Raw genomic sequence first — 66636 nt, 5'->3', positions numbered from 1 at the left:
TAACAGTGGCTGACATCTACTGCAAGTTTTAGTCGATACTTTTGGCGCGTTTCAAGCAACCCATAACCCGTGTTTTTTAAACCTTCTAGCCGTGAAAATGAACTGGAACAGCAGTCAAAGCCGTGACTTCCCACCAGTGAACTCTTACTATATTGATGCACTCCCAGTTAAGTGTTCTGACGTCACATAGCCGGTAAAACAACAATGGCAGCCCCTATGGATGCATGAAAGTAAAAACCGAATAGTTTATTAAAATAATGTATTGCTCTAATGTTATTTATCAGCAGATGCTATGCATTATCAGCAGCTTTTCTAGCGTTAGCTAGTTTTCTGTCCATTGAGTGCAAGAATAAATTATACATTTATAAATATACAAATAACATGAAATTAAAGGTTTTGTATAAGGCTTTTGCCTTTTGCAGTTTTCCCCTCAAATAAACAAGGATTTAAGCACCTTTGGCAATAGAAATGATTGTGAATGAGCCTAAGTCCCGTAAGGTCCTGCATGCTTTGTTTACATCTAGCTACCACAATTCATTGCGCTCAGGTTTGGTGTGACTTTCCCTGGAAGGCTACAAAGTTGTGAGTCATGGTTTGAAGTTGTAACTTGCCTGGAATGCACCATATTCCAATAGTGACTAGTGTTTAATAATACTTTTACTACAATACTATAACTTTTTATACAAAGAATATCCTGAACCTTTAGGTATACTAATTTTGTATTTTACTTTGAAGTAGCTAAAAAGTCAACTATAAGTTGTTATTAGGTCTAAGAGTTCTACAGAAATGTGAATGTTTTTTACAAGTCGGAATCTTGTGAACACACCTTGAAAATTAATATGTTCTTTTATTTAAATGTTAAAACTGCTTGCCATTCTAGACAATTATGGCTTAAATAAACTGTTTGAGGTAACCATGAAAGTGAACCATAAAAGATCAATTATAAACATGACCATGATGAATTTTATAAACGTTTAATGGCTGACTTATTGTGCATTGGATAAGCACTACAATTACCAAGTATATTGACCAGGTAAACATGAATATTTAATAATGACTTAACTGAAGGTACTTTGACAGATACAGATAGTCATTTAGTGTTTAATGACCTTTACAAAACTTGTCTTTCAGAGGAAAAGCCTCATCATTTGCATAGGCCAATAGCACTTGTAGTTTATTCAGATATACTGAGCTGTAGGATGGTCCAAATGACTTGCTCCACCCACTAAAGCTAAGGCTGTCCATAAATTAAGACTCCAAAATTAATAAAGATCATCCAAGGAACTCATTTTTTGGATACTGCTCTAAGCATACACTGACACTGCAAAATCAAGAAGAAGTTATCATTGCATGTAAGTAACTATATATTTAGTTTTATTCATATTTTACTTTATCTTTAAAAAAGAAAGAAAAGCATACTGCATTTTTATGTTAATTGATCAGTACAATTTTACATTTGCCATATTTTAAGGTAGCAGTTTGGAGCTGTAGAAATATTTTATAATGTTTATGCAGTTTGGGTTGTTGAAAATTGAATATATAAAAACAGAGACCATTAGAACATCTGTAATGTTTGTTTGTTTATATATATATATATATATATATATATATATATATATATATATATATATATGTATATGTATATATATATATATATATATATATATATATATATATATATATATATATATATGTATATGTATATATATATATATATATATATATATATATATATATATATATATATATATATATATATATATGTATATGTATATGTATATATATATATATATATATATATATATATATATATATATATATATATATGTATATGTATATATATATATATATATATATATATATATATATATGTATATATATATATATATATATATATATATATATATATATATATATATATGTATATATATGTATATATATATATATATATATATGTATATATATGTATATATATATATATATATATATATATATATATATATATATATATAGTATTAATATTCTCCAAGAAGATTATAAATGTCTGTGCAATCTGTAAAATGTAAAGTAAGACTGTAAAATGACCTGAACATTTGTCATGCAAATCAGATACCTAAATACAAAACAGCTTTTATAAATTGACACCAGTATGTGCTGTATGTGAAAGCTTTTACTTGACACACTGCATATAAGGGATTCATGGTGCATTTATGGTATTCACCTATTAACCTTTATATCACCTTCAGGTTTATAGCTGTAGAGAACAAGTGGCCAGTGAGTGGCAAAGATATGACTGGTTTGCCAATAAAATTAGTCATCCATACATTCATGTCACATCCATCACAGTGTCAAAGGAGCTAATACAGCCAGGGGATAAAACACATTTCTGATTACTTTACAGAATAACTCACAGAAATACTTCAAGATGACCATGCAACCAGGCAACGACGACAGCAGCAAGTTCCTGTTCCTAGATAATGATTTTAAAAACAGTGGGGTGGCCCAGGCCGATTGGTCGACCAAAAAGATGGTGTGGATACCCTCAGAAAAGGAAGGGTTTCAGTCAGCTAGCATCAAAGAAGAGACAGGGAATGAGGTGGTGGTTGAGCTCGACAATGGACGGAAGGTAACCATCAGCAAAGATGACATCCAGAAAATGAACCCACCCAAGTTCAACAAGGCTGAAGACATGGCTGCACTGACCTGCTTGAATGAGGCCTCAGTGCTGCACAACCTCAGGGAGAGGTATTTCTCAGGTCTCATTTATGTAAGTGCATTCAAACATCAGACCTTATTCAGTAGGTAGAAATGCAAAAGTCTTTATTCTTGATCATATCTTGGTGATAAGGGTTTTCAAAATAGGATACAAGGACTCCTGAGGGGGTGTCTGCAGAAAACACTTGTGAAGAGCTTTAGTCAAATCTAATTAAATGTTACTCTCTATGTCAATACTTTTAAACGTATGATTAGTAAATATTTGTATACAACATTTCTAGAGCTGGTATATTTTAACAAATGGTTAACCATCTTCAGTGTCACATGATCCTTCTCAAATCATTCTAATAAGCAGATTTGGAATTCAGAAAAAAAAAAATCATATTTGTACCAATTTATATAAAATGTATAATAATATTGCAATATTTCTATTTCTAACTCATCAGACATACTCAGGCCTCTTCTGTGTGGTGGTGAACCCCTATAAGATGTTGCCCATCTACTCTGAGAAGATCATTGAGATGTACAAGGGGAAGAAGCGTCATGAGGTTCCTCCCCACATCTATTCCGTCACTGATAATGCCTATAGAAACATGCTGCAAGGTAACAATTTGTCTCTCTGAATGCACCATATAACAGTTAGTCAAATGAACAGGCTTAATATGGAAACTTCTTATCACCCAAGATACAAAAATCCAGTTTTTCTTGCCAAGCATAAAGAAAACTCTTTCCATGTTGTGTATCTGCACACGGCAAATATAGATTGTTAGAATGAAGATGATTCATGTTTTAGTCCGGTCCAGCTCAGCCAGCTGTGTATTGGAAAGCGTCTGTCAGGCTCTGCATCTCACAGGCTGTGGATTACAGCCGTCAAAAATTGCCATACATGGGGCCTTTCCCTTTCTCACTGAATTTTTAACTGCTATTTTAGGAAGGATGAGCTGTTAATCTCACCCTACTCAATTTAGAATATGTAAGATTTTGGAGCTGGGGAGTGGAGACCTTCAGTGAACAATAGTGTGTGTTTAGACAGCCTGGCCCCTTGTTAATCTCGTTCAGGTTCTTAACTGTGACAATTCATGCATTTCTTGCCCTGTCCTTGTAATGAGTTCAAATGTTTCTGGTTTTTTTTTCCTCCACAGAGCGTGAGGACCAGTCTATTCTCTGCACGTGAGTGCTAAATATCCAACATGTTGTTTGCTCCGAGAGCTAGACTTTTGATCAGTTATTTCTGTGATATTTACAAGCCTAATAAGAAGAGTTCTTCATTTTCACCGGCATCCCAGGGAAACAAGTGTCCCTTGTGTCTGTGAAGCACCATTCAGTAAAGATGTAATCAGCAGATAGATTTGCAGGAATTACCAGAGCTTGAGTTTGACTGCGCAAATATCAAATGGCCATAAAATAATACACATTTATATGCACAATATCATTATATTTGCAAATCAGCCTGATATGTAAATTATGCAAATGGTTATGTGAAGCGTGACAGCATTCTTTATGTATATTAAATAGTGGCGAGTCAGGTGCTGGCAAAACGGAAAATACTAAAAAAGTCATCCAGTACCTTGCTGTTATGGCTTCATCGCACAAAGGGAAGAGAGACACTGGCTCTGTGAGTTCCAACTTTCTCGCATTCAACCCATTAATATGCCATACAGCATCTGTTATGATAACTGGATTTTTGCTTGTATTCATTAGTTAAGATTTTGATAATGGTGAAGTGTTTGATTAGAATAATAGTCACATCTTTGTGATAGGATATAAACTATAAACAAGGTATGTTTAAATGTGTCATGGTGCAGTACATTAATTCTACTGTTTATAAGGATGGTGGTTTCATTTAGTGTTTTGTTCATATAGATGTGCTTCTGCGTGTGCTTTGTGATTTTGGGTGGCTGTGCATTCATCAAACAAAACTATTTTGCAATAATGTACATGATATTCAGATATGAAGTAAACAATCGCTGGACATCAAAGACGATAACTCATAGAAATGCTTTCAAGACAATTCCTACAATAATGCCTAATGAACTGAAGTTTTCCCTTTTAACGTGTGCATTATTTGCTTCCATTTAGCAACAAAAAGGACCCCAGTTAGCATATGTGAGTATCTGAGCTTCTTGTCATATACATTTTGGATGTCAGTGTCTTTGTTATTTTCCATGTCAAACAAAAAGCATTAAAGATGACCAATACCTAAAATGGACTTTTACTATACCACAGAAAATATACTAAATAATATGTAAAGTACATTAGAGGAGCTTTTTGGTATGTTATACTACTAGACTGCATTGAATGAGAATGAATGTCATTTTGTTTGTCTAGGGGGAGCTAGAGAAGCAGCTCCTGCAGGCCAATCCCATTCTGGAGGCATTTGGAAATGCAAAGACCATCAAAAATGATAATTCCTCAAGATTTGTGAGTTAATAATTCATTGTTTTGGTATTCAATGTTTGTTCATTATAATCAACCCTAGTATAAAAACGTTTGTTGTTTTTAACTTCTCAGGGTAAATTTATTAAAATCAACTTTGACAACACTGGCTACATCGTTGGAGCAAACATTGAAACCTGTATCCTAATAAGCCTTTAAACTGAATCTTTAAATTTATAAACAGTTTGATATCAAAATCAATTAGAACAAACATTTTTAAACCTTAAAGGGATAGTTCACCCAAAAATGAAAATGTGATGTTTATCCAGGGCTCCAGGGCTTCCAAGATGTAAGTGTGTTTGTTTCTTCATAGAACACAAATGGAGATTTTTAACTCCAACCGTTGCTCGTATAATGCATTTCAATGGAGTCTAATTATATTTACACCCCAATGACATGCAATATATGAGCAAGTTAAAAAAATTATCATTTGTGTTCTACTGAAGAAACAAACACACCTACATCTTGGATGCCCTGGGGGTAAGCAGATAAACATCACATTTTCATTTTTGGATGAACTATCCCTTTAAAGTTAAGCCCAATAATATTCACCTTAATGTCTTGATGAATCCAGACCTCCTGGAAAAGTCTCGGTGTATCCGACAGGCCAAAATCGAAAGATCCTTCCACATCTTCTACTTCATGGTGGCCGGAGCCAAGGAACAAATGCGAGGCGAGGACCAAGAAGTTCTACTAACTGTGCATTTCTAACAACTGTCTATTAAATCTTGTGTGATTACATTGACAAATACAGATTTAGCCCAAAAACATCAAATAACTTGTGACAGGGGGAGTTTTGTATGCATCATTTCAGACATACCGCTAGCGATCATTTTCTTCTACAGACGAGCTCTTGCTAGAAGACTTTGGTAACTACCGCTTCCTGGTGGCTGGGCATGTGCAGGTACAAAACCAGCAAGATGATGAGATGTTGGAGGAGACTCTGGAGGCCATGGAGGTCCTGGGCTTCAACGAGGAGGAAAGAATAGGTATTTAACAAAACAATGACAATTATAACTTTACATCCTATCCATTCATGCTGTTTTACATGAAGTGTTGCATTTCTTTTAGGCATGTTGAAAGTATGTTCTACTGTGCTGCAGCTAGGGAACATTGAGTTCAAAGCAGAGAAAAACCAGGAGCAAGCCAGTATGCCAGACAACACAGGTAAACATCACAGGAATGATCTGTAATGTTGCTCTTATCCTTAACCAGGCTAAAACAAACATGCTTATATGTTGTGTTGAATGTATCCACCAGCTGCACAGAAAGTGTGCCATCTGCAGGGGATTAATGTGACTGACTTCACCAAAGCCATTCTCACTCCTCGCATTAAAGTAGGCCGTGAGTTGGTTCAGAAGGCACAGACCAAAGAGCAGGTGCATTAACACACTGGCTACATCTACATTAACCCGGATACATTTGAACATTTTCTCTCTGTTTTAAAACACTCTCCATCCACACTAGCATTTTTCAAGATTATTGCACACACTACAATGTCATAAAAAGCTTGAATCGTTTTATTGTGCCATGATACAGAGAGACCAGACGTAATAAAGCTGTCATGCTATTCTTCTGGCAAGATTTTATTATTATTAAGTATCTCACCACTGACAGGTCACACTCAATCGGCATTCCACGTCTGGTCTACAATACAGTTGCACTCATGTTTTGTCAAAGGACAGCAATTGCGAGTAAATTTTCTCTCTGCAGGAATGTAATATTAAGATTGTACAAAGTAACATTTATCTTAAGCAACACTGCCAGTACAAGCCAGTATACTGTAATACATCACTGTTATAGGATGTGGTCTTGTTCTCTTTGGTGTAAACTGGTTTATCATTGTTTTTCAATTACTAGTAATCAAAAATACGGTATCACTTTAGTTTAGGGTCCAATTATCACTATTAACTAGTTATTGGCATGTATATTACTAGGATGTTGGCTGTTTATTAGTTTTTATAAAGCACATATTAATGCATTATTCAGCATAATTCTGACCATATTCTACATGCCCTAATCCTACCTAAACGTAACAACTACCTTACTAACTTTTAATAAGCAGTAATTAGGAGGCAGTATAGTTAATAGTGAGACATGGACCCTAATCTAAAGTGTGACCAAACATACAATTCGCTAATTAGGGCCCAAGCCCTGAAAGGGCACATTTTTCATATTTAGTTTTGACTATTCAGGCACTTTTGGGTTCCTTGCCATGCTCGAAAACTCTTGAAACATTGCACATGCGTCAGAATGCACGGCCATCAGGCCAGGCTGAAGCTGGTACCTGGGCGTGGCAGGGGGGCTCGTTATTTGTGAAATTGTAATACAAAAGGAAACATTTTTGTAATATACTGTATAATATATGTGAATTTATAGAATATAATAATATGTCCATTTATCAGGCTGACTTTGCAGTTGAAGCCTTGGCCAAGGCCATGTATGACCGTCTGTTTCGCTGGATCTTGGCACGTGTCAACAAGGCTCTGGATAAGACAAAGCGCCAGGGAGCCTCTTTTCTGGGAATCTTAGACATTGCTGGGTTTGAGATTTTTGAGGTGAGTCTGGCAGGTGAAAAGTCTTCATGGACAGATTCTAAAATCCAAACATAAAACTTTCCAAATGAACCAAACTTTAGAAATGTCAAAACTTGAGGCTTTCCCTCTTTTTTACCTTTCTCACAGGATAACTCATTTGAGCAGTTGTGCATCAACTACACCAATGAAAAGCTACAACAGCTCTTCAATCACACTATGTTCGTCCTGGAGCAGGAGGAGTACAAGAAGGAAGGCATTGAGTGGAATTTCATTGACTTTGGTCTGGACCTTCAGCCCTGCATTGAGCTCATTGAGAGACCAGTCAGTTTATGAACAACACGATTCATAGATATTAAGTGTAAGATAATAATTTTTGATCACCTGCCAAAGTTACTCAGTCATATAATTTGTAATCTCCCTTATAGAACAATCCTCCAGGTATCCTAGCTCTGCTAGACGAGGAGTGCTGGTTTCCGAAGGCAACTGATGTTTCTTTTGTTGAAAAACTCACAAACACCCATTCAAGCCACTGCAAATTCTCCAAACCCAAGAATCTAAAGGAGAAGACCTTCTTTACTGTGCAACACTACGCTGGCAAGGTATTTTTTTAAACTAAACAAATACTTTTATTCATCAGTTAAATAAATTGAAAGTAACACATCACAAATGTTTTCAACATTAATAATAAAAAGAAATGTTTCTTAAGCATCAAATATAAATGATTTCTGACGGATCATGAGACACTGAAGACTGGAGTAATGATGCTGAAAATTCAGCTTTGCCATCACAGGAATAAATAACATTTTAATATTAAAATAGAAAACACTTATCTTAAATGGCTATTTTTACTGTATTGTCTATCCATCCATCCATCCATGCAGGTTCTTAACATGAGGCAATCATGGGAAAGAATTATATAGTTGACTAATCTAATAGTAATGTTTTCATTTGATTTAGGTGGATTATAATGCCACATCTTGGTTGACTAAAAACATGGACCCACTCAATGACAATGTTACAGCCCTCCTGAGTAACTCTTCCAGTGCTTTTGTGCAGGACATCTGGAAGGATGGTGAGTCTTTGTTAGGAAAAAAATAATAACACTATTCAGTTCTGTTTGTCCAAGCAGAAAGAGAATAAAGGATCTATAATATTGTTTTAGACATAGTTGGTTTAAAATGCATTTTGAAAGAAATCATTTTGATCCCACAGTGGATCGTGTGGTGGGTTTGGAAACCATGGCTAAAATGGCTAAGTCTGATAGCGCAGCTCCTAGTGCTTCCAAGTCCAAGAAAGGCATGTTCCGCACCGTAGGACAGCTGTACAAAGAGTCTCTTGGCAAGCTCACGACGACTCTCCATAACACTCAACCAAACTTTGTACGCTGCATCATTCCCAACCACGAAAAGAGGGTATGCCACAGCAAATATCATAATATAGTGATTCTGATACAACTAAACAAGATGCCTTTTCTAAATGTAGACCATAGCGGGTTTCATGATTTGTGTGTAATATGGATTCTCATCTTTATGCAAAGATTATGCATTATATAAACCATGCATTATATAAACCAGTAATATATTTATATATGTATATTGATTAAATGTATTACTGGTTTATATAATGCATAATATACTTTATAAGTATAAAGTAATAGTAAAATAGAGTCTGTTTTTCACTGATCTTGTCTTAAAGGCTGGAAAGATAGATGCCCACCTGGTTCTAGAGCAGCTGCGCTGTAATGGAGTGCTGGAAGGGATCCGCATCTGTCGCCAGGGCTTCCCCAATCGTATCGTCTTTCACGAGTTCCGCCAGCGGTGAGTAATTTCTGAAACACATGCTTGATCATTTCAAATAAAGAGCCTGTAGATTTAGATATTTCTAATTAAGCAGAATAATATTTCTAATTCTTTATATTTTTCTAGCTATGAGCTCCTAGCTGCTGGCGCTATTCCTAAAGGATTCATGGATGGAAAACAAGCCAGTACCCTTATGGTGAGTTGAGCAAAATATATCTTATACGGTAATGACATTTTATTTGAACCTATCGCACCTAAATGACAACTTCTTCCTGAATCATCAGATCAATCATTTAGACCTGGACCCCAACCTGTACCGGATTGGTCTGAGCAAGATATTTTTCCGTACAGGAGTGTTAGCACAGCTGGAGGAAGAACGCGACCTTAAACTGACTGTTATCATAATTGCCTTCCAGGCACAGACCCGTGGCTTTCTTAGCAGAAAGTGAGAATTACTGCACACCCTCTACCTTTGACTTTTATTGCGCTGTATTTACTGCGATTATAGTTACATTGTGGCTAAAGATGTCAAGTTTGAAGTTTCCAAAATCTCCAAATTTACAGGGCATTCAGCAAGAAACAAAAGCAGCTGACAGCCATGAAAGTGATTCAGAGGAACTGTGCGGTTTATCTGACTCTCAAGAACTGGCAGTGGTGGCGACTTTTCACTAAAGTAAGTGCAAAACACCACAACACATCCATGTGAATTTAAATACCATTGTGTTAATTTTGTGGTCAATTTACATTTCCGTTTAGGTCAAACCCCTGCTTCAGGTGACTCGTCAAGAGGAGGAGATGAATCAAAAGGAGGAGGAGCTTCAGACAGCCAAAGAAATTGCCAAGAAGTCTGAAACTGAACTAAAGGAGATCACACAGAAACACAACCAGGTACAAGAATGGAATCATGTGTGATCCAGTGCAACATTCCTTCATACTGATTCACTACCAAAAGGCACAAATGACTGGAGTGTGTATGTGTTTTTCATCTTTAATAGATGGTGGAGGAGAGGAACCAGCTGCAGGCCAAGCTCCAAGAGGAGACCGAGCTATATGCAGAATCTGAAGAGATTAGGATACGACTGGAGGCCAAGAAGCAAGAGCTGGAGGACGTGCTGCATGAAATGGAGGCTCGACTTGAAGAGGAGGAGGAACGAAGCCAAGGCTTTCAGCAAGAGAAGGCGAATTTGCAACAACAACTCAAGGTTGAGCAGTGATCAATTATCACAGACTAATAAACAACAGTGGAATAAGAATAATGTACTGTAATTTGTCACAAACATAAGATTATTATAATCTTGTTGAAAGTAATGATAATTATATACATTTATTCTCTCATTTTTCTCCAAGGCATAATATTTGGGTAAAGAAAATAAGAAACCTGTACCCATCTATTGTTGTTTGTAGGATTTAGAGAACCACTTGGCAGAAGAAGAAGATGCCAGACAGAAGCTTCAGCTGGAAAGCGGCGCTGCGGATGGGAAGATTAAGAAACTTGAGGAAGATCTCCTCATTGTGGAGGATCAAAACAGCAAGTTACAGAAGGTTTGACCAGATGATAGGTTTATTTGGATCATTGTATTTCTTTTTTTGAGGAAAACAAATATCAGAACTGAGTAATATGGCTGCTGCTTCTGTGTATTTAGGAGAAGCAACAGTTGGAGGATCGGTTAGCTGACTTTTGCTCCAACCTTGCTGAGGAGGAAGAAAAATCCAAAAATTTGACTAAACTGAAGGCTAAACATGAATCTATGATTTCAGATCTTGAAGGTTTTTCATTGTCACTTTTGAATCTACAGTCAAATCAAATAATGTAGTAAACACTGAGAAGCATTATTCTGTGTGTCTGTGCAGTTCGAATGAAGAAGGAAGAGAAGAGTCGACAGGATGTAGAGAAAGCCAAGCGTAAACTGGAGACTGAATATAATGATGTACAGGAACAACTAAAGAACCTGCAGACCCAGATAGCAGAGCTCATGGCGCAACAAGCCAGAAGTGAAGGGGAAATTCAGGAACTTCAGGCATGGTATATTGTTTCTCACATCATAAATGAATGTTTGAAGACATTGCTTCACTGCTCATTGTAAATTGTAACATTGTAACCATATTACCTGGATATTGACCAGTGTGGAAGAAGAATCAGCTCAGAAGAGCAACGCTCTAAAAAAGATCCAGGAAATGGAAGGATTTGTCGCAGAGCTTCAAGATGAACTTGATGCTGAACAGGAGACTTGTAGGAAGTCAGAAAAGGCCAGAAAGGAGCTGGAAGAAGAGCTGTCGGCCTTGAGGACGGAACTGGAGGACACACTAGACACCACAGCGGCACAACAAGAGCTAAGGTGATTATATAAATATGTAACTTTCAAATAGTCATTGGGCTTTTTACCATTTACAAGTCAAGATATCTTAGACTAGATCTTAGTATCTTAGTCTCTTTCTTGGACAGGGCTAAAAGAGAGCAGGAGGTGGCCATGCTGAAAAAGTTGATAGAAGATGAAGGCCGAAGCCATGAGGCTCAAGTGCAAGAAATGAAACAAAAACATGCTCAGGCTGTTAATGAACTTAGTCAACAGCTAGAGCAATCAAAACGGGTAAGAATACTAACATATAACAAAAGAACATTTCAGTGCACATGCAATAACTGTTTGGGTTCATTTAACATTATTAGCTCATTTTAATATTATTTTCTATCTAATATTGGTTTCTTAATTTGTAAGTCCTTTGGGTGTAAGCATTTTCAAAAGGATACAAAAAGTAAATACATTTCTATTTCTAAAACTGAACCTGAAACACAGGCCAAGGCCAGTCTGGAGAAGGCAAAACAGGCCATAGAGAAGGAAGTTGTAGACCTGAATGGAGACCTTCGATCGCTGAGCAATGCAAAGCAGGATGTGGAACAGAAGAAGAAGAAGTTGGAGACCCAGCTTGCTGACCTTCAGACTCACTTCAATGACAGTGAGAGGAAGAGGGAAGAACTTGGAGATGCAGTTTCTAAACTGACTGTGCGTTTTACATTCAGACTTGTACATTCTCTGAATAAAAACTTTCAAAATGTTACTATAGAAACAATGCAAGGTTTCTGTACAGAAATGCCTGGTTGATGTATGTCTTTTGTAAAATTTCTCAGATGGAGTATAACAATGTCAATAGCATCCTCAATGAGTCAGAGAGCAAGAACATCAAGCTGAGTAAAGATGTTGCCAGCCTCAACTCACAGCTCCAAGATACACAGGTAGTATATACTCTAAAGCAGGGGTTTTCAAAATGGGGTAAACCAAGGGAGTGCATGGGGTGTGCTAGGGGGTCACTGGAAAATAAATGATGAGGATGAGGATGATGATGATGATGATGATGATAATTAAAATAATTGTCATAAAATAAAACAAGCACAAAGAATGTAATTATTTATTTATGATCAGAAAAGAGACAAAAAAGACATGTCAAATCAAATAAATCAATATAATATTTTACACATTTATAATAGTTGTATTTTTAATTTTGGGAAGGAGGACCATCATAATTAGGGTTTTAAAAAAGGCTCCCAATCTAAAGAACTGAGACAGCCATTAAGCTGTTATACCTATTTTGAGAAGCAATTGACACTTTAAGTTGTCTGCCTTTTTAGGAGTTACTTGGTGAGGAGACCCGTCAAAAACTAAATTTTTCCACTCGGCTACGTCAAATGGAGGATGAACGAAACAGTCTGCTGGAGCAAATGGAGGAAGAGGCAGAAGCCAGGAGGAATGTTGAGAGACAGGTCTCCGGCCTTAACACTCAGGTCGGTCTCTTACAATTGCAAGATAATTTCATTAAGCATCTCAGTGAATGACCGAATAAAAAGTAAATAAATAAAAATTTACAAATTAATGAGTTTAAATACGTTTGTTTCTACTATAGTTGTCAGATTCGAAAAAGAAGTTAGATGAGTACTCCAGCAATTTCCACATGCTTGAAGAAAGCAAGAGACGACTACAGAGAGATCTGGAGGCCACAAATGGAGAGCTCGAAGAGAAAACTGCAGCCTATGACAAGCTAGAGAAGACCAAGAATCATCTTCAGCAAGAGTTGGAGGATGTGCTGGTGGACCTGGACAAACAGAGACAGCTGGTTTCAAATCTAGAGAAGAAACAACGGAAATTTGACCAGGTACTTTGTTTCAACTAATTTGTCCTAATTTCCTCAGCAAAATTACTGCTACTCAGTTGTTGTTGTTTTCTCTCATTAAGATGCTTTCTGACGAGAAGACCATCTCAAACAAGTATGCTCAGGAGCGTGATTGTGCAGAGGCAGAGGCACGGGAGAAGGAGACCAAATGTTTGGCCCTGACTCGAGCACTGGAAGAATGCCAGGGTTCCTCAAGAGAATTAGAGAACCTTAATAAGGCACTTCGCACTGAGATGGAAGATCTGATCAGTTCAAAGGATGACGTGGGCAGAAATGTAAGTTGTGTTTTAAAGTTGCATGAAAGTTGGAAAGAAGTTCTTAGTCAACATATAAGATACTGTTGACTGAAATTAGATCACTAAATGTTGCATGTAAAAAAAAAAAAATGAAAGGTCCATGAGCTGGAGAAGGCCAAGCGTGGATTGGAGGCTCAAGTGGAAGAGATGGCAATTCAGATGGAGGAACTTGAGGATGAATTACAGACTGCAGAGGATGCTAAACTCCATCTGGAAGTCAATATGCAGGCCCTCAAAGTCCAATTTCAAAGAGATCTGCAGGGCAGAGAGGAGCAAAGCGAAGAGAAGAGGAAACAACTTCTTAAGCAGGTGAAGATTGTAAATATTCCTAAATTCAAACTGCATGGCACTTCTTGTAGACTCCTTACCATCTTCCAATCAGCAATAGCATTTATTCTTTTATATATTCCCACTTGGCACATACAGATACGTGAGCTTGAGACTGAGCTGGAAGATGAGCAGAAGATGAGAACTTCACTGGCAGCTGCCAAGAAGAAACTTGAGGGGGATTTGCAGGATCTTGAAGACCAAGTTGACACAATCAGCAGGGCAAAGGAAGAGGCCATTAAACAACTCCGCAAGACACAGGTCAGAGGGTCAAACCATGAAATTATTTTAGTCTCCTAAGCCTTTATCAACATTTATCCATGTTAATTTTCTTCCCCATGACAGACGCAGATGAAAGATTCCCAGAGGGAGCTGGAAGATGCGCGAGCGTCCCACAAGGAGGCTCTTTCTGATGCTAGAGAATCTGAGAGAAAAGTCAGAGCCATGGAGGCAGAAATCTTACACTTACATGAGGTATACATGATATCAAATGGTTGATGGAAATAAGTGAAATATCTTGCCATACAACTGTAATGTCAATGTCTTTGTAGGAACTGGCTACAGCAGAAAGAACTCGCAAACAAGCTGAACGAGAGAGAGATGAGATAGCAGGGGAGATAGCTAGCGGCTCGTTTGGAAAGTAAGTTGGGAATTAGTATTTGCAAAGTGGACATATTAAGCTTAAACTGGAACACCACCATATCCACTTATTGTCCTCTGATAGATCTGGCATGTCTGATGAGAGACGTCGTCTGGAAGCCAAGATCCAACAATTGGAAGAGGAGCTTGATGAGGAACAGGCAAATACAGAGACCCTCAGTGAGAGACTGCGGAGAAGTGTGCAGGAGGTAATTGGGGTATTGTGCCATTCATCCACCTGGATGCTGTAGTGAAATTGTTCTTTCAAGGTGATATCATACCACAGATCATTTTTATCTATAACTAGGTGGATCAACTGACAAATGAGCTGCAAATTGAACGCTCCAATGCTCAGAGGAACGAGAGTGGCTGGCAGCAGATGGAGAGGCAGAACAAAGAGCTGAGGGCCAAGCTGCTGGAGATGGAGGGTGAGGTCAAGTCCAAGCAACGGGCCTCTGTAGCCGTAATAGACAGCAAGTTACAACAAATGGAGGACCAACTGGACCATGAGACCAGGTGAGATTATCAGTGTTAATGTGAATTTTGCTGCAAAGACAGGTGGATTTTCAACTAGTTTCTTCCACCAGGGAGAGGCAAGCAATTGCCAAGGCCATGCGGCAGAAGGACAAGAAGCTAAAGGAACTGATTAATCAGATAGAGGATGAACGAAAACAGAATGAGCAGTATAAGGACCAGGTATGAAAGATTCATGTTAATCAATTGAGATCCTCATTTTCCTCATGACACCTACAACTTAACTATATTGTAGGTTGAGAAAGCCAATCTTCGATCGAGGCAGCTGAAGATGCAGGTTGAGGAGAGTGACGAGGAGTCTCAGCGTGCCACTGCTGCACGTCGTAAACTTCAGAAAGAGCTGAATGAGGCCATCGAGGCCAATAATGCCCTGAGCAGAGAAGTGTCTTCACTCAGGAGCAAACTCAGGTTGTTCAGCAGTGACCCCTTTCTGTAATGTATGTGAAGCCAGAATTCCATTTTTTGACATCCTCCGTCTTGTGTTCTGCAGTAATGCACATTCAGAGACGAAGGTTTGCACACTTGAAAAAGGTATGTTTGCACATGTGTGGTTTCTTATCTCCTCATATGTTCCTCAGGCGTGGCAGTGACTCATCTTTCAGCAGTCCATTAAGGCGTAGTGGAGGCGGAAGCTTCAGAAAAACACGCAGGAGCATGATGGAAACTTCTGAGGTCCCAGAAGATGGGGGTCCTTCTGCTACTCCTGTGGATCAACCTGAGGAACCTCAAATGGAACCAATCAATGGCTCCCAGGATGACAACTAAAGCAATAATTCTCAAAGTCTCTCACTATCTTTTTTTTTGTTGTTGTTGACATTTTTTTAAATGATAATTTATGCTAATCTTGACTATCTCTTAAAAAAAGATATTTGGTACTTCTGTACTTCACTAATTTAAAAACTGACTAATTCTAATGGGGTGTGTAGAACCAGCAACCAGATATCACTAAAAAATACCATACTACCATGTACAATAGCAATACGTTTCATTAACCCTTAAGTACCATAGTATAAACTTAGGACCAAAATACCACAAAGTGTTATCAAAAGGTGATACCACTCTGCACCATGGTTAAGTTCTAAGTTTTAGGCATTAAAGGGTTAATTCACAGCTGGCAACATGGGCTCTCTATGCAGTAAAACAGTTTTTTCAGAGTGTTGCTGCTGACAAATAAACAGGGATATCTTGGTGCAGGTAACAGAGACTAGACAGAGTACAAATTGTTAATTTAGATTTACTACAGACATTGTAACAGTGCAAATCTGGACAAAAATTTGCAAACTAGTACTTTTAAGTGATGCTTTGAAAACAAAATAAAAAAAGTCTTTATTTGATGTCTACAAGGCTCTTTTGTTTACCTAAATAGATTTTTATATATATACTGAATAACAGAATTAAATCTGCATCAAAGGGGGGAAAGACTAGAACCAAGAGCTCTATCCTAGCTTTGACAATAGCATTTCTGAAAAGAAAGAGTCAAATAGTAGTCCTGTTAACTAGACATTTATTTTGTAGGTTATGGATTAACCAACAATACAATGGTTTTACAGACAGGATAAACTAAGCATTGCCTTTGCTGAGGAATGCATGGATGTTGCAGATGTTTAGATTCATTAATAGCAAAGAAAACCCATGTTGACAAAAATATAAGTGGCAATTGTGCATTCCTTGTGCATATAGAGACGAATACAGAATTTGGACAGTAACGATATCTTTACTGAGGTTATTGCTTACACGAGGCCCTGAGATGGTGCAATAAAGTGTGCTAAATCTTCCAATGAACCATCATTTTCTAATTTTCTATAATTGTTCAGTTCATAAGTACCTCTAGACAAAGTGGATATGTATAATGTATCAGTTCTTCCTTACATTTCTATTTTTAACATAAAAATATCTGTACCCTTCACTGAAGTATTCATATTGCTTCAAAAACTACAACTCAAAAATGAGAGAAATGCAAAAACTAAGGGATTAAACTCCTCTCAGAATTCAATTTCTCTTCATCCCAGAATCCCTGAAATATCAGAGAATTAATACATTGGGAAGAATAGCAAGAGAAGCTTTTTCAGACTAACAAGTTCCCCAATACACAAGTTAACTTTGAGGCAAAGCTTATTATGGCCACAAAATTAAGGCACATTAAATTCAAGTTCAGTGCATGATATTATAGCAACTACTCTCCAGTACTGTAAAGAAAAAAGAATTCTTTGAATTCAAAGATGGCACTGACATTTCAAATGATGAGTTCAATAGCTATTACTAAAAACAAAAAGGTTTTCATTATGCATGAACACACAGCTACTGTAGGTTACTTACATCAGCAGCTTCAGCTCACATCTCACCAACCTTCTTGTAACATACTTTGCAATTCTAAGGACATGATATTCCATTAGTAACAAACTCATATTTCATCAAAATGCTAGTTTCTAAAAACAAAACGAAAATAATAGAACCTGGTATTTCTGCATTTAAAAAAACCTGCTGTCAACATTGCTCCAGTCCAGTGACCAAAAATAATGTTCAGTAGATGTTTCACTGGAAATTGATCAGTAGTTTAGTGCCAAATATAATGGGGTTGCAGATGTGACTCTAAGGACTCACTTTCAGTCACTTCCCAATTTATGGTCCCCATAAGAGCATATCAAGATTACAGTTCAGATTATACAATACAAAACTGCTATTATCATTAGATAGCTAAAAAAAAAAAAAACTGTAATTAAATGTTAGTACATCTGAAAAACACAATAGCAAAACAACAGGTAGCAGTTTCAGCCCACAGGCCACAGAGCTGGTGAACAGTTATTATAGACACAATAACAGGGTTGATATGAATGTAAAAGCAGAACCCTTCTCAGATAGAGGAAGACTTGAGGCATAAGGTATGCTTTAGCTCCTGAAAATAAAGCATTTTCATATTAATGTATTGGGAATATTGGTTTTCCTAATGATATGGGAACAAAAAACCGGTATGTGCACTTTATTTAGAGCATTATCTTGGATCCTGTTCCAAAATCCAACCGTTTCACCATCCTGCAAGACAACAGAGAAATAAGAAGTATTAAAACCAAGCCAGACATGGTACAATCTACACAAATTTGGTCGATTATGGAGATTAATAGTGAGACTATGAAACTTATCATACAGGCCATTTGTGTTGGATGGGATTTCTGAGGTTTCCCGTGAAATGCTTGGTGTGCTTTGGCCGATTACTGCACGGCTGGGTGTTTTCTCATGGATGTGTAACTCTCTGCATGATGCCAGCTTTGATTCGAGGTTCTGAAACAGGAACAAAGCAAATTTATCAAGACACCCCTCAGCTGAAAGAGTGTGTATTAATAGGTGATATAACACCCACAGTTACAGCTGGACTCACCCCGACTTTCCTCAACAACTCTCCAACAATGTTGAGGGCAGATATCCGTGCAGATGTGGTAAGGGGAGTTCCAGTCAGACCTTCAACTGGGCATGACAGGAACAATTTTAACTTTAACATCTTAACTTTTAAATGTTAGTTTATTAGTGTCAATGCTGTGTTTGAGCTCACTTCTGCTGTAGGAAGCTGAGGGGGTGTTGAATGCACTCCCTGAGCCTGGAGGTCTGGAGGGTGTGGTGAGGAGCGATGGAAGAGCGGAGTTAACAACAGAAGAGGATCTTGTGGGTGTGGCCTCTGGCTTCTCTGCATCTTTAGAGAGGCTTATCGATGGCTTGCGCTCCTGTTTCTGCTGAACAGCCAGCTCCTGTCTTAAGTCTGCCAGGGGAGAAAGGTAGCATACACAATCAGCTCACAAACACTGAATCTGTTAAAACACCTGAGACAGTTGATTACAAATCAGGTGTTTGTTTATACTACAGGCTATCAAATAGGTTTCTCAGTTGAAAGTGAATCATGGTGTATATACATTCAGGTTTCCATTGCATTTACCTCTGGCTTCGTCTTTTAATCTCTGTACTGATTCAAGAAGATTCTCTTTTTCATCAAGCTCACTCTCAAGGAAGGCGTTCCTCTCTATAACATGATTCATTCTCTGCTCAAAGTCCTCAAGTGACATTATAGTAGCCCTGTGGGAGCATGATTTTGGGAACAAATTGTTGAAAATCATGAATGTATAATGGATTATAAATCTTTTTTTACTTGCAAAAGCAATGAACACACCTCTTAGCTCTTTCCAGGTCATCATTAGCCTGCTCTAACTCACGGATATACTTGTGCAGTTGGTCCTTGATGGCTGTGGTCTCTGCCAGGTCCCCTTCTAGAGTCGAGATCTGTCTGACTGCCTCGGAATGTTGCGTTTCATACTTCTCCTGTTAGTAGATAGAAAAAAAGACCACACAAGAGGAGATAAAACAGATATTTGTTGAGATAACAAAAATTGCATTGTAGTTTTTATTATATAATCCAGTGATGTCAGAGCTGAATTTTTAGCATCATTACTCCAGTCTTCTGTCTCACATGATACTTCAGAAATCATTATAATATGTCTTTAAATGATCAATATTTGGGGGCTTTTCTCAGCAAATATTGATATAGACAATTGCTTCAGATTAATTAACAGGCATTTGATGTGATTTGACTGAAACCCAATCAACAATCAAAGCGATATGGTTTTACAGCCATGTTTCTGCAATAAGCAGAAAGTAAAATCATGAGTGAGCCTCTATGCCCTCCAGACACTGATGCAGAAATAAGCATCAGCTGCTTTCCTCATCCTGAATCAGACCTCTGTTGTTTGCCTGTGAATGTGCGATTGTTTATTCACTAAATACTTGGGGGAAAGACAGACATTCTGAATGTAAACACTCTGTCAAAGAAGATTTAATTGGCTTTTTTTAATCTGTGGTGGTATGCTTATAAAAGACATTTATCGATAATACAGTTTGTATTCAAATATCAGATACAACTCGATCAATGTGCTTAATGAGGCATCAGTGGCACAGCCCCTCCCAAAGGGACATAAGAAAGCAACTTGGTTTACAGCTTGTAATTGTCGTTCACATGTGGTTTGAGGTAATAAATAGATTAATTTGATGCATTACGAAAACAAGCAACACTAAGAAGAGCTCACTTTTACAACAATGACAGCTATTTCAAGCTTGCAAACTGTTATGGTGTGACAAATTTTCCATTTACCGTGGGACGATCTTTAAAAATATTGTTGTTATCGTTATCCCTATGTTATCGTTATCATTAAACTTCTAAAAGATCAATGTATTGACTAGGCAACGTGGGGGAGAGGACGCTAGCGTTGTCTGTTCACCGCTTCTCCACCCACAAAATCATGTTAACTGTACTATTATTTAGATTTTATTTTATTTTATTATGTTTGTGACTAGTCTAACAGTCAGAACTACAATTGGGACTGTTGCTGATTGCTACCAGCCCCTGAGAGGACGTTGTTCCCCTTTCGCCGTTCTTCACCGCTTCTCTGATGTTTATGTTTGAATTGCTGCGGTTGGTTTTGGTTTGAAGGACATTTGCTGTTGCTCGCTGCGGCTGCTCTCTCTTCTAGGTGTCGGTTGCTCACTGGTGGTCTCCCTCGGGCTTGAGCTGCATGGTGGCTGAAGTTTGCACCGGGCTAGCGTCATCAGTGTCCGATGTGATGTTGGGATGTTCGGCTTCTCGGCTGCTGAGTCTCGGCTGCGCCGCTGTTCCGTCTTGCGCACCGACCCTGGTGTGTCCACAGAGATGCCTGGAAAATTTTGTCTGCCTCCTGCATGGTGCGGCAGCGATCCCCATCATCTGAATCGTCATGAAGACCCATCATCAGCTGCCATGCCTCGACGACGTCATCAAGAAACTGCTGAATTGGGAATATGTGGCAATAGAGCCTCTAGCGCTGGGAGAAATGTAAATACATGGATTGGACCACAGTGTACTGGAGCTTACAGAGACTTCCACCATCAGCTCTGTTGTCTGTTCACCATCAGCTCTGTTGTCTGTTCACCATCAGCGTTCACCATCAGCTCTGTTGTCTGTTCACCATCAGCTCTGTTGTCTGTTCACCATCAGCTCTGTTGTCTGTTCACCATCAGCTTTGTTTCTGTTCAGTTGTCTGTGTTGGTTGATTGTTTGTATTATTCTATATTTTTACTTGTTATTAATTATTTTATTTTTTTTGTTCCCTTTGTTTCACTTTGAGATTCTTTGGAATGAGAAGTGCGTTATAAATAAAATCAATAGCCCCGTTTCCACCAAAATTACCCGGAAAAATTTGTACCAGGAACTTTTCTCCCCCCCCAGACCTGCAACTGTCTGCGTTTCCACTGCTAAATAAAGTTCCGTGAATATTAGGCAAATTAGTCCGGTGATGTAGGACTGCGCGCGACTGCTCCTCCAAGTCAGTGACGGACAGTAATCATTTTTGTGTGTACCGATTGAAAGATTTAGTGGACTGTTTACATAAGACGTTATCTAAACCGATCTGGTGTTTACATGTGATGACTTTCAATCGCAATAATTTTGTCACATGCAGTTTGTCTGCCGCATCTAAAACGTCAACGCTTTCTCCAGCAGCTGGAATGTGTTAACTGTAGCCATAGCAACTCTTAACGGCCACCAGGACTAATACAGTATTATATAAGCTATTTATTTGTTGTAAAATGTAATAATCATCTCCGGAAAAAAAATTCTTCTGTCAGGTGCAGTTAAAGTAAAAACTACCTGGGGCAATATATGTGTCATTACTCCAACATTATCTTCATAACTTACGAAATAAAAAGTTTACCCCTCAGAAAAATTAGCTTTCCTCTCTTGTCAACATGAGCGCGGCGCGCGCTGTCACGTCATGTAAGGACGCACACTTAAAAGTAATCGGTCAGGTCGTTTACATGGTGTAAAAAAATGTATAACGAGTATGGAAGAGATTCAAGCTGTGCTGCTTTTGCTGGTTATGTATAGGTTTACTAAGAGGTCATTAACAACGACAGAAAAGAGCACTGATATGCAGATTCAGCAGCATGCAGCATATTCAGAAAGTTTGTAAAGCTAGATTTAAAATGACAACGTATATTATTATCAGCTATTACGGACATTGCACGTGAGATAGCAGAGACGAACGCGCGCCATCAGACAGAGAGCAAGACTGATATTTACTGAACGTAGACCGAACCTCGCAAAAGACTTTTAAAAATGCCGGTTGAAATAAAATGCTGCGTGAGCTCAACCAATCAGCATGTTCTGCGCCCAAGTCCCGCCCTCGAAAGTTCCTGAACTTTGAAAAAGTACTACCTCGCGAGCAGGGCCGTTTGGAGGGGGAAATATTTACCTGGAACTTCATTTAGACCCTGGTTCCTGCGGTCTAAACACACCGAGTACCACCCAAAGTTCCAGTTTCCTGGGTAAAGTTCCTGTGGTGGAAACGGGGCTTATTATTATGTGTCCATGATGCTCCACAGTACCTTGTAGTTTTCTAATTCCATGCGGAGTCTGTTGTTGGCTGTAAGGAGTTCTCGGTTACGGGCATCACACTGTTTCAGCTCTGCCTCCAGCTCCACCTCATAGTCTCGACTCATCTGCTGAAACTCCTGCAGCTCCTCCTGCGCCTCCTCAGCCCTGAACACACAGCAATTCAATCAAATTAATGTGGTGAATAAAGCAAACTCTTATAGTTGGGTCTACCCTATGTGATTAGCAACAAACCTGTGCACTGCAAACTGCCTTACTTTCCTGAAGTTACTTTATGTCCATTGTAGAACAAATGTCAGTTTGAATAATAATACTTAAAACACACACACACACACACACACACACACACACACACTTAAGTACCTCTGCTGGTATTTGGCAGCCTGCTCCTTCCAGTAGTCCCTCTCTTGTTCAACAGATGCAAATGTTGCTGGCTCAGGCTCACTCATTGCTGTTCAGTCTGGACACTGGATTAGTGGCACAAAAAATAAGTATATATATTTATTTGGCTGACCACATGACTAGACAGATTGCTGACCATTTTAACTTGACATATTTGCAACTGTGTGTGTGTGTGTGTGTGTGTGTGTGTGTATATATATATATATATATATATATATATATATATATATATATATATATATACATACATACACACACACACACACACACAGTTACAAATGTGTCAAGTTAAAATGGTCAGAAATTTGTCTAGTCATGTGGTCAGCCAAAAGCATTTTTAAAAATCAAATATAATATAATGATATTAATACAAATAATAACAATACTATAAAGACGTGCGCACTATCTATGTACATATGCACACAGAGAAGATACTAAACAACTTTGTTTTGGCATTGAAAAGGTATCAGGTTGTACGAGTCACAGTTTATTGTAATAGAAATTTAAAAAAAAAAAAAAGAAGAGGAAGGGTGTGTCTTCTGGTGTTTATAAAAAACTAGAAATATTTTCCCCCAGGTGTATAAGTCACTGTCACTTTACCATCCATTTTTAACAGTAACAATATTCATGTATTCAAAGGCTGTGTGACAGAAGCTTATGTCTTATTTCGAAGAATGCTTCCTCCGGATGTCGCATTTGTCGGCCGCGTACGTCATAAAGAATGTCTTATTTCAAAACATTAACCATTATAAAATTGACCGTTATTTCCAGTGAATCATAAATTGTTGTAAATTCGTAATGACTTTGTTATGTGGTGGTCAGTTTACTGAAATTAAGCAGACGTATGCAGCCGACAAATGCGACTCCGCAGGACACAGCCTTCGAAATGAGACAGCTTTAGACTTACCTGAAGACTTAAAGCATTTACAAACTAAGCTAACGTTATGCTAACGACAAAAAACTACTGAAGACGGTGTAATAAAAAGTGTTATGCAATCATGTTTCCTTTACAGTGTGAAGCTAGAGTAAAAACTCTAGTAGATTTATATCAACATGTAAAGACTGCGGTCTTCTTTGCTAGCTTGCTAACAGCAAACCAGCCACTCAAAGTTTTGTTAACTATCGGCATATTCATGCGTAGAAGGTACTTCAACGGATGGAGATGTTGACATGTAATTTGAATAAAATTGTTGTATATTATAATTACAATCTATATGACGACCGTCTAAGGTAACTAAGTTAACATTAAAACATCTCATAACTTAGTCGAACTGATGAAACTATTACGTTACCATCATCATTAAGAGCCATTACGCTAGCTAGCAACTTACCTCTGGGTAATGCTCAAAGTTGTTTTCTTCAAAATATATATTTCCCGTGAGAAAAATATCGAGCTTAAATATATATATGGTTAAGATTCTTGAAAATAAAATAACTGTACAAATGGTTTTCTAGCACGTTATACTGGTGACAATAGGATTCTCCCTTCTGTTGTGTAAAAACTCTCGGCTCGTGGTTTGTTTCATGCCTGCTTCTGATTGGCCGGTTTGTAATGATGCATCATTTTGCAAGACATCGGTTGGTTGTTTGGTTACGTTTGTTTCAAGCGAAACCTCCCTTATCTTCATCGGACACTAGAAGGCGCTAAATACTGCACGAAACCTTTCTTTTACTGTCTATGCACGAAACCCATAAAATATTAATTATTGACGGTCACGATGAGAAGATTCATTGTATAAATTTGTTCAGACAATTCGCTTAGTGATTCCCTTTCTTTTACTGTCGATTCCTTTACACGCCATTGCGTAATTTACGTCACGTGATACCTTACGTTCAATCAAAGTAAACTCACATTGATATTAATTTTTTTTGTAATAATTGTAATTTTATGTGTGAGTTCAGTTAGCAGCAATGATTCAGCTCTTTTATAACTCTTTTTTATTTACCATGTTATGTATGAAGAAAAATGTTTGGATGTTGACAGAGCTGTCATACAATTATGTCCTGAAATTTGCAATGCGTTTTATTAATAAAAATGTCTGCTATTCAGAATAACCTTTTGCCCAATCAGTCAAATCCTCAGCTGCTCTTACAAATGGTTCTTGATTCAATGGCTCGGTGAACCGTTGACCGCTCAAACCGATTCAGTAGTATTCGTAAACGTATCATTTTGTCAATCAGTTAACGTTACTGGGATAAATTGAGAACTCCCTCCAAAACCGATTAGTTCATGAATCATACATAATTATTAGTACCATTTCCTCAAATTATTTGAAAAGTGACAGATACACAAATAACCACAAATGAACATGTCAACAAAGTTTGTGCTAAACATAGCCTAATATTCTAACAGTAATGTGTTCAGTAATAAAATGCATCAAATCACAATTAATCAGAAAAAATGACATAACAGTGTCTCATATCTTTAATCTAAAGGCCTTTCCTTGAGCTGACCTACATATTGGTGCATTTTCAGTATTCTATGTGCCCCTACTATTCAGTATGAGCTAAATTAATTCTGACCTCTGGTGACATGAGCGGTGAGCATTTGAAGCCATTTTAATCCAGTTGTAGGGATTTGCTAGGAACACAATAAAATAAATAAAAAAGCCCTTATAACAGAATACACATCTATAGACACACAAAATACATTTCTCATTTCATAGGATAAATATCGACAATATAAATGCCATCCCATAAATAAAAGTCAAAGTCTAAGTCTCTATGAAATGGTAACACATGACTGTGCATGAATTCCTTGCTCAGGTAGCAGAGGTCTGCCATGGCTTATTTGGGTCATGGCTGTATGGACCATCTTCTGTTTAATAACCGGCACCCAGACAAGTCCAGTGACCAAAAACATCAGTCCTACAGACAAGAAAATCGGTCCAACTAAATAGGGCACATTGCCCACCTGGATGAAGTACAACAAGGACAATACAGTGCCTGTGCCAAAGAGAAGACTCCCAATGAAGATGGCCAGGGCTGGCTTTTGAAAGTGACTCCATCCACATTTCACTCCTTTGTGGGAAATCTTTTTAGGGTATGAACCAGCTTCATCAGTCTCAGTCCGGACAGAAGATATGTTGGAGTGCATCTTCATCTACAGAAATGCAAAGCCATCAATGTGAAACTCAGACAAAACACACATACAAAATAAAATAAAAACTACAAATATTGATTTCATACTAAAATAATGCATTTAGGCAACTTATAACACTACACAACTAATACTTAAAACATAAAAAAAGGAAGTACACTTACTCAGGAAGCTCAAAGCCCAATGATTAAACAGAAGCTCTCGTTCCACTTCTGCCTGCCAGTTACTGTATTTATCCACAAAATACAGTGGAGGGAAAGCCACTCCCTGTGGGTGCGTCAGTATGAACATCTGGAGCAGGACTACACTGCCCTATTTGGGTCTCCAAACAGTTGTGCAAAAGACACATTGCGTCCACTTTAAGCAAAGGGCTAAACAGTTGATATGCCTGTTTTACAAGACATGGGAATTATACCATCAACAAACACTAAAAATGTCATTGTAGCTTGAACACAAAAGGTATTCAAGTGATATATGATTTAGTAATGCATATTGCTTAGGATCTCTGCTTTTGGTTAAATAAATGTTTTGAAGAAATAGATGGAATCCAAATAAAAAATAAATAAATATATAGCTGCAAGCAGCAATACCGGGGCAAGTGCAACAGAAGCAAACAATTAAGCTAGCAGCAGACCAACTGCAAAAATGTAGTAAAGACATTTGGAGAAAATGTTAAGCAAAAATGTTGAAACCTCACATTAATACAATGAGTTGTATAGAGCCAATTTCACGTTTTGTGGCCATTATAGCACCACCAAGAGGCATGGTCCTACCAATTTGTTTAATGTGTCCTCAGTGAGCCCATACATGTGTCAATTTTGGTAAAAATATCTCACTGATTGACACCTGACTTTGATTGAATTTAACTACCCCTTACTATCAATATTTTGACATTTGGGCATTAGCATTTAGCTATCGACCTGTTTTCGAACTTCTGACCATAGACTGTAAAAAAAATATGGAAGTAGTGTCCGTGACATCACCCATAGGATTCTGAAGTGCAGTTTAGGAGCGTAGAGACAAGCTAGCCGTTGCCATCTTGGAAACGCGTCATCGCATGTCACGCCCAGATAAAAGAAAATGGGCAAAGAGACGGGACCTGGGTGGAGCGAGCTGAGATGACTATGATGACTAATAGAGTGAATAAATGGCTAGTCACTTAAAGTGGCCACGCCCTTAATTACACAGAACTTTAAGGCTTTATATAATGTATAATGAGTTATATTTTAAAAAAATCACCCCTCTCACAGCTGTCATAAAGGCCAAAATTAGCCATATAGACCACAACCACAATTTGTATCAGGCTATGTTTTTTTTCTGCTGTAAAGTTGGCCATTTTAACATGGGGCTCAATGAGATTCGGCTCCCTTCTGTAGCCTGTCCCTAGTGGTCAGTCGAGGAATTGCAGTTTAAGTTACTTCCGTATTGGCTTCAAACAAGCCTGTAGCACTCCTCTCAGAAACAGAAGCCTACTCGCCTCGATCCCCCTTCCAAGTATAACTCAAACCCCACATCTCCATGTATTACAATGGACGCGAGACAAACTAAACAATTAAATTACACTTCAAATAACAGTGTCCTAGATAGTTTCTGTCATTTTGGGCAGTGATTATCATGATAATTTCATTTCATGTGTTTGTTTTTTTAATAAGTTTAGTTTTAATTAGTTATGTGATACTATAAAAACGGGATGTGGCGTCATGATTGACAGCTGAGACTGATAGCTTCTCTGAGTGAAGTTGTCACTGAGGCACTAACAGACTTTTGTCAGGATTTTTGGGAGGAGATTGGAGCTTTAGCTTTAATTTCTACATTTTCATAACGGTTTAATTCAAACCAACATAATGAATTGTTCTGCATCTGCAAGAGTGAGGGTGGGCTTTTGATAATCGCTCCTCTACTTCCTGCTCTATACTGAGCAACTGAGACTGCCACTTGCTTCTGATGCTGGTTTCGTCTCGATCGGAGAAGCAGTTTCAAAGATATCAGCTAATGTTTTTTAAGTGCTAAATTACCACATTGCACAAACCATAAGCAGAAACCTGGCAAGTGTGTTATCATTGAACTCGGCAAGGATTCAGGATACAAAAAAAGTTCGAAATGAAAATATTCCCATGAAAATAAGTCAACCACACCCAAAGTTATAAGCATTTGAAGAAGAAAAAAATAATCTCCCTAGGTGGCACTGTTTAAAAACTTCTCAGGCTACTTCAGGGCATCACGGTGATGACCCATACAAAGTTTCGTAACAATCCTTTCATAAAATACAGCATTTTACCACATAATTAAAAATGGCCAACATGGTAAAATTGGATATGTCGACTCGGAATGACGCCCCCAATCTACCAAGACCCCTTTTATGATTTTTGGAGAAACGCTTCATAAGATATAAGCAAAAACCAGTAGGGGGTGCTGTGCCAAAACACTGCATGTTATATCAATTCATGCTTGTGATGACATACCAAGTTTGGTTTGAATACGATAAAGCGATGCGGAGATACAGGCTTGCGCCTGGTTTCACAAGAACTATGTAAAATTTGTTTGCGTTTTTGAAAACATTTGAACTAATCAACTTGAATTCCATACATTTTTGTCAGCATGGTCTGAAGATGATCTGGTTCCATTTGCGTACAAATCGGAGCAACAGCCTAGAAGGAGTTTGAAAAAGTATGTCTTTCGAAAAATGCAAAATGGCAGGAAAATTTACATAACAGAAAATGACATATGTATATATATATATATATATATATATATATATATATATATATATATATATATATATTTTTTTTTTTTTTTTACAGAAGTTTACCAAAACATCCTTACCCTGAATTAACAAGGCAGATATCAATTTCCATCACACTTTCTTTTTTTAAAGAAATTTAAGTATATAGCACTAAACATCTTATGAAGAAAAAACAAATTCAATAAAAAAAATTCCCCAATTTTATATTTTATTGTCAGAAGATACTTTAATAACGTGAACACGCTCATGCACTTTGCAAGAACGTTGTGAACAGAAACCAAAATGGGAATAAGCAATGGGAGACATGTACAACCAAGATATTAACATTTTGGTTTCAATTGGTTAATCATTCAAACTTTACTGCTCATAAATCATTTTATGTTAACAAGCAAATCTTGGTCCACATACGTTTACTGTATATGCTGCCATTATATTTCTCTGATGGTAGCAAAAAGAAAAATTATATATATAAAAAAAAGTTTGGAAGAAAGCTAGATCTCTTGCCATTTAACATGTGCAGATCGATGAGGAACAGGTCATGGGGCAGAACCTAAAACAATGGCATCGCTGAGCTCTCAATATGAGAAAGCTGACACATGTGGACTTGATTTCATTTTCATTTGCTTAAAAACAGATTTCTTTAAGAGAAGTTTTTTAAGCTGGTCTTCAGGAGGCGGAGGGAAGAAAGAACAGGAGGGCTATGAAGTGTGCTGTGGCTGAAACAGCATCTACCTCGGCCTCGGTCAGTTGTTTCAGAACCACCAATCTTTCTTTTCAGTCCTTCTCAGCAACAAGTTTCAACACTTTTCCAATGGCAATGGTTTTCCCTGAAATACAAAAGTAAAGTAAATATTCACAGACATCAAATTTCACAGAACGGATAGAAAACTACACAATCAAAGACAAGTTAGTCACATCTGACAAAAATGTCCGCTCACCTTCATCTCGTAAGGTGAAGCGTCCCATCTGAGGGAAATCTTTGAAGGTCTCAAGGCAGATGGTCCCAGCTGTTCTCAGACGAGCAATGCATACCTGGTCCTGTTTGACAAAGCGAGGTCGTGTTTTGCTCTTGTCCCCCGTCTTTTTGTCTACCAGACAGATTAAGGCCTGTAAAGGGGCCAGATGCACATTTAAATCTTGTTGATAAAGAACTAGATGTAAATGAGATAAAACCTGAGCGAAAATCTCCAGGCTTACAAGCACAAATTTCAATTCAGTCAATTTTAGTCAGATTTCAAAGCCAATTTAAGAACTGGGGGAAAAAAGGGAGCAACATTGTAGCCATTACCGTAATTTGCACTTCTTCAATGCAGGTGTGGATATGAAGAACTGCATTGTAACCTGGGCAGATGATTGACTTGTGTTCAATGATGACTATCTGAAAAGGGCAGAGACAATTGTACAATTAATATGTGAAATTGCAAAGCAAAACACAGAAAATGGGGTAATCAGATATACTTTAACTAAAGTTGAATGGGTTTCCACTGACCTGGGCATCAAAGGTGCGCCCAGTGTGGCAAAGGTTCTCAGCATTGCAGAGGATGAAGCCTGGCAGGATCTCCTCCTCCTCAATGCCTTTGAGCCGCAACTTCAAGTTCTCTCCCGGTGCAGCATCATCAGTTTCGACATCATCAGAAAGCAGACTCAGCACCTCCACAGTGTGCTGCACACAGTAAGGGCAGGCACTGATACATTAATTCAGCCAATTCCTGCTATAAAACCTGCCATTTTAAAGTGTTTTGTTACCATAATCTTACCCTGTTGGGCATCATCACAAGTTGCTGAGTTTTACTGATTGATCCCGACTCCAATTTCCCCAACACCACAGTGCCCATGTCCTGCAAAAACACACCATAAGGATTTTTAAGAACTAAATGCGAAGTGCAAAGACATCCATGGAAGATATGGACTTTGTCAAAGCAATACAAAGAAATACCATGCAAAATAATTTATAAATGAAGAAAACAAAATTCATAAATTAAGGGGAAAAAATAATTCCCTCCCACAAATGTTTATATTTTGTTGTCAAAACATAATTTAGGACTAGACCTTATTGAAAAATAAAGTGTACCTACCTTATATTTGTCTACAATTGGTAACCTGACTGGTCCGTCACTTGATCTGTTGAAGTTTGGCAAACTATCCAGATGTGGAATGAATGGTAACCCTCTGTCAATAGTGTACACAAAAACTTTTCACAAATACAGCGACACAATATTTATGCACTTTTTTTTCTGCAGTGGTTTTTAAAAAGGGGGCCCAGGGCCAACTAGGTCTTAAACTTCCAGGGAGTCCCAAATAAGACTAAGTTAATCAAACTAATTGTAAATATTAGTATATAGCACAACATTAAATAAAGTGCATTACATTGACATATTTTTGAGTTTATTCATTTAGTTAATGAAGAATCAGGGATACTCAGAAGTAGCTTAGATAGGATGGATTTCAAATTAGTGTTGACACAATACCAAAATTATGACTTTGATACAATACCATGTCCGTGTGTGTGAATTGAATATGACAGAATTGACCATTTATTGTTTAATAAAATAAATAAATAAATAAAAATTACCAGTTTAACAATAGTATTCAAAATAAAATAAAAAGACTTACTCTTCACTCTATAAATTAACTATAGTGATTCCTAACAAATAAACGAGTTATTCAGTCAAGCATGGAGTGATTTGATATTAGGTGAGGCCCTATTTTGCATGGAACCAATTCATTGGAATACATTCAATTTCTTCCTCAACCCTGTATACGTTCACTAAATATATATTTGACAGTTTACCTGAATACTCACCAGGGTGTGTATTTTACATATTTTTGGCCTTTCAAATCCAATAATCCGCAAAAGAGAACCGATTCACAATCGCACGTTGTCTGAAAGGCCGTGTTTAATAGTCGCAATACTTTTCTAGTACCGGTATATCATGCAACACTACTTCAAATATTAAATAAAATTGGGACTTTGGAGATAAAAAGGTTGAGAAATTATTTATTTTTATATTATAATTCAAATAATTGTACATAATAGTCAAGACTTTCAAACTAAAAAATGAATAATAAGCAAGCTCAGCACACTTACGTATACCAAGGGCAGAATTCCGCTGGCTCCTTTAGGTTGGCCCCAGTAAGTCCCGAACATGGCATGAAATGAACATCTTTCCTGGGATTAAACCCAACTTTCTTCAAAAATGGAACAAGTTTCTCCTTACATTCTTCGTACCTATGTGGGGCCAAATAGTTAATAAAATGTACACACTCTATAGCATTTTGTTACAAAGGAATAAAACAAAAGTAATATACAATGACAATAGCCTCTGTATATAAATGCCAATTCACTCACCTCTCCAGGCTCCAGTTGACTGTCGGGTCATCCATTTTGTTTACAAGTACAATCAAATGTTTTACTCCAGCAGTTTTGGCCAACATGGCATGCTCTCGCGTCTGGCCTCCTTTCTCAAAGCCTGTTTCAAACTCTCCTTTCCTTGCAGAGATTACCTTCAGAGAGAAATAATGGCAATTAATACAGGGACTGAAGTAAAAAACAGCCGCTTCTGCAGTCAAAGCCTTTTGAGTCTTACATCTGTACTCCGACAGCACCCTCTACTGACCCTCTACTGTGTCATAACCACATCTGCCCTGCTCACAGAGCTTAGCAGTTTCTAAATTGTAGGTAACATGAATGGATATTTCTCATGGCAGTCCTTGAATGCCTATTCAACATTATGGCTCACCAGCACTGCCAAATCCGCCTGTGAAGCGCCTCCAATCATGTTGGGCACAAAGCTTTTGTGGCCTGGTGCATCCAGAATGGTAAAGTGCTTTTTCTCGGTCTCGAAGTACGCACGTCCAACTTCCACAGTCTTTCCTTTGTCTCTTTCCTCCTGGTTTGTGTCAAGAGCCCAAGAGAGGTACCTGAGAAAAACATTTACTATGAAAAAAAAAAATATCGCTCCACCTCTAGGCACAAAATGTACTGAAGTGTTACAGGTTTCAGCCAAGTTTGAAGGAAATCTGTTTGACTATCCAACCAGATGTTCTGGTAAATTAACTCAACTAAGCTAATTACCAAGTTTCCCTGTTCTTCTCCTTGGCTTCTTTTTCATATTTCTCCAGAGTTCGTTTGTCTACCATTCCTGTTAAATACCTGTGGAGAAGAGGCAGAAGGTAGGGCTATCAGAAACAGGGGATAGAAAACTCAACAATATCTGCTAATTAGCATCAAAATCAACAACTCACATGATTTGTCCTCCAATAGTTGACTTGCCAGCATCTGGAGGAATATGAGAAAAGAAAAAGAAAGGTTTAGGACAGGACGGATAAAGATGGCCAATTCACTGTTCTCCAAAGACATTTTAAAAATGTTGCCTTGATGGTAACAAATTAATAATGAAGTGGTTATACAACAAATCCAACCAATTTAGAGCCACATGCCAAAAATATTCAAGCAAACGTGACATATGAACCTGTAAAGTTACTGGAACTACTCACAGAAATTTAAATGGAAGCTAAAGATAAAAAGTTAATGCAGAAAAACTGTATAGAAATGGTACGAAATTACTACGCAATCCTGTTTTATAATTTAGCAACAATTTACAATCAACCACTGCTATATTTATGATGGGAAATAAGTGAATAATAATTAAAAACAACTATACAATAAACAACTGATAAAAGCAAGGTTTTTTTTTTAAATAAACATTGATGAAAATAAACTAAAACAAATTTGGTCTCACTTAACTAGAGGTCGAATCGGCACCGATAACAATCGGTTATCTGCAAAAATTAATACCAATAGCTTTTCCGGGTTTGCGTCTGTTGCGGAAACGGCTGAGAAGGGTGCACTGTCATTACACAGTAGAAGGGTCTGCAGGAATTATATAGCACAAGAGCAGCCTCTCGAGGCCAAATAAAAAATATTAAAAAATCACTGACGTTGTTTGCACGCTTCACAGAGCGCTGACACATCTGATGCACGTTTAAAACACAGAAAGGGAAACGGTATGAATACAGAACACTTCAGTACATGTTGCCAAATCATTATAATGCTTTAGCAGGGAAAGAACAGCAGTATGTATGTACTTTGTCGTCGAGGCTGACAGGATGCTAACATTAGCAGTAACGGTTACCTTAAGCAGTTAAAACATGTAACAACTAGTGATGTGAGAAACCAGACTGTATGCTCAAGCATCCGACAGAAATATAAACAAATCAGAAATGCATTCAATTTATTTTGAGACATATTTTGTTATTTTGATTAGAAAACCATCAAGGGTTTTAAAAAAGCAAACTGTTTGGATTTATATGAAATAACACTTAATACAATAATATTCAATTTTTAACATTAAGAAAGGTTAAGTGCTGTAGAAGTATTATTCATTGTTAGTTTTATATGTTAACCTTTTTATGCACCATGAACTAACATGAATGATTAAAGTACAATTGTATTGCTCAAATAATATATGCTGTAAAATGTATATTTCATAATGCATTTAGTTCATGTAAGCTAGCTAAATAAGCTAATACATCCTTGCAAACAAATGGGACTTACAGTCTGTTACTTATGACTTTCACATACATGTTTCTAGGTTATAGCTACGTTTTAGTTATTTTCTGTAGAATTTTTTCAGTTAGAACTTATTTTAATATATTCATATCTATATACGCAATATATCACATTTTCATGGTTCAGTACTTTTTTTAATTTCTTGTAATAAAGTTCAGGGCTTTCATTTATAAAACGTTGCATAGATTTCATCCTAAAAGTGTACGTAAGTACAAAAGCTAGATTTTGTGTACGCACAAAAGAATTCTGATTTATAAAACCATGCGTGCGCCAGAACCTGCGCAAAAATCCCTTTATAAATCACAGCCAGCAGCAGATTGTGCGTATGTGCTTCTACATCCTGTCTCCTCCCCGAAATCCCCATATATGGAGCTTACAACGCCTAGTTTTACTATGCATGACCTCATCTGCATATCATTTGCATGCATATTCCCATCCACGTGACACCATGTTTAACACTGTCAAAGGTAAAAGACATTGAAAAATATTAGAAATGGACTATAAATACCATTTGTGCCTTACACATTACATTGCTGAAAATCATTCAATATCCTTTTTATGTTGTAGAATAAATATATCAAAATATCAATAAAAACAAAATTGTATAAAATACTTCTCAGGTATTTTTATTTTATTTTAATAAAGTGTTATTTTATTTAAAAAATATTTTGTTAATTTTAAACATTTTAAATAAAATAAAATTCATGCAGTTTTGCTGATAATGTCCCTGAATGAAAACTCCTTCTTTCCTTATTCTGCTACTGGCGTAATCCTCCATGAAGCATTACATATCCAGGTTACCAGAGGATTTATATGTTTCTAACAAATAGACTGATCGTTAATACCTTGACTAAATCACAGAATTAATTTGTGGGCTAAAATTTAAGACAAAAATGTTATAGTGAACACATGCTTCTTCATGACGGTTTTGTCATGTAATAGTAGGCTAGGACCGATTATGAGTAGCGATTGTGCTTCATGAATGTATTTGCATGACTTTGAGATTTTATGATATATGTAGGCTATATTAAGGTAAATATATAGTTTTTACACTGCGTTCTGCAGTTCTCAAATAAAAGGGTATTTCATGCTATTCTGTATCACATCGTGCTATCTCCTCCTGCGCTCCCGTTGTTGACGATGTGACTAAACCAGCACTGATTATTATTATTTTTAATTTTTTAATACATTTTGAATTACGTTTGGATTTTACTAGACGCATATAACCAAAAACAATCAGCTCAAATAACACTGTTGGATTTAATCTTCATGATAATGTGGATATAACGCATGAGAGTGAAAATTAAATTTCATTAATTCTTACAATCGTTCCACTCACATTTATTTTCTACAATCTAACTTCAGTTCACAATCTAACTTCAGTTCACGACCTCACCATCTGTGTCACCAGAATGTGCGTATGCACAGCTCAAAGTTTGCTTAAATGTGAGCAGTCTCCTGTCAAGTTTGTTTTTTATAGATCACAACCTTTGCGAGGGAACTGGCATACGTACGTTTCCAGCTCTGTTTTGTGCGTACGCACGCTTTATAAATGAGACCCCAGCACTGTTTTACTTATGTTATGTTTTATCCAGTATGCATTTTAAAAACTATTAGTTGATTAATCCGTTATTGGCAAGTGTGGTCCAACCTAGTTATCAGTAAAATCAAGTATCGGTCGACCTCTAGTTAAAACCTTCCATCAAAACATGCTTCAGAGACGTTTAACACTGGCATCAGTCTATCATGAAAATGCCATATGCAAATACTAACCGACATGGCCAATAAACACCACATTAACATGTTCCTTCTTGGGGGCATTTGGCTGTGTGGGGGGTACTTTAGGTGTTGGCACTTCTTCTTCCTCCATTCCTTCCTCTTGTGGGGAGTCTTCTTCAGCATGACCCCCATCTCCCCCAGGCTCTGCCTCAGCCTCACTCGGCTCGCTCCCTTTCTCCTCCCAGGTGTCATCTGCTGCCATCTCCGAATCCCCATTCTCCATGGGCGGAGCTGATGTAAAAAAAAAAAAAACATCATCATCATTGTATACCGTTTACTGTTGGTTATACTGTCAACAACTTCAGTCATTTCCTTTACGACTAATAGGGCAGTGTTTGATGTCAACATTACTGTGCCTAAAATGTATTTTGAACAACAACAAAGATAACTGCCAAAATTACTTTCACACACAATTAGTCTGTTCAGACAAGAGCTTATAGGATTAAAAAAAAGCAAACTCACTAAGGGTGCTTCAATCAGGATTCTTGGGGCCAATCACCGAAAGAAGTATTAGCCAATACAGATCACCAATGTCAATAATACTTGCTTAAAATACTTAACACAATGCCACATGTGCTGTATAGTCCATTCCCTCTCTTAAGAGGAGATTAGGAACAGCCTAAAAGTTTGACAAATATAGCATTTTTTTGTGCTTGGTTTAACGGTTTTATCAGCAGAAAGTAATCAAAAGTAAACAGTACTGGATAGTTTTCAGTGTATAAATTATGTAGTAAAGAGTAATTTTCTCTGTCTTTTGTTGTTTGATTAACATTAATGAAAGACGGCAGCAGGTTATTTGGGCTGCTGCCACTTTAAATCCTAATGCACGGATAAATATATTAATACACGCAATTTATTTATTAAACTGCTTAAACTAAAGGCTGATTTATACTTCTGCGTCTGACCTGTGCAGTAGCCTCTACGCCGTAGGCTACGGGTCGATTTTCATTTATACTTCTGCATCCTTGTTAGGTTGACGTGCAGTTGCGCCGACTTCACACTGCACGCGTAAGCAGGGCGTAGGCAGCGCCGAAGCAGCGCGTGTGTAAAGCAGTAGCAGCGCACGCACTTTTTGCTTTCACACAGGCAGCGTTTGTCTTGCGCAGTTGTATACAGAGTACTCTATAATGGATAAGTTTGCATTTCTCTTTAATGTATTTGAAATGGAAATAAATCAAAGATTTATGAAGCTAAATTTATTTTAAAAAATAGTTTCACTTGTTTCTGATGTTTTTAATTTCGTTTAGTGTGAGTTTTTGATAGAAGAAAGGCCATCGCACTATGTCCATGAAAAGCACACTGCTAAAAAGAGAAACTTATGGAAATTGTCTTGAAATATTGGATCGTCATCAAATTTACATGCATTATCCATCATAAACCTCTTAAAGATAATTCATAAATGACTGTAATAACTAAGAGGAAACGTCTTAATGATATATTGTAGGCTCAATGAGCAAATTATCTAAAAAAGTTTTTTTTTAAATTACAAAATAACGCACATCATTCTATCTACATGTCTATACTGTATGTGTGCTATATTAATGTGTGTATATTCTATTTACCTATCCATATTTAGTTGTTCGTTCGTGAGACAACGAAAAACTGTCAAAAACACTTTAAAATGACTTACCATCAGCACCAAGAGCCGCTCATGCTCACCAACTTCCTCCCATGCTTTTTCCTTCACTTGCACTTCACAAGTCTTTATAAAGCAAATTGTATGGACCATAGAGAACTGTGAGCTTCTCAACTTCCACAAGGTGCACTCTGAAGAACACGCCCGGTGACACCACGTGCTTTTGTTTATCGTTTCTGTTTTTATGCCAGCATATAGTTATAATATATACATAATTTAATTCATATTTAATTTAAGATAAACTGGCATACATTATTTAAAATTAGTTTTGTAGTTTAGGCAAAGACTTTTTTTTGTCATTTTTCATGTTAACCAGGTTAATTTTGATTAGCAGCGCGTCAAAAATAGAGCCGGCGCCGAAACGATCGCGGCACTGACGCTTCTGCTCTGCTCCTGCTACGCGCCGCTGCGCTGCCTCTGCTGCCGGTGTGAATGCACTCATTGATTAACATGAGCGCCGAAAAAAATATGCGCTGCTTACGCCCTGCTTACGCGTGCAGTGTGAAGCCGGCGTTACACATGCAGAGGGAGCATGTGTACCCGAGGGAGGGGCTCTAGCAGACCAATCACAATGTTTGTGGTCCACGTATAATTAATGCGTTGTTACATTTTTGGAGGGGTGCACATTGTAGGCTATGCATGCAACACAGCCTACAATATAGGTACGGTGTACACTCAATGCAAAAGTATAAATTGGGCTTAATACTCATCAAGCTGCCATAGCACCGCTATGAAGGAAAGAAATGCTGTAAAATCGCACAGCCTTAGTTTCTTGCTGTCATTAATGTAGAGTTTGCTGTTGTTGTAATGCCTCGCTAATGAATTTCAAATGTATTGTCTTTTCAGATGCCTAGTAGAACTGCCAGAGAAAACAGGTGAATGTAATAAAGCAACTGTTGCACCACACTGAAAGATTGTCTCAAGTTTTGCATCACCTGAACTGGCCTTTACAGAGACCATCGCTCTATATCGATCGGCTGCTGATCAATTGGAGCAGTCTTAAAACTCACTCTTTAAACAGTATGTGGCACTGGAATAGAAAAGCAGAAATACTGTGATTCTCAAAGTGCTACATAGGGCTGAGTATTGTTAAAAATCTTTCAATCTGGTGCCAATTTCGATACCGGTTCCTAATGATACTTTTTTACGATACCATGCATGCAAACCGCGTTCGAGCCCAACCGAATATCACATATGTTGCACTTTGCTGACTCTGCATCCACTTTTATAAAGTGTAGCCACTCTTTAGACCTCTTTTGGCATTGTAAAATGATGCGGTAGAATCAATGAGAAAAAACACTACACTTGTGATGTGTGACTGCGAGTATCTTCAGAAATCCTCCCCATCACGTGGTGGTGGACAGCCAATCACCAATACTGTCCACCACCACGTGATGGGGAGGATTTACATGCAAGAATGCTTACATGTCCTTACATGCAAGAATGCTACAGGCTCACACAGACACAGCCGCTTGGCTTTTGGAACTGAAATTTAACAACGGAAGATAAATAATTTTTCGATATCATAGTATCAGAGTTTTTCGTTCGATACTATAAAAGTATCGCTGTTCGGTGCCCAGTCCTAGTGCTACACAACCATTTCTGATACCCATTGTCAGAGAAGAAAGGAACAATATTTATACTTTTTCCTCACAGCCATTCAAATTCTATAAATCACTATGGTGTCTATCAAAAAATACAAGACTACAGATTTACTATTCACTATCACTTAGCAATATACTGTTTGTGAGTGCTATCAAGTCATGGCTTAAGTGGCTCAGGGCATGTGACAAAAAGCATGATTCTTATTGGTTGACCAGTTTTCTTCACAGTGCGGTGAAAGACAGATTAGAATCTCTCTCAAATCTCTGTCGCATTGATGACATGTAAATGTTTGTTTTGGTCTTAGATGCATCAGCAGCCATTCATTCAAATTAGGTAGTGTATCGCCATATTCATCTTGGTGTAAAAGTGACTTGGACTTTTTGGAAACTGGAATATGAACAAACAACTTACTAGTTGCAGACTCATCTGTATGATTATCATCATCATGAGCATGTGTATAAAAATGTGGTGGTGTCTCAGCGTTCACTTACCCTCAGGCTCTGATAATTCCACATCAGCATCTGTATCAGGACCTGCAAGAATATAAAATGCTTATTTTTATAGCTGTAATTATACAGAACAGTCTAGTTGCTAAGAATAATTATCTTAAAGGGAAAATTGCATATCAACAAACACATTTGCAGACAACAAGCCGCACTATGTAATAATAGAATGTGAACAGCACATCTACCACTTATGGCGAGACAGAAAATAGTTATAGGATCGTAATCCTTAAACAAACTCTGAATGATTTTGTACAAATTTGCAAAAAGACCATAAATTGAAGTAAATCTGCCCCACTATAAAATTGAATGTTCTTAAATGTCTAAAAATGCTTTTTTTTATACTTCTACTTAAAATACTGAATTAAAAAATTATCTTCTGGGTTTATTGCAAATCAGCTTGGAAAAGTTAAATAAGCAGAACATATGCGTTTACCTCCATTAAACGCCACATTGAATTTCCAAGACCTCCAGTGTGTACCTTATAAACACTGCATTCAAATACAACAGATAACGCAAAGACTGCAGGTAAGAGTTTAGCATCATGGCTGTAGTGGCAACATTTAGCTGCTTTGACATCAGCCATCTTCTAGTAGGCAATGCTTCGTGGATCAGTATTTAATATTAAACTAAATGGTGAAACACTTATCGGGTCATGAGCTGAAGCGATTATGGCAACAATTGACTTTCACGGTTTCATCATAACAACACAACGCATAAGGGTACATCATGTTTTAAGTAAGACAGCATGGGGGGGCAGCAAACCCCACCCTTAAACAAACCCCAGCCAAAAGAGGCCCCTCAAACAATCAAGGAAGAAAAACTGGTTGATTATGAAGCACCAGACAGGCCTCTCTGATCATCAGCATTGATGATATTGCCATGCTAACCAACGGGAGCACATTTCGTGCATGTTCACGTGTATAAATAAAAAGGCACTTACATGACTAAAGCTTCAGCTAACTGTATAGGTAATCGAATAACTATTTGAACAAACGTTTCACTCTTTATTTGGAGCCAGCTATATATTGTTATAAGACTAAAATTGCCTCAAGCACCCACGTACAAATTCTCCACCCAAATGATTCACTTTCTAGCACGAACAGCTGTTACGGTGTTATCATCGTGATAACAAACAATTCTTATTGACGTCAAGCAAGTTTTTCCGATTGTTAACTTCCATATTACAAGTTGGCCACGTTTCCGCTTCGAGCCGTTGACGGCAACTCTAATGTAGCCACCATGCTAAGCTTATGCGAACAAGCGTGTGTGAGGCTAACAGCTAACGCGGCTAAGAGACGTTAAAAACCGGGAACTCACTCGCTGACTCCACAGTTTCCGTGGAGCCCTTCGGTCGGAAGGTCGGGATGAATTCTGCGGCGTGGACGTTGGGGACAAACGGCTTGGCGTCAACGTTTAGGGTGGTAGCAAGAGCATTGGAAAGTTGCACGTCGACCTGGGCCTCGCCATCGTCCTCTTGATCCCAGGAATCAGGGGCAGTGTCTATCGCTTCCATCGCCACACAGCTGTTCCACACACGCGCGCTTTAAAGCCACTGACTTGATCACTTTCGTGCCCGGCCTTAGCCGCTGTTCAGGTCACCCCGTGCGCGTTAAAACTTTCTTTTAGTGGTGTATGGCCTTCCCCCCGTTTGGTTGAAATCAAACAGCCGGTGTCTCTCAGCGAGGGGCGAGAGAAAGGGAGGTTTGACTAAGAACTCGGAATGAGTCCTCGTGTGCGCTGACGACTGCCCTGACCTCGCGAAGCAACATCGAGAGGAATCCTGGGAAATGTAGTAGTTTAGCTTCTGACAGAATACGAAAGGCGTCTTAACGGTGTCGCTGATACAACTACATTTCCGCATTATTGAACCCGATTGGCCTCTTTTAAAATGTAGCAAATTACACATTTCCCTCCACCGCACTTATGAAACTATATTAAAAATGTATTCAAATACAAGCTTTAAAGTCACATTTTTATAGGCTTTTAATAACGTAAACAAAACAAAAAAAATCAGCCGTTTTAGCCGATTACATTACGTAAAAATTCCCATTACAACTTAAGTGATGTTTTTGAAAGAAAAGAAAAAAACTAAGATTCGTCTTTTAGCATCATCTTTATTGTCATTTACATAATTGCTCATTGTCAAATAAAATTTCAATTATAAAAACCCTTATTCTTACTTTTGACACAATATTCAAGTCAACACTCATTTCCCCCAAAGAAAATCCCAATTATTTATTGCACCAGTTAAGACGTAATCATTTTGAAAAAGATGAGCAGGTCTACAATAACATTATTCAGTTTAGGAAGCACAGTTACAAAAAGAGCACTTTATGCCTCAAACAAGAAAGAAAAAAATGGATGGAAGTGATCTTACTGTAGTGAAATTCTTCTCATGTATAATTCACATAATATTCATACACTAAATGAAACTACATTATTTCCCCAGTATCAATGCTTTCTGTGTGCTAAAACCATTAACATTGGTGTAAACAACAAATACAGATCTTCATTTTAGTACATTATGTTCAGCCTTCATATACATCTAAAAGAATAATGTAACAATTACTCAAAGAGATATCTCATCATCTTCACAGTGACAACAGTCTAGTAATCATTTCACTATTGGTAAAGCCAAAAGTGCTGGATGGGTATCTGTTTGATTTGAACTTATTTAAGACATATCAAATGTTACTCTTGTCTCTAAATAGCATAATGTTCTCCAAGAGAATTATTTATAGAATAAATAAGTTGTCTGCTGTTCTGGTAAAGTGTGACATTCTGTACATAAAAGTGCAATAAGGCTATCATTTGATTAGAAAGAGCTGTATGTGTTTTCAAGCATCAACTTTCCTTCTTACACGTCTGCCTATGTAGAGTACATAAAGCAAGACCAGCATTTGGCAAACAAGACATTTTGAAATGAATAATTATGACGGTAAGGCCACAATAGCCCTTTCATTGTGTAAATAATGTGTGGAAACGGTCCGAAAAACCTGTCAGACAGGCCTGTAGATGACTAAGGTAAGCATTTAAAATCATGTACTGTCACCCATAATGGTAGGATATGCTGGCAGTGCACATAAAAGAATTGTGAAAAGACCCTATAATATATGAATAACCAAATTTTAAAATAAATGTGTAATTGATTATTTAATAACTAAGAATGTGATGAAAGCGATGTAAGACTTACACATATTCAGACATTATTTTCATGAAATTCCAGTGTTTTGTTATTTGCATTTAAAGCTGCTTCTTTTCTTAACTTCTAAAGTGGTTTGCTCAAAGACATCAAGGTCATGGACGCCTATTCCTCGGTTATAAAGAGCAAACCTCATGAGCAACCATTTAGGAGTGGTCTTATCTAAGGGTGTCTACACTCTCTGCCTCTTGTCCCTCTGGCACACGCTGGTCTGATGAAGCTGTATCCTCCGGTATGTGCGCAGGACGCTCCTGGGGGACCTCTGCCTCCTCCACATCCATGGCCTGCACATGTGGCGATTCCTCGAGATGGCTGACAGAGCTGGTATCACTGATAGAGTCTGAGCCTGCTCCATGCCGCCGGAAGAGTTTTTGGCCTGTGAATCACATGGTATGATTAACCTGAGAGTTCTGTGAACATCAATAAAAGATCAAATGTTATTTTGTAGACCTCAAGTAATTAGGGTCACACAGATCTTAGATCAAGATGTTACCTGGAAACCGTTTGGTGCTGAGCTTGGGGGAATCAGGGGAAGCATCTTTATTCATCTGGGCTTTTATGGAATAAACAGGCTCAGTGCTGTCTAGACAACCTATGGTAAAAAAAATAGATACTATACAAACCCGGAAAAAGTTCTCTTGACAGTTTCATCAGAATTTTTTTTACATTTATATACCTTCAGCTAGGTTAAATGTTCTTCCTTTTACAGAGGCCTGAACCGGGGAGAACCAGTTAAGCACAGAGCCCACTAGAGGAATTTGTCGAAGAACACCCTTAAAAAATAAATGGAGAAAAATCATCATCAACATAATCTCTTTTGGAATGATTTAATGTCTATTCAATCAGAAAAGGAATAAATGTGTTAGCATACAATAATTATTCACATTTTAGCCAACTTTCGGAGTTAGAAAGCACATTCAACCGGATTGCTTTCATAGTGTGTAGACACTCGTGTGGTCAAATGCATTTAAAACAGCCACAAATGACTGCCTACTCTCCGCCTCCTGACCTAATGCCTAAACATTATGGGAAGTCCACTAGGCAGCGGGATTTAAACCGAAGACCAAAGTTTGGTTTGAAGATGAAAAACGTACCGAGCACAATGTTCTCTTACCATTTCTACCACGCATTTGCGTGTGTGTTTTCCCACCATATCTTCATTTATGTACATTTAAACGCGCTTTACCCATTAGATCAAAAGATCTGAAAAAGCCCATACATTTACCTTCCCATAGACCCTAATCCTCAAAGAAACCAGGACAGAAGTGGTTGAAACTGAACAAAAGACATGGATTAACACCAGGTGAATATGGGAATGTGTCTGCCTCTTCTAATTGTGATCCAATCTACCAAACTGCATCTTAATACCCGTTGTAAACTGTAACAGGGCCATATTTACTTATGTGTTCTATAAATGCACAGCCTTGCCATAAAATTTATTAGGTTCAGAATCCTGAAATTAGTTTATTTTCAGGTTTAAAGGTTGTTTTTTTGGACTCCACTGTCCATTTACACATATACACTCACCTCCTCCATAAGTTTCTCTTCATTTGCTTTCTGAAGCTGCAGCTCAGCTTCCTGAATGCCTCTTCTCACGACCTCAGTCATGTTCTCAAACAACTAGGCACGAACAGATGCATTATTTTTAATTATTTATATTCTTTTCAGTGTCTAAGCAAATGATTAAACACCCATCCAAAAAATAATGCATACCTTTCCACTTTCCTCAATTTCTCTTCCGACAGATCCTATAGTTTCCACTAACTCTGCCACATCCAGGTCTTCTGTTGCCATTCCAATAAATATGCAATTCGTTTCTTCACCAAACTCAGGACCTGGACACAAGACAGAAGGTTAATAATCATTCATGTGAGTTGAAAAGCAATGCTACAACAGTCAATCATGGCTCTAATTTACCACCAGAGAACTCCAGGTCTGTATCAAGCTCCATAAGTTTCTTAAGCAATTCACTGTTGATCTTCTCCACCATTTGTTGTCTCTTATCTTCATCAAGGTCTGTGTTTCTGGGCTCATACCTGATGAGAAAAACATAAACAAAATAGGCACTGTGGAAATGTGCAATAAAGAAAATTTCCTTCTTCTTCGCAATGAGGGAATATCTTATATTAGGGTCAATGTATCCTGTAGCTTGTTCTTGTAACTCAGCTGAGGAACCCAATCGAAGGTCATACTTTCAATTCCCAGAAAACGCAAAACTCAAAATGTCCTGTAAATTGATTCAGGTTTGACTCCAGAATCTTACCTCACAACTCCAAGACCAGGCCAGCTCAGGTCCTCAACGTATGAGAGTAAAGCTTGCTGTAGCACCTCATCCTTAAAGTCCTGTCTGAAGCGCAGGGTGCAGCTCAGGACTGGAATCATCTCTCCCAGCTTCTCCACTAGTGCAGCCACATCATTCTCCTGAGTGCCAAGAGCTACACACACACACATACCAATACCATTGTTAGCATGAACATGGTAACATAAATTCAGTCTCATTACTGCAAAATTAATTACTGTGAAAATTTGTGAGAACTTTTGGGCAAAGGAAACAGCTTTCACTTGCCATGCTCAGAATAATACACTGTTTTCATGGCCATTCAAACATAGACAAGTATTCTGAAAATTATGTTTATTGCAAGCAATATAGGCCTAGTCTTCTTAGTTTAACCCACATCATTATAAAAAAAAGTTCCGGCCCAGTTTGTCTCCAGTTCTTTAGTCAGCATGGCTTGGGTCTGAACATTGCGTTAGCATCGCAGTCCAGATTGTTAATTATGTGCCAAATTCCTTACCTGCAGCAGTCATGAGGGGGCTGAAACGAACACATGTGCCTTCATCCTCCAGCTCAACCACATCTACGCCACTGAGGGGAACCTGCTGCGCCAACTGCTCACCCAACTGTCAGATGAAGAAGTCAGATCATTAGTTTGTGAGAAAATCATCTACAGTATATATAGGTTGCACTGCATTCTATTATACATGCTCACAGCTTACTTATTTCCTATAATATATTGTTAGTGAGAGAAAAATTTACCCATCTGTTAAGGGCATCAATGATATCTCTCTCTCCTGCAAAATATCCTTCCACTGAGCCGCCACTCGAGGCTGAAAATGACAGTTTTTGGCTGTAAGAGATATACAGTATATACCTACACCACTATTCAGATGATGTTCACTGTTTATTTGATTAAAAATATCAATGTCAAATGTCAAAGCTGAATTTTCAGCATCATTACCCTTGTCTTCTAGCCTGGGAAAACCAAAAAAACTTCTGGCAAATTTAGATTTGCTCTGCAAGTAGTCTGGTAAAGAGCCCATACAAACCCATTTAGAATCCGTCGAAATCTTGGTACCAATCAGAAACGTTGGGGCGGGCTTTACATTATGATGACAGCGCAGCGATGGTGAAGCAGATTTTGTACATTAACTGGACACCGCAGTGGAATATCACTTGTTTGAATCAGCTATCGCGTCTGTTTTAAGCAATTAAAACTTTTCTTTAGAACAACATAAAACAACACTCGGCTACCAGATGCGGATTAACGTTACACTGGCTACTTTGATGTCTCACTTAACACCACACAGCAGCTCTGTATTGGGCTTTTCTCTGCTTATTTCCTCAGACTAGTAATCATGTAAAAATTGTAAATAATTAACTAGTGTAACTATGCTCAAGTTTGAAAACTTGAGCATAGTTACTAACACATCTGAAATGACTGAATTTGAATAAAGTTTGTGAGACACAATTTTCCAAAGACTAATCAATATTATTTCATTTTCAAAATATTTCAAATCGCGTTCTAATCGCAATTCAAATGCCTTACAATGGGGCAAATGCGATCAGAGCTTGATGTTTTCTGTTCGACGGTCAATCTGAGATGTTTCATTCGGCCTGAAATGTGGACACCAGCTATTATCATATTTATTTTACAACGACGGCAAAAGTCGTCAGAAGCCATTGCAACATCTTCCTCGAAATCACAAACAGAGAGTTGCTCTCAGATGTTTCTCCATTGCTCTGCATACGTCATTGTCCGTCGGTGGCAAATTATTTGTCTATGAAGCTTTGCCAGACCATAACTCAGTTACTACTGAGAATGGTCTAGTTTTAACCAGGCTACTTGTCTTCAGTTTCACATCCTTCAGAAATTATTATAATGATTTGCTGATCAAAAAACATTTCTTATTATTATCAATATTGAAAACAGCCGTGCTGCTTGACATTTTTGTGGAAACCATGGTATTTTTTCCAGAATTATTTGATAGAAAGGACAGCATTTATTTAAAACGATAAATCTTTTGTAACATTATAAATGTTTTTACTGTCACTTTAATTTTGAATTTAATTTATAATTGCTGATTAAAAGGGTAACACTGCATTATTTTGTTGTTGTGTACTACTGTGTGCATTCAGTGACAATAAAGATTCTTATTTTAAGGTCTGTTACATACATTACATGTAGTTACTACCGTGATAACTATACTATTTATGCATAACTACATGCAGCTAACGCTAAACCTAGCCCTAACCCCCATAGTAACAGTATTTAACAGTGTCACACACACAAACAACCAACACACTCACTGAACCATATCCACACAACCAAGGAAAGGAAACTTACGAGAACTGTTGTCTTGCGAAAACCTGAACACCACCACTGGAGAATTAAGTTCATCCTCCACCTACAAACATCAGAGAGATAAAGAGGGTGGGGACGGGGTCTCAAAACACCTGTGACACATTTTTTACAGGAGGCCTTAATGTCATGCTGTAAGCACAATGTTATTGTGAAAATTGGTTTAGTATTTAAATGTTGTGATGCAATGTCATGGAGAGGCTTTTTGTTTGGTAGCTACAGGTTTAACAGGCCAATCTGGACAATGTGGCACATGACCTAAAGTCATGCATTAGTGCTGCTGGGTTGTCTATGTGAAGCTGGAACCTTTGTTATAACTATGAAAAGCATATAAAATGCCAATTATTATAATTAATAAATGATGCTTCATTCATGACTACTGGCCATTTTCTTTAACCAAACTCTAACCACCACAGACATAAATTAAGAAAGTAAAATCTTAAATATCATCAAAAGTGACTACTTTCTGCCTTAAGCACTTTAAACAAATGTAAGATTTGTTTTATGAACAAAAGACCTTATTTAGCCTCTTAACAACATTAAATATATGTTGTACTCTGGTTCCTGTTATAGCTATACAGTCGTATATCTAACCTATGAATAACTATTCTGAACGAACAAACTTTCATAGGACGAGTGTTAGTATTATACACTGGAACATCACTGTTTAATTTTGCTCAATCTCTCACAAAGGCCATTTTAAAGAATTCTGCTTATTTCCCATGATGGCTCATCTTTGCTCTAAAGCGAGGTCCAGCGTTTAGGCTCTGTGAAGTGACTTTTTCTAAATGTTGTGTGCACATGCCTGTAGCACTGGCAGGCCTTTACATGAGTAAAAGCCTTTAAACTGAGCACCAGCACTTATGGGTGGACATGGTGAGGGAGGGAACAGTGGAGAAACAGCGCGAGTGAAAGGGAGGAGGAGTGGGAGTGGGATCAAGCAGGCAGAGGGTTGGTCCCACCTACAATAGAGAGTATAAGAGAGCCCAGCACGTCCCGCAGCGAGCCCCCGGAGATGGGAGGGACCCGGGAATGAGACACCACATCCTGAAACCAAGGTACCCACGCTCACTAACACACTATGTATACAGTATAAGAGCTGCACACATTGCTGACGGTCACAAACCACACCGCCACATACATATGACAAACACTCTGCTCTTTACCATGCGCAAAGCCTCGAGGAGAGACACCTCACTGTCAAGGATATCCTAATGGTGGTGACACAGAACAGAGGTGTTTGCTTTAAAGATTTTAGCCTAGATTCTCTGACTGAAAGGAATAAGTGGGCCACTAATCTAACAGAAACAACCTTTTTAAAAGCTGCAAATAAAAAGTGTAAATAATATCTATCAAACGTAGCTGATATATTCATGTTCAGCGGTATGATATAGTATGGTTTTAAATGTCAGAAATGTCTGCCAGTGCGGATGATGTCATCAACATTATTAAGGAATAGTTCACTAGCAAATGAAAAGTTCAAGTCATTCCCAACCTGTTCGACTTTCTTTCTTCCATGGAACACCAATGGGTGAATTTTAAAAGCATATTGTGAATGCTCTTTCCCATATAATGGAAGTGAATGGGTACTGGGTATGTCAAACTCCAAGATGAAAAAAGCGCAATAAAAGTATCTTAAAAGTAGCCGACACATGCTATTATTTAATGCTTTTGGAAGCCATACAACAAGTTATTTAAATACAATTACAGCATTTATTAACATTTAAAATTAGCATGTGTTTCTTCTTATATCTATAGCTTTCTTTCAATTCATTAATTTTTTTAAATTGTTTTACGTTTAGTTAACAATAAAAACACTGCCATACAATAGATTTGTGTGACAACAGACCATTATATAAGTCATTATTCAGCAAACATTTTCTGTGATGCCATTTGAGGAAAGCTGTTGAGTGAATAGTGTCAGAATATAGGTGACAAATCATTTGGACTAATTTTACGATACTTTTAGTACTAAAACTGTGAATTGAGTGATTCCACGAAACATTACATTAAATTTAGTGTTTGTTCCATGAAAGAAAAATTCATATGGGTTTGGAACAACATGGGGCCAATAAAGACAGAACTATCATTAAATAGATGGAGCAACACCAAATGAGGACAGAGGAAATACTGATACACAGACTCTTCAAAAACTTTTAAATTCACATACTTATTTGTGAGGACTGTGGTGCAACTCTAAAATAGTCTGTACTGACATGCAGCTGAATGGTTCAAGACAAGTTCACCTACCGAGGTTTTTATTGAAGCCAGTGTCTTCAAATGCTCCAAAAGCTGTTGACTCTAGAGGGAAACAGAACAATTCCCAACAAGGTCAGAATAACTCAGAGAAGAATAACAGAGTAGTGTTTAAAGTACTTTACGGCCACTACAGTGCATGAGATTATCTAAATGAAGTTGGCAGGGTACTCACTAGCTGTGAGGCATGCTTAATCCTCTCAACAATCCCATCATGCCCAAGGTACTGAAGGGACAGCCAGAGAGGCAAAGCCCGAAGCTTCTCCACCGGTTGGCTGGAGGTCAGACCTGCTGCGAGAGACTGCCCCCAACCGACAAGAGGGACAAACAGCATGAGGTATTTGCACACTGTATGATCACAACTCTGGATTACATTTCCATATGATTTGCTGTATAATGATGATTCATACTTAATATTAAAAGGGACACCCCAAAAATGAAAATCAATCAATCAATCAATCAATCAATCAATCTATCTATCTATCTATCTATCTATCTATCTATCTATCTATCTATCTATCTATCTATCTATCTATCTATCTATCTATCTATCTATCTATCTATCTATCTATCTACACATATATAAGTTAAGACATATATGGGTATATATATGGGTATATATATGGGTATATATATATATATATATATATATATATATATATATATATATATATATATATATATATATATATATATATATATAAATTATTTAAATTTTACATTCTTTGACAGAAGTAATGGCGCTGGGGAATACTAGATGAGATTCGTCTGATATAGGTGAAAAAAGGTAAAAAGTAACAAATACTGTTCAGTTTCTCACAGAAACCGATCGTTTCGTTTCTTAAGGCATCAATGTGTCGCCATGAGCCACAGGGTTTAATATGGATTCGTATGTCTGTGTATTTTACTTTCATAGAAATACACCCCATTGACATGCATTATACGAGCAATGGTTGGAGTTAAAAATCTTCATTTGTGTTCTACTGAAAAAGCAAACACACCTACAACTTGGATGCCCACGGGGTAAGCAGATAAACCTCAAATTTAATTTTTGGGTGAATTATCCCTTTAAACAGTCCAACTTACCAGGGCCGGGTCCTCATGTCTGTAAAGAGTGACAGCAGGCACAGCCGGCAGGCCCAACCACGGGCCTGGAGTCAAAGTCATACTATCACACTTGGTGGCCGCCTTGATAACGAGAGGGACAAAATAAGAGCACATCCTTGACAACAGGAAACAAAAACCGGCATTTGAATGCTTAAAAAAGAAAGAAAAACATACCGTGACAGTGGAGGAGATCTGACCAAGAGTAAGCGTTGCCAAATTAACCCTGAAAGAACGCCACAAAACGGCAATTTAAAGACAAATAAATATTAATGACATCAATAAATTGATATTCGATCCATTTAAATGTGTATTTATTTTACAAATCAGGTACAACAAAAACAGAACCAGCTGATACTAACCCCTCCACATGGAGCCACATGTTGTACTGAACACAGAGCTCTTTTAGGCGACTGAGTTTGTCTGTGTGACCTGCACCTGGAGTTCCTGAAAGATGAAATGCATTTTAATGATCGCCAGCAGAACTATCAAAATATGCATGAAAAAAACTAAATTGCTTGAATAAATAATGTCCTATAGCGAACCGACCAGCATTCGCTATCAACAGCAGTGGAACTTTCCCTGATTCACAATCATCTTTGATGAGCTTGTCAAGCAATGCAACATCCTGTACAAAGACAATTTTAGTAAAAAAAAACATAATTTTAACTCATCTTTTATGCATTTTATGAACACTGTATCATTACTTGCACATTTCTGAACAAAGACTTTTTTAATTCCATTTTTCTTTCTTTTTAGCGTGTTATATGTCTGCACTTTTCTGCACGTTTTGCATATGCACCCAAGCAAATTCCTTGTTTAGTTCTTAAATGTACACTATTGTTCTAAAGTTTCGAATCAGTAAGATTTCTTCTTAAAATAAATATTTTTATTCAGCAAGGATAATTTGACAATAAGGTGACAGTAAAGGCAATTATAAAGTTACAAAAGATTTATATTTTAAATGCTGTTGTTTGAACTTTCTATTAAATCAAAGAATGCTGATAAAATGCATCTTGTTTTTACAAGAAATTTTGTAATATTTACAAAAATATTAAGCAGTAGAACTATATTCAAGTGATAATAAGAAATGTTTCTTTAGCATCAAATCATCCTATTAGAATGATTTATGAAGGCTCGTGTGACTGAAGATTAATATAAAAAGCCATTATTTTACTGTAGTTTTGATCAAATAAATGTATCCTTGATGAGATTTCTTTCAAAAACATTTAGAAAAATCTTATCAAGCCCAAACTTTTGAACCCGAGACCCGATAAATAATTCCATTTAGTATTCACAAAAAGACAAATTCCTACCATTTGGTGCAAGGAGCCAAACATGGTGTTACAGGGCACAATACAAAGACTTGACAGAGGCAGTCCTAGCTGAAAAGAAAACACACAAAAGTTGTCTAATCAAAGCAAACAGTATCCACCACCATGTATAAACACACACACAAACTTTTTGTAATGTAGTGCGGTAATGTGAAACATTTCAGATACTGCAGGATAGACAAGCGAAGTGGAGGTGACATTGTACCTGGCTACAGAGATGTTGTCCCAGGCCAGGTCTGCATGCAGCACTTTGGTAAATCACAGGATGTTTAGAGCTCAGCACTGTAAAGCCCTCTGAAGCGTACTCCTCATAATGAGTATTAATAACTAGCCGACACACCTTCAGCAGCCCCTCACGGTCATCTTCATGGTAATATGCCGAGCCATTTTCATATCTATGAAAAAGAATAAATTCCATTTTCATACTGTACATTACAAAATTACCCAAATTCCCTAGTAGAAGTTAAGAGTTTTATTTTTATTTAGACAAAAATAATATAGATTTTTCATTTAATTTATTGCCCATTGCAATAGATTATAATTATTTTCATATTAGTATATTAGGTAACATATTAGTATATCCTTAAATTATTTGTACATATTTGATAGAAAATGTAAAACCATACAATATTTTTATTTTTTTATCACTAAAAGTTCAAAGAATGACCCAGCTGTGTTAAGTGATAGGACTGCACTGAAACAATAGACTACGTCAATGGTCAATGTTTTGCCCCCTAAGCTTTTTAAGTTAAGACACTGCAAATAAAATTTGCTGAGATGAACCAAAGGTGGAGCGCATCATTAATGCTCTTTAACACAAATCTCTATGAATCACTTAAAAGTTTTTGTATGACAGGGAGAAGAAATCCCCCTTGAAACCACGTGATCATAGACAGAACATACTTGAAAAGCCTGCAGAGCCAAAGAGTAGTATCCGACAGGATGCGGGTGGTCAGCTTTCTCAATCTTTCTCGTTCCAGGACAGAGATATATGCGGCCAGACTGTGTCCCAACAGAGCCATGTGTCCCTGCTCTCCGACATACTGCATCCTGCTAAACAGACATTTATAGCTTTACCACACCACATGGAGGGGTTTACATATGCTCTAATGCAATATAATAGAGCTGTTCTGTTGTGACATCAACTTTTAGACCAACCATAAAACTAATTCATGTTTGGTTAATGAGTAAAAAAAAAAAAAGCAAATATTACTCAGAGAATTTTCTGTTTTGTATTTTATTTACTCCACCATTCAAAAGTTTGTCTGTAAGATTATGTTATGCTTATGTATTTTATGCTCACCAACGCTGCATCTATTTGATTAAAAAAACAGTAACATTAATATTGTGAAATATTATTACAATTTAAAAAAACAATTTTCTGTTTTATTATATATTAAAGTGTGATACAAAGCTGCATTTTCAGCATCATTTTTCCAGTCTTCAATATCACATGATCTTCAAAAATGACATTTTTTTAGATTATTATTATTATTATTATTATTATTATCAATGTTGAAACCTGCTGCTTAATATTTTTGTGGTAACCGTGGCATTTTTTTTTAGGATTCTTTGATGAAAAAAAGTTCAAGAGAAAAGCATAGATTTGAAATATGTTGTATATAAATGTCTTTACGGTCACTTTTGAGCAATTTAATGCATCCTTGCTTAATAAAAGTATTAATATACTTTTTAGAATATATTTATATGAAATTAATATTGAACATTGTTCAGAAATGAATCTACTGATCTTGTTGATGCAACTTTTGAATAGTAGTGTATATAAATTGAAAACTGCTATTCTTTTCCCAAGGAATTTGTTTCTTGGTTTTAGGACTACAAGCCAAACAGCTCCATAATGCAGTGACCTACCGATGACCCTGCTGGTCATCATCTCCATGCATCAGGTTCTGGACTAGCTGGAGTATGCTGACAACATCCTGTCCACTGTCAGAAATGTATAGAAAAAGAAAAAAGAAAAGAAAGACTTTGAAATGTTTTGTGAATATAGCTGATATGCATTGACTTTAAACACAATGAAATTCCTCATAAATACAGAGGATACAATTGCAGAGGAAGACAAGAAACACTGTAAATGTGAAATGTGATTTACAATATAAGATTCTTACTCACTCTCCTTGTAAGGGTCCAGGAATGTCTTTCCAACTCAACTTTCTTCTTTCTTTAACCTGTTCAGATTCTCTGAATAAATCCACACAATGGTACAAGTTATATCTAAAACAAAACCCTGGAATGACTGACAACATATCATTATGATAGCTTTGTAGTGAAAATCAACTTAAATGTAATAACATCAATTACTGGGGGAAAAAAATGTAATGTGAAAGTTCTTACAATTTTCCACTTTCTAAAATCGCCATGGCATCAGAAAGATGGTTCCCCATTTCAGCAAGTGTAGGGTCCATCATCTACAATTACACAGTAAATGTATATGGTTAAAGGGCATGGTGATGAAAAACCGGATAACTCGCAAACTTGATGACTGTATATCAAATTTCTTGTCAAATTAAATAAAATCATTTCTCAGGCTTTAAAAAAACTCATATTTCACCTTTAGGGCACTTTCACTGCATGTGAGGAAAAAAGAAAACATTCAGGCCTCTGTCCACTTGTGATAACAGGGCGTTTTATTACAGTTTAACACTAAATGCATAATACAATACTATTAATAGACTTGATAAGTACATTTTGTAAATTGTACCTTATTGGTCTCTTTATTCTTGCTTTCTCTATTTCTACTAGTAAATTCCTGATTTTCAGGATATGAAAACCTGTCGGATGACATGGCTCATTTCATTACACGCACTCATCTGGCAAGATGTAATGTCATGCCCTATCCTCGTGCGCATCCTGCTCTAACACAACACTTTAATTTGCAACACAATTTGTGACTCTTTAATTTTTGAGATATATGCACATGAAATTGGTTTGCAGACCACCATTTTTTTTTTGGTTTACAGTTGTAGACCACCATTTATTAAAACCTCAATTTCACTTCTCGTTAAAAAAGGTCGGCCATTGCTTTATGCACTAATAGCAAATACTCGATTGTGATATTAATGAATCCGGTACCGGTAGATCTCCGCATCATCTCTATGTCAATGCCAGTGAATAAGCTTCCTGCACTGTAGTCAAATGAGCGAGTCCTTCAGCCAGGGAATGATACGCACTGTTCTACATTACCTTTACGGGCGGTTTATCCATGCAGTGTTGAAAACCCAATCGCAGGGACTCTCTGTGTCCCTGTGCGTTGTCGCTTGCTGTGTATTTTAGGGAACCAAATCCAAAAATCACAAGAATCCACCTCGGGTACCCTTATAATCAGTTGAATTGTGTTACTTCCTGGTGTCATGCCGCTCCACGCTGGCAACGCTGACGTAGCCTAAAAATACGCCCCCTTTACAGTGTACTTGAGCAGCTCCTTGATTAAAGACATGTAATGATGCAGTGTGGGCTCTTTCAAGCTGTTCCTCGAGAAAAAATAACACTACAAAAAAAAAAAAAAACCAATCGGAAAAACCTGACAGTTATGATTTTACGTCATCACGTGATCTCTGACGTCTCGGCGTGTTTAATATAAGTTTAAAAAAAATATATATATATATATATATATATATATATATATATATATATATATATATATATATATATATATATATATATATATATATATTTTTTTATGTTATATATTTATTATTATTTATTTTATATATATACTAGTATATATATATATATATATATATATATATATATATATATATATTTAATGTTATATATTTATTATTATTTATTTTATATATATACTAGTGTATGTATATATATATATATATATATATATATATATATATATATATATATATATATATATATATATATATATATATATATATACAGTGCCTTGCGAAAGTATTCGGCCCCCTTGAACTTTGCGACCTTTTGACACATTACAGGTTTCAAACATAATGATATGAAAGTGTCATTTTTTGTGAAGAATCAACAACAAGTGGGACACAACCATGAAGTGGAACGAAATGTATTGGATATTTCAAACTTTTTTAACAAATCAAAAACTGAAAAATTGGACGCAAAGTTAATACTTTGTAGCGCCACCTTTTGCTGCGATTACAGCTGTAAGTCGCTTGGGGTATGTCTCTATCAGTTTTGCACATCGAGAGACTGAAATTTTTGCCCATTCCTCTTTGCAGAACAGCTCGAGCTCACTGAGGTTGGATGGAGAGCGTTTGTGAACAGCAGTTTTCCATTCTTTCCACAGATTCTTGATTGGATTCAGGTCTGGACTTTGACTTGGCCTTTCTAACACCTGGATATGTTTATTTTTGAACCATTCCATTGTAGATTTTGCTTTATGTTTTGGATAATTGTCTTGTTAGAAGACAAATCTCTGTTCCAGTCTCAGGTCTTTTGCGGACTCTATCAGGTTCTTCCAGAATGGTCCTGTATTTGGCTCCATCCATCTTCCCACCAATTTTAACCATCTTCCCTGTCCCTGCTGAAGAAAAGAAGGTCCAAACCATGATGCTGCCGCCACCATGTTTGACAGTGGGGATGCTGTGTTCAGGGTGATGAGCTGTGTTGTTTTTACGCCAAACATAACGTTTTGCATTGTTGCCAAATAGTTACATTTTGGTTTCATCTGACCAGAGCACCTTCTTCCACATGTTTGGTGTGTCTCCCAGGTGGCTTGTGACAAACTTTAAACGAAATAGCTTTCTTCTTGCCACTCTACCAGAAAGGCCAGATTTGTGCAGTATACGACTGATTGTTGTCCTATGGACAGAGTCTCCCACCTCAGCTGTAGATCTCTGCAGTTCATCCAGAGTGATCATGGGCCTCTTGGCTGCATCTCTGATCAGTCTTCTCCTTGTATGAGCTGAAAGTTTAGAGGGACGGCCAGGTCTTGGTAGAAGATTTGCAGTGGTCTGATACTCCTTCCATTTCAATATTATCGCTTGCACAGTGCTCCTTGGGATGTTTAAAGCTTGGGAAATCTTTTTGTATCCAAATCCGGCTTTAAACTTCTCCACAACAGTATCTCGGACCTGCCTGGTGTGTTCCTTGTTCTTCATGATGCTCTCTGCGCTTTAAACGGACCTCTGAGACTATCACAGTGCAGGTGCATTTATACGGAGACTTGATTACACACAGGTGGATTTTGTTTATCATCATTAGTCATTTAGGTCAACACTGGATCATTCAGAGATCCTCACTGAACTTCTGGAGAGAGTTTGCTGCACTGAAAGTAAAGGGGCTGAATAATTTTGCACGTCCAATATTTCAGTTTTTGATTTGTTAAAAAAGTTTGAAGTATCCAATAAATTTCATTCCACTTCATGATTGTGTCCCACTTGTTGTTGATTCTTCACAAAAAATTACAGTTTTATATATTTATGTTTGAAGCCTGAAATGTGGCAAAAGGTCGCAAAGTTCAAGGGGGCCGAATACTTTCGCAAGGCACTATATATATACATTATAAACATATATATACTTTATATATATATACTTTATATATATATACTTTATATATATATATATATATATATATATATATATATATATATATATATATATATATATATATATATATATATATAAAATAAATAATAATAAATACTGGTTGTGGTAAACAGTGCTTTAATAAAACAATTTGCAAAGCATATTTTGGTTTTAAATGAAAGGTTTAGCACGAAGTGAACTTTTCATTTAAAACCAAAATATGCTTTGCATTCAAATTTATTGCATTTATTCTGTTTAAGAAGTTTTTGCACATTGTTTTATTAAAGCACTTTTTACCACAACCAGATTTGTGTCATGAAAATGTTTTGATAGATGATATTTTCCACCATTTTTTTTAATTAGTGTATGGATAAAACTGTCATAAACTTAATTCCAAAGATTTTTATTAGTAAAAATTGGTGTTTTTTGGGTATCCACTTTTCATTACGAATTGGTGATGTTTGGAACAGACAGTTCTCTTCTCCGATTAGTTCAGAATGGCTGTGTCAAAAAAAAACTCATGTAATTACCCTAAACAATTAGCATTGTGTGTGTAGTATGAATGTCAACTGGACATTATATTCGCCATCCTGTCATTATCATGTGACCAACCAGCATCAGCATCAGCTTCACTGCCAGTCTCAAATCCTCTCAGCTGTGGCATCATGTGATAGTAAAGTGTCCATGGTAGCCTTTTCACCTACTGATGGCTGCGTCCGAAAACGCATACATTTTTGAGTAGGTGCTTATTTTGAGTAAGTAATTAATTGATCGCTAAAAAATGTTGTTCCATACAGTGTAAATCTGGATGTAGCCTACTAAATTTGCCATGTTGTCATTACCATGTGACCTACCAGCGTCAGTTACGTCACTTTACTGGCCCTGTCCCGACTCCTAAATGGCCCATTTCATATGCACTTGTAGGTCTTGAGGACCTACAATGGCTGCCCTGTGTACGTGTCCATTAAGTCTGAGACTGTATGCCACCATATACAATGGCACCGTATACACTTGTGGCCTTCATTCAAGTCTGCACTTTTGTGACGTAACGCTGCTTTGACTGTCAGGTAGAAGTCTGCATCGAGGACGCATATTGACCACAAAGGAGGCACTTGTAAGCACCTTTCTGACACCTAAAAATGACAAACTTACCTATAATGTCTCATGGACTTAATGGACAAGTGGTATAAGGCCTCAAGAGCAAAAGTGCACATGAAGTACATTTAGGACAGGCCCAATCTGTCATTTTAGGTTTCAGAAGACGCGCTTATGAGTCTGAAAAAGCAGTAATAATAATAATAATTCATTACATTTATATAGCGCTTTTCTAGACACCCAAAGCGCTTTACATACAGAAGGGGGGAATCTCCTCAACCACCACCAATGTGCAGCATCCACCTGGATGATGCGACGGCAGCCATATTGCGCCAGAACGCCCACCGCACACCAGCCGATTGGTGGAGAGGAGACAGAGTGATTAGGCCAATCAGGATATGGGGATTATTAGGAGGCCATGATGGACAGAGGCCAATGGGCAAATTTGGCCAGGATGCCGGGGTTACACCCCTACTCTTTATCGAAGGACATCCTGGGATTTTTAACGACCACAGAGAGTCGGGACCTCGGTTTAACGTCTCATCCGAAGGACGGCACTCATTGACAGTATAGTGTCCCCATCACTATACTGGGGCATTAGGACCCACACAGACCACAGGGTGAGCGCCCCCTGCTGGCCTCACTAACACCTCTACCAGCAGCTACCTAGTTTTCCCAGTTGGTCTCCCATTCAGGTACTGACCAGGCTCAGCCCTGCTTAGCTTCAGTGGAAAACCAGTCTTGGGCTACAGGGTGATATGGCAGTAGTTGTATAAGTATGCAATTTCGGTTGCAGCCAAAATATATTATTAGACCAGTGGTGTGCACGCTTCAGAATCTCACTTTTATGAATAGGCCTAGTGTGAATTCTGTCTTTTTTTGTTGCATACTGTTTTTCGCCTATAGGGAAGTGCAATTTCGGATGCCTCCATTTTGTAAACAGCATCAGCTGATTGAGGATGCAAAACAAACTAATGAATCAGACACCTGTGACAGTGAGCAAATATTTGAAAATAAACAACATTTTGGACAGATGATGAACATGGTTATGAAGTTAACATCTGAAACAAATAATAGAGTGCTATAGGCTACGTTTTCAGATTTTCTCTAATGCATAGGATGAAATATTTTAACATTTAAACTAAAGCATTAAAGGTCCCAGTAAATGTTGATCGCACGAAGATCTGTAAGTGTAACTGGTCTCACTGAGTGTGCGTGGTCGATCTTTATTACATGCAGATCGGATCAACGCGCGCCACCCCTGAACGTGCATGAGCGCGCGGGCAGATTAATATAGGATTTGAGCACTTGACTAACGGGAAACTGCTGATCACTGTATGAACGCGCGTTAGAACCTTTTAATTTAATTACAAAATGGATTAATGAACCGTAATTCTTATTTTTGCCTTGCTGTCTCTTTTAAAGTCAAAGAAGATGGACTGAACCAAAATATTCGATCTGTGTTTTATTTGGCAGTGCTTAGCCTAATGATCTTCTAATGTTTCTGAAGGATGTTCACCAAGAGTCACAAAGAGCTGTCAAACTGATTTACTGTGCCTTCTAAATATGTTGAACCAAACTGACTAGAAAACAAGAGGTTAATTTATTATTTGACTCTTACTAAGCAAAAGGGTCATTTTATGGGCTTAAGCTACGACCATCTGTTAATGTTAGGTCGCCGTTTGGTTTTGTGCCCTTCGACATCATTTACAACAGTTACAAAATACAACAGTTTGTCGTTTTGTTGAACATGAGAAAATCTTTGTTCAAACGAGCAAAAGTATTGCCCTGGATCAGTAATGTGACTCTGTACGGATGCTTGTTCGCCGGAGGGGATTTCGTCCATCAGTGCATCGCACAGAGAGATGAAAAGGACTGGAAGCACACGAGAAACGTAGCGATTGTGGCCCTGAGTTTCCATGGCAACTTTAATTACTTCTGGTTACGAGCCTTAGAACATCGTTTCCCGGGAAGATCGGCTAGTATGATTTTCCGCAAACTGCTTTTGGACCAAACTTTTGCTTCACCTTTGGCGACCAGTGTCTTCTACACAGGTAAACATATATAGGCTATGCTACCAATTCAGTCACATATTGTTTTTTTCTATTTTAGTTACTCGGGTCTTTGTCTTTACAGGAGTGAGTTTTTTAGAGGGCAAAGAGGACATTTTTGCAGACTGGCGAGAAAAGTTTTTTAATACATACAAGGTAGGCCCATTTATGACCCACCAAGGTGAAGTCACCTTTTGACTCAGCTAGGCCATGACAAACCTCTTTACAGAGGATAATTCATTACTGTCTAAATCAAATATGTTGAAAAATCCTTCTAAGTTTCAACGTTGTGTGTTTGCAGCAACAATGTTCTCTTCTGGGGGTTCGTGTCTATATAAACATGCATGATTTTCATATATATATATATATATATATATATATATATATATATATATATATATATATATATATTCTTTTATAAATGTGAAACATATAATTAAGTAATATAACATAGGTTGATATATTAATGTCTTCATAAGTTCTTCTCTTTTTTTTAAAGATATAAAAAAGTCTAAAGGATTCATTACTCGTGATCATTTTTCTTTTAATTATATTAGTTTAAAAAAAAATCTAATATCTCTGTTACTAGAGAGACCTGGTCATGGTAGCCGCCATACAAACAATATGATTCATGTCTAACATATACAACATGATATACAAGTTCCACAGAAACATAGTTTGTAATTTCTTTCGTTTGTGTTCAAAAGGGTGGTAAAATTAACATGTTAATGTTGTACAATGTAAAAAAAAAAGTTGTTTTTTGTTGGTTTATCTTAAAAAAGTAAGTAACCTGGTTGCCTTCAAATTTTGAGTTTATTAAAATTAAAAATTTGAGTTGATACAATGAAGGAAATTTGTTTAATAAATAGAAACTCAAAATATTTTGAAAATAACACTATTCGGCATGTTTTACTGCGTCATCAGAAATAAAACACACATAATTACCCAATATGCTTACAAAATATTACAATAATATTTTAATAAATGTTGTCAAATCTAAAAAATAAAAAAAAATCATTGTATTAACAAAATTTTAAGGCAACCAGGTAACTTTTTTGCTAAATAATTTTTTACAGTGTATATTTAGGTTACTATAAAATTATATTGAGAGCTTTTTGTGGCTAATAGTGTATATATATATATTTTTTTATTTTTTTTTATTTTTTCATTTCAGACTGGACTAATGTACTGGCCATTCATGCAGGTGAGAGCTACATTCTGTCCCCACATGACATATACACAGATAACCATGCCATAAATGCTTCTTGATCCTTTGCTATGTCAGTATTCTTAAATTGCATTGTTCACTTATTTATTTATTTAATCTGTATTTTCTTGCAGTTTCTAAATTTTGTTCTGATGCCTCTCTATCTGAGGACAGCCTTTATGGGCTGTTCAGCGTTCCTATGGGCCACATTCTTATGTTTCTCACGACAGAGTGGGGATGGGACAGCAGCAGTGGCCTTAGCTTGGGTCATGGCCCCCAAAAAACGGATTCTACCTCGCAGTACCAACAAGGAGAAATAGAGATGGCGCACTTGAACAACTTGGTGCCTTTGCGGATGGACATTTCTGTCCCACAATGGTACTGTATTGAGGTTGGGGCCGTTAAAAAATCTTGACACTTATTAAAAGTGATATTAAATGAACTTATAATTAATATGTGCATACCTTTCATTTATGTTTATTCTGGGGGGAAAAACACTTTATTGTGTATAGTTTTACATGATTAGATTTGTTCATGGAAAGGAAATTGTGTCTTTATGAATTTCACTGCATGGTGTTGCTGGGTGTGTAAAGGGGTCTTATGACATTTATGCCCCAGGTCAGTCCCTTGATCCAGCTCTGATATTAGGTTGCCATTTAACCCAAATACCTTATTTATTTATGAAAAAATTGACAAATGGGCATACTGTGCAGTTTTTGTTCAAAAATGACTATCTTTCTAAAGAGAAGATCATAAGGTTTACATAACATGCACATAAGGGATGCAGTAATCAGTAGATTTGTATCTCAGAAATATTTATTGTGGTTATAGTTTGCTTTATGCAACTTACACAATGTATTTTAGTTGAATCCGTTGTTAGATTGTAGATGAGTTGTAAAGTTTCTGTTTTATGGAAGTGTAAGTGGGAGGTGAGGTGTTAAACCATGCAGAATTGTGAAACGCAACAGATTTTATGAGATATTAAGGGTGATGCTGGGTAACAGATAAACAGCTTTTCCGGCACTGATTGTCTGTGTTGGATTAGGCAGGATCACATGCTTGCTAATCTTAGAAGGGCAAAAATGTCGGTTGTGTGCACCCTGTCTGCTATGTATGACCTCTCTGACAACAGTAGGCAAAAATCCTCTGTTAGGTATTGTGTACATGTATTTCATGATTTTAGCATATTAGTTTCAAAAATGCTTTTTTTATTTTGGTTTTGAGTTCTGTGATATTTTAGAGAAAATTAGTAGGATATAAATAAACTTCAGAAAATGTTTAATTCAGGTTTTTTTTTTTATAATAGCTAAGTTGCCATAGACCGAATAGGCCTACTTTTAGTAATTTGCATTATACTGTATACACAATTAGGTTACAACTTGCAAGGTACTTTTTTTCACAGTAGTGCGTGTTATGTAATCAGATCACCTTTGCCAAGTAACTTGTAAAGTAAGGGATTACTTTTACATTTAAAAATTACTTTTTTATTTACTTTTTCAAATAAGTAACACAAGTTACTTTGTCTTTGCATTTATTGACTGACACCTGTGCTAATCTTGGTAAAAATTGGAGTAAAAGTGCAGAGGTGTTGGTGTGCTGTAAACATGTTGGTTATTGTAGCTCTACACTCAATAAGCATGTATTTACTCATCTCATTTGCAAAAAAAACTTATTCAGAATTCCTCAAAATGAATAGAAACTGTGAAACTCAAAATATTACGCAAATTTGTGATAGGTTGAATAACACAAATATACTTTATGTATTTAATCTCACTTCATTAACCAATGTCTTTGCTGCTGACCTTTGTGCCCTCTACTGTACAGGTGTGAATTTGCACTTCCTTCCGCCTGAGCCTTAGCCTGACAAGCCAGACCCACATCAAGATGTTTGGTCTGGAAACTCACCATAGACAGGGCTCAATCCGAGGGGCGGGATAAACGGTTGTCTTTCAAACTCCCTCTGCACGCGATAGGATAGCGCTACACCAACCGGAGCAACGACGGTGAAGGGGAGCTCGCTGACTGATTAAACATTCACCGTATCCGGTCGGCTAAACTCCGAACACATCTTCCCTTTTTAAGAATGACTTCAGTGCCGCTCTTTGTTCTTTTCTCAGAGAAAAGCTTAACTCCAAGTCTTCCAGAGGCGCGGGCAGAGCTGATTCGAAAGACCGCCGCCGTTCGCCAGTTTCTATGTTTACTAGAAGCACGCAAACGCAACTCGGCACGTCGTCATTATGGCCCCACCCGCTGACTCTATACACGATGTGATCGGGCCGTCCAGATTCTGAGGAATACAGCTCAGATAGGAATTGAGAGTTGCTAGACCACACCTGCGGGCAAATTAAATTTGCTGCCGCTAGGGTGCGTCTAGATTTCTAGGCTACCTGAGCCTCTGATCAGCACTGATCCCACAAGTTACTATAGTTACTAACTTTCATGACATGACTGACAGTCTCTCAGACTAGAAATAAACTATTAACTTGAATTATATGTTGTAACTCCAACAGTTCACTGAACTGAAACATGTTTTGCTGAGAGAACTGATGAGAACTCGCGAGAAGCTGATACTGAGCATGCGCGTGTAACTGAACATACAGTGGTTCTTGGATCACCTAGGCCCTGTCCCAAATGGCACCCTCTTCCTCTGAGTCCTCACTTTCACAACGTAATGCCACTTTGACTGCCGGGTAGAAGTCCTCTGCGTAGCTCGCAAACTTGCTCAGCTGAAGTGCGTATCGAGGGCACATAGCAGCCGCAAAGGGGGCGCTCACGAGCACCCTTCTTTAAGCTTAAATAACGAATGGAACACCCTACGGTCTTGTGGACTTAATGGACACATGCACGCAAAAGTGCACATGAAGTGTGCCATTTTGGACAGGGCCCTAGCCTGACATGGTCGTAGGCCCTGTCTCAAATGGCACCCTAAACCCTCACAGTCTTGCTCCGAGTCCGCACTTTAATGCCGCTTTGACTGCCGGGTAGAAGTCCTATGCGTAGTTTGCAAACTTGCAGGCTCAGCTGAAGTGCACATCAAGGGCGCATAGCAGCCTCAAAGCAGCCTCGCCCTGTCTACCCGTCCCCCGTCCCCGAGAAGCTATTGTTTTGGGCTAGTAGTTGGCGGGTTTTGTTGTCAAAAACTTGGCAACCCTGTCTGCATGTGCGCTGGAATAAACAATCTTTGCCTCTGTTGTAAAAAAAAAAAAAAAAGAATTTAAGGATACACAGAGTACTTACCAACATGATCATAATTTCAGAAAGAAATAGTGAAGGTGAATGCATATACAAACAAGCTCTCCGTTTAGGATTTGAACAAATTCAACCCAAACGCCTTTGATGACGTGGATGATTACGTTACTGTTATCATCTGTCCATCATTGTCTAAAGCCTGCCCTAACAATTTCATTGGTCCAAACAGTTTCTGTTTGGGCATAATCACTCCTCTATTATCTCCATGTCTTCCAGAGTTGTGACCAAAGCCGATTCGAAAGACTGCCGTTCGCCAGCTTCGCTTACAAGTAGCACACAACTCTGCCGTCATTATGTTAAGTCCGCCCACCGACTCAATATACAATGTGATTGGCTTGACCAGACTTTGGATTTTTCCAGATAAGAAGTCTATTGAGATTTGCTAGACTACACTCGCTGCAAATTAGATTTGCTGCCGCTAGAGTGTGTCTAGATTTCTAGGCTACCTGAGGCTTATTAATTTAATTTAAAAAATGGCTATACTTGTTATCAAGCTATCCCAGATAAGGAAAAAGTAATGCAAAAGTAATAAAAACGCATTCATTTGCAAAATGCATTACTTTTAAAAGTAACTTTCCCCAGCCCTGCTCCAGACTTTGAAGGATATTTTATTTAAACTTAAGGATTACAGAAAAATATTATCATTTATTATTTAAATCTGTTTACATTTCTAAACATTTTCATGTATATGTTTCTAAATGTATGTACATTTCTGAATAAATAAATAAAAATGTTTAGCTGTCCGGGTGCAGCAAGACAGTTCTGGCCTGCACC

The 66636-nt window shown here is 37.4% G+C and overlaps 5 protein-coding genes across 5 annotated transcripts; 2 read left to right on the top strand and 3 right to left on the bottom strand.

Annotated features, from left to right (window-relative positions):
• Positions 1-807: 807 nt before the first annotated feature.
• Positions 808-16691, top strand: myh11b (myosin, heavy chain 11b, smooth muscle). Its single transcript, XM_067418786.1, has 43 exons — positions 808-1033; positions 1132-1352; positions 2402-2767; positions 3162-3318; positions 3858-3885; positions 4231-4330; positions 4795-4821; positions 5044-5136; positions 5227-5290; positions 5726-5824; positions 5997-6140; positions 6223-6318; positions 6412-6530; positions 7557-7709; positions 7836-8009; positions 8114-8287; positions 8646-8760; positions 8901-9100; positions 9384-9505; positions 9614-9683; positions 9772-9932; positions 10052-10160; positions 10244-10375; positions 10483-10689; positions 10892-11029; positions 11131-11254; positions 11339-11510; positions 11611-11823; positions 11931-12075; positions 12280-12486; positions 12612-12716; positions 13110-13262; positions 13382-13630; positions 13711-13923; positions 14041-14253; positions 14371-14532; positions 14617-14745; positions 14823-14911; positions 14996-15119; positions 15218-15426; positions 15498-15606; positions 15680-15852; positions 16023-16691. Exons 3-43 carry the CDS (start codon positions 2426-2428, stop codon positions 16207-16209), a joined length of 6000 nt encoding a protein of 1999 aa, XP_067274887.1. The 5' UTR covers positions 808-1033; positions 1132-1352; positions 2402-2425; the 3' UTR covers positions 16210-16691.
• A 248-nt stretch (positions 16692-16939) lies between these two features.
• Positions 16940-24803, bottom strand: nde1 (nudE neurodevelopment protein 1). The gene is made up of 9 exons (XM_067418803.1): positions 24580-24803; positions 23210-23313; positions 22840-22993; positions 19598-19746; positions 19367-19503; positions 18989-19192; positions 18818-18903; positions 18587-18720; positions 16940-18474 (listed from the first exon to the last, which is right to left on the bottom strand). Exons 2-9 carry the CDS (start codon positions 23293-23295, stop codon positions 18426-18428), a joined length of 999 nt encoding a protein of 332 aa, XP_067274904.1. The 5' UTR covers positions 23296-23313; positions 24580-24803; the 3' UTR covers positions 16940-18425.
• A 4479-nt stretch (positions 24804-29282) lies between these two features.
• On the bottom strand, positions 29283-41962 carry gspt1l (G1 to S phase transition 1, like). Its single transcript, XM_067418801.1, has 14 exons — positions 41507-41962; positions 40175-40216; positions 36437-36673; positions 33337-33370; positions 33167-33244; positions 32832-33012; positions 32441-32595; positions 32180-32320; positions 31167-31260; positions 30849-30929; positions 30581-30754; positions 30380-30469; positions 30030-30198; positions 29283-29918 (listed from the first exon to the last, which is right to left on the bottom strand). Exons 1-14 carry the CDS (start codon positions 41700-41702, stop codon positions 29866-29868), a joined length of 1725 nt encoding a protein of 574 aa, XP_067274902.1. The 5' UTR covers positions 41703-41962; the 3' UTR covers positions 29283-29865.
• A 321-nt stretch (positions 41963-42283) lies between these two features.
• pdxdc1 (pyridoxal-dependent decarboxylase domain containing 1) lies at positions 42284-56126 on the bottom strand. Its single transcript, XM_067418792.1, has 23 exons — positions 55930-56126; positions 55081-55154; positions 54859-54927; positions 54598-54672; positions 53629-53775; positions 52931-53120; positions 52708-52776; positions 51941-52019; positions 51754-51838; positions 51569-51617; positions 51374-51475; positions 50463-50588; positions 50282-50332; positions 48017-48077; positions 46429-46499; positions 46187-46292; positions 45655-45826; positions 45309-45427; positions 45105-45226; positions 44919-45011; positions 44068-44164; positions 43885-43983; positions 42284-43767 (listed from the first exon to the last, which is right to left on the bottom strand). Exons 1-23 carry the CDS (start codon positions 55948-55950, stop codon positions 43550-43552), a joined length of 2295 nt encoding a protein of 764 aa, XP_067274893.1. The 5' UTR covers positions 55951-56126; the 3' UTR covers positions 42284-43549.
• Positions 56127-60668: 4542 nt separating this feature from the next.
• On the top strand, positions 60669-63066 carry mpv17l (MPV17 mitochondrial membrane protein like). Its single transcript, XM_067418804.1, has 4 exons — positions 60669-61409; positions 61492-61562; positions 62581-62610; positions 62748-63066. Exons 1-4 carry the CDS (start codon positions 61106-61108, stop codon positions 62931-62933), a joined length of 591 nt encoding a protein of 196 aa, XP_067274905.1. The 5' UTR covers positions 60669-61105; the 3' UTR covers positions 62934-63066.
• Positions 63067-66636: the final 3570 nt, after the last annotated feature.

Source organism: Pseudorasbora parva, chromosome 2, assembly GCF_024679245.1.
Source record: "Pseudorasbora parva isolate DD20220531a chromosome 2, ASM2467924v1, whole genome shotgun sequence".
Classification (NCBI taxonomy): domain Eukaryota; kingdom Metazoa; phylum Chordata; class Actinopteri; order Cypriniformes; family Gobionidae; genus Pseudorasbora; species Pseudorasbora parva.
Note: the sequence above shows the minus strand (reverse complement) of the source record. Positions and strands in the feature narration are given on the sequence as shown.

What these genes read in the sequence shown, in the direction of transcription:
- myh11b (XM_067418786.1), top strand. Translation starts at nt 2,426, where the DNA reads ATGACCATGCAACCAGGCAACGACGACAGCAGCAAGTTCCTGTTCCTA. An exon ending in ATGATAATTCCTCAAGATTT is followed by an intron (nt 5,137 to 5,226) that starts GTGAGTTAATAA and finishes TTAACTTCTCAG; the next exon opens with GGTAAATTTATTAAAATCAA. An exon ending in TCTCCGGCCTTAACACTCAG is followed by an intron (nt 13,263 to 13,381) that starts GTCGGTCTCTTA and finishes TTTCTACTATAG; the next exon opens with TTGTCAGATTCGAAAAAGAA.
- nde1 (XM_067418803.1), bottom strand. Translation starts at nt 23,295, where the DNA reads ATGAGTGAGCCTGAGCCAGCAACATTTGCATCTGTTGAACAAGAGAGG. An exon ending in TGGAATTAGAAAACTACAAG is followed by an intron (nt 19,747 to 22,839) that starts GTACTGTGGAGC and finishes ATCTACTAACAG; the next exon opens with GAGAAGTATGAAACGCAACA. An exon ending in ATTAAAAGACGAAGCCAGAG is followed by an intron (nt 19,193 to 19,366) that starts GTAAATGCAATG and finishes CTCCCCTGGCAG; the next exon opens with ACTTAAGACAGGAGCTGGCT.
- gspt1l (XM_067418801.1), bottom strand. Translation starts at nt 41,702, where the DNA reads ATGGAAGCGATAGACACTGCCCCTGATTCCTGGGATCAAGAGGACGAT. An exon ending in GGAATTATCAGAGCCTGAGG is followed by an intron (nt 36,674 to 40,174) that starts GTAAGTGAACGC and finishes TTTTTACATCAG; the next exon opens with CTCCGCCCATGGAGAATGGG. An exon ending in TTGAAGAAGTGCAAATTACG is followed by an intron (nt 30,199 to 30,379) that starts GTAATGGCTACA and finishes GCCCCTTTACAG; the next exon opens with GCCTTAATCTGTCTGGTAGA.
- pdxdc1 (XM_067418792.1), bottom strand. Translation starts at nt 55,950, where the DNA reads ATGGATAAACCGCCCGTAAAG. An exon ending in ATGTGGCTCCATGTGGAGGG is followed by an intron (nt 51,618 to 51,753) that starts GTTAGTATCAGC and finishes GCGTTCTTTCAG; the next exon opens with GGTTAATTTGGCAACGCTTA. An exon ending in TGGCTTCAATAAAAACCTCG is followed by an intron (nt 48,078 to 50,281) that starts GTAGGTGAACTT and finishes TGATGTTTGTAG; the next exon opens with GTGGAGGATGAACTTAATTC.
- mpv17l (XM_067418804.1), top strand. Translation starts at nt 61,106, where the DNA reads ATGAGAAAATCTTTGTTCAAACGAGCAAAAGTATTGCCCTGGATCAGT. An exon ending in GACCAGTGTCTTCTACACAG is followed by an intron (nt 61,410 to 61,491) that starts GTAAACATATAT and finishes TTGTCTTTACAG; the next exon opens with GAGTGAGTTTTTTAGAGGGC. An exon ending in AGTTTTTTAATACATACAAG is followed by an intron (nt 61,563 to 62,580) that starts GTAGGCCCATTT and finishes TTTTCATTTCAG; the next exon opens with ACTGGACTAATGTACTGGCC.